Raw genomic sequence first — 72,089 nt, 5'->3', positions numbered from 1 at the left:
GGGGGGCCCGACGCCGGAGTGATTCGCGCTGTTTTTGTCGCCAGGTTCGGGCCATTGCGCTGATTCACGGAGAATCCTGCCCTTGGTTTCTTTATTCACAGAATTGCCTTTCAGAATAGGGCCAAGTTAAACACATTAGTCAGAAATTAGTTTCATAGAAAACAGGAAAAAGGCATAATGATTTAGACTTTCCTACAACCACCTTTCACAAATTTGCCTCACTCTGGGGGAGCAGCACTGCCAGGATTAATATTGTTCTCATCTGACATCCACAAACATGCACTTTAAAGCATATATCAATTAGGTAGGTCTCAAACAGGATTTCTGGATGAAACTTTTCATTTCCCGGGCTGGATGATGTGAAGATTAATTGTTGTGTCCCAATTTCTGCCTTCTAGTGTCAGCTGGCTGGTGTACGTGACTCAGTTCCAGCAAGTCTAATGATTATGGAGGGGAAGCTGGGGGAAGCTTCTCTTGACAGGAGCTCGTCGATCAAATGCAAAAGACTCAAAGACAAAAGTTCCCGGAGTCTTGCATTTCTCGAGAATTTTTGTTTTTATCTTTTTACTCGGGGCAGGGCATCTTGCACATTGTTGTTGGAAACCGACTGTAATTCTGAACAACCCTGCTTATTGGCAGACATCAAAATCAGATGTACTGGAGAATTGCCAACGACATTAAATGACTTGAGTTTGATAGTTGTTTTCCTTAAGGTGTTACTGTACAACAAATTCATAATATTACACCACAGTACTGAATTGGGGTTTCACGTCTTTATCCTGCTGCTGATTAGAACTCTGGATTGACATCGTGCAAACTCCATCTGTATGTGAGCCAATGCTGGGACAGATCACAAGAAACATTTCAAGTACATTTTAGATTTACTTCTCTGTATTCAGAAACTGTCCAGTTGTCACACTTCATGAGATACAGGAAACCTGTGAGGATGGTACATCCAGGAAACAGTTGCTCTAACGGGACTCCTCCCATTTCCTGCTCACAATGTAACTTGTGTTAGGCAGGCACTTTATTACATTATGGGCAGATCTTATTTTCATTATGTACATGATAAAGGTCAGAGCCGTGTTCATGTTTTGCCATCCTTCATCCTGAGATCACAAATGTAGGAAATTGAAACATGAAGTAATTGAAACATGAAACACGTGGGACCTTGGAAGCAGCAATAACAAGGCAGATAACAGGGAAATGCACTTTGGGCCTGGGCTCTGAGCCCCACCATATATAGACTAATATATAGCGAGTAGGAGCCAGCAGGAGTCCACATTTGGGCAGGCCAGTCAGTGAAGGACGGTTTGTCCCCACTGCAAATTGTCTCTCAATCTCCACAGTGGCCTCACCAGATTTCAGTGAGGAGATTGCAACCCCAAGTTTCAGAAAATCCCTACAGTGCAGACGGAGGCCCATTGAGTCTACGCTGACACAGTTAAAGAGCACCCTACCTAGGCCCTATCCCCGTAATCCCACCTAACCCTGTGACACTCATGGGAAATTTCTTTTATCATGGCACATAACCTGCACATCTTTGGGAGGAAACCGGAGGAAACCTACACAGACATGGAGAGAATGTGCAAAGTCCACACAGAGAGTCACCCAAAACTGGAATTTAACCCGAGTCCCTGGGGCTGTGAGGCAGTAGTGATAACCACTGTGCCTCCGAGCCACCCAGTCTTTTCTCATAAACCAGACTCTATGAAAGGTCTGACACTGGGATGTTCCGAAGAACAAAGGGACCTTGGCGTGTTTGTCCATAGATCTCTGAAGGCAGAAGGCAGGTTAATAGGATGGTGGAAAAGATATATGAGACACTCGATTTTGTCAATCGGGGGATAGATTACAAAAGCAGGGAGGTCATGATGGAGCTGTATAAAACTTTGGTGAGGTCAGAGCTGGAGTACCATGTGCAATCCTGGTCGCCACATTATAGGAAGGATATAATTGCACTGGAGAGGGTGCAGAGAAGATTCACCAGAATGTTGCTTGGGATGGAACATTTAAGTTATGAGGAGAGGTTGGATAGGCTGGGTTGTTTTCTCTGGAGCAGAGAACACTGAGGGATGTCCTGATTGAGTTGTACAAGGTTATGATGGGCATGGACAGGGTGGATATTGAGCAGCTGTTCCCCTTAATTGAAGGGCCAGTTACAAGGGGACACAAATTCAAAGTGAGGGGTTGGAGGTTCAGGTGGGAATTGAGGATAAACGTTTTTACCCAGAGAGTGGTAACGGTCTGGAATGCACTGCCTGGAAGGGTGGAAGAGGCAGAATGTCTCACATCCTTTAAAACCTGAATGATTTCTTGGCTCGCCATAACATTCAAGGCTATGGGCCAAGTGCTGGCAAATGGGATTAAGTGGGCAGGTCAGGGCCTTTCGTGCGTTGGTGTAGACTCGATGGGCCGAAGGGCTTCTTCTGCACTGTAATATACTGTGATTCTGTGACGTTTAACACTGGGGATAAACCCCGTAGGTCTTTTCTACAAGGTCTCTATCACTTTAATTTCTCATTTGTTTCTTGGTAACCGGAACAGGATACAATCTGCAAGGTGCTGACTGACTAGAGAAGTGTACAGTATACTGTGATGGATATATCGTTCAACATCTTAGTTAAACACAATTTCCCTTCCATAAAACGATACTGACTATGTCCAATCCACCTCTGATTTTCTAAATGCCCTATCATGTCTTTAATAATAGATTTGTAAGTATTCAGCCAGGACAAGGGTATTAATCAGATTGTGTTTACAGAAATTCTAAAATGAGAACATTATTGAAACTTCTTGCGGTATATTTCCAGTTCAATGGTATATAAGCTGTATCTTATTTCAATGAAGCAGTCTGAATGGACCATTGTTCTTCATCTTCACAAGCAGATTGTTACCATGAGAGGGCACTATGCTTTCACCAACTATGATAAATAGTTTTGGATAAGGAACAAAAGAGTTCAGAAAATAGAGAAAATTAAATATTGTAAGCAACTAGAACATAAAGCAATACATTGACAAATCCAATAAGCAAGCACTTAAAATGATAAAATGCTGTGTGAAAAATAGTAGCAAATTTTGTTTGATAATGCTCTTGTGAAGTGTCTTTGAACGTTCTATTACATTAAAGGTACTGCATAAATATAAGATGGTGCTGTTGAGAAACTGAAATATTGTTCCTTTTCTAGAACAACACTACACTCAGTAAAGGGGTTACTGCAGCTTTCTTTGCAGGCGAATGAGGATATAACACCAAGTTAAAAGTATGTATTTATAAGCTAGGAAATCAAATGAACAAAGGAAGTTGGTGACTTCAGAGTTTAGTCTGTTTGGGCAACCATAATGCTGAGCTAAATGGCCTGAGGTTATTAATAACCAGAGAGCTTACAAACTGACAACCACACCTGCTTTTAAGGGAGTAGTCTTGATATATTTTCTCCGAGACTTCAAAAAGATTGAAGTGCATCTTTAGTGGCTTCTCAGTGCCACCCATAGCTTACGTATGACTAACACAATGACACGGAAGCTCTAGTGTTAGAGAGTCCGCCATGACTCATAATAGCACGCACCTCGGCAAAAACACTATTTCAAATAAGAGTTGTGGAAATCCCCTCAGCATCCTGGTCAGTGTTTAACCCTCAACCAACATCATTATAACAGATTATCCAGTTATTATTGCTGCTTTTGGGACCTTGCTGTGCCACATTTATCACATTATAATAGCGACTACACTCCAAAATACTTCACATCGGGCATAAACTACTTTGGGAATGTCCTCAGGTTGTGAAAGGTGCTATACAAATGCAAGTTTTCCTTGCTTGCGTTCGGCTACTTCTGGCCTGTCACTGAATTATATAAAGCAACATCTTTAAAAAATAATTGTGTGCAGGCTGTAGAGACAATGAAGGGCACACAGTTTAGGAAGAACCCAGTTTGGACAGCTGCTGACACCCATGGAAGCATGACCAAAGGGGAAAAATAAAGTTGCAAAATGAAGGCAATGGTAAAAATTGGCCCCTTCACCTCTTCCCAGCTGCAGCTGTACCCCATGAAGAGATTTGTGTCTCTGAAATTTTAAAGGAAACGCGTTGCCTTTTTGACAAACGGGATCTGAGTTAAGTTGTTTATCTTTTAATTTACGTTTACAAAAACCAGATGAGCTAAAATAAATGGAATGTATGTGTTTTCAGACACAGGGCAATCACATAAGTTTATTAAGCCGAGAGGCTGTTTCCAGCTGGCCAAAGAATATTAGATTAATGCAGCCAGCCAGTGTGTTGTCAATGAATAAATACAACTTGATCTTTACAGCCTCTGGGTCCTGGATAATCTTATTAAGGGACTCAACAGACATTAATATAAAATATTCTAGTCCAGTGTTACCTGAGTAAACAAAAGACAGGAGAAAAGTACAACAGCATTTGTAACTTGAGAGAATCATTGCTGATGTCTACAAATCAATGTCTGTCTGACCATTTCTACTAAAAGTTCTCTTTTGAGCTCCCCTAATCAACATTCTAATCATTGGGTGAACATGCGCAGTTTAAAATACATGGCCACTCTTTACCTTTTTAAATGTGGTTTTACTTGGGAAAGAGGCCTGCTATTTTACATATTTGCCAAAAATCAATCAAAAACAAGTGTTAATTTATTTTGTCCCTCCCTCACCTTTGTAAATACTGGTCATCTGGATATGGTGTACGAATTAACATGAAGACTGTTCAGTGAATCCTTAGGCTTCATTTTAAATTCAGGACCAGGGAGGGACACCTGGATAATTTCTTGGTCCTGACTCCCGTGCTGCATCTGCATCGCTCATGCAACTCAATCTCCAAATGTAGATGGCCTAATTGGTCAGGTGGTGAGCTCAGCACTCAATTAGTGACGCCAAGCTCCTGCAGGAAGCAGGTGCTGCCCGTTGGAGCAGGAACGTCAAAGGCAGATAGCAGCCATGACGGGGCTGCCACTGCTTTGCAGAAGAGGAGGCGGAGGACCAGCAGTCTCAAGCATAAAGAAATGAGAAAATGGTGAACTGAAAGATACTTGGTGGATTTCTCTGAGCTGCGATTCTCCAGCTGTGTTGCGCTCAAGCGAGAGCTCAACGTGGCCGGAGAATACTGGGAGAGGCCTGCAGCAAGCCTCCCAACAGCCTCTGTGCCTCGGAAGATTCACCGGAGTCCCACGAGACGTCGGAGTCAGAATTCTGCCCCAAATAGGTGGGACCGAATGACGCTTGCAGAAGTAGGTTGTAAACCTACTTACGACCTACCTGCCCAGGATCCACTAGCCTCCCTCGATTCTCCAGCCTCCCCAGGGAGGCTGCAGCCGGGTGCTGATTAATGCCAGTCCACATGAACATGGACAAGGCAGAATGGCACCCGAGAGGTCTCCTTGGGCTATTGGAGACCCCTGGGTGGTCAGGGTAAGTGAAGGGTGGCTCCCTGGCCCTCCCCCTGGAATATGGGCACCTTAGCACTGTATGACGTTTAGCTGCTGTTGTATAAAGAGTCAAAGGTTCTTCTCTTTTTCACAAACACCTTTATTCACTCTAACAGACTCTGCACAAAACTCTATCTTCACATCACCTGACACAAAGGCCACCTGAAGCCTCATTACAGATCAGTGTCAATTATTGGATACTTAACATAAATGAGACAACTAATTGGAATGTCTCTTAACAGCCACTGCCGTCCTGACACTGCCAAGGTGCCCAGATGGTGCTGCCATGCCAGAAGGAGCACAGCCTGGGTGCCAGGGGAGCAGTGCAAGGGTACACATGTGCCAGGGTGGTACTGTCAAGGGCCAGAGGGCAAGGGGGGCCATGCCCATGAAACAATGGTGGAGGGTGTGTTTGAAGTGTGGGGGAGTACAGGGTAGGTAAGCCAGGACCTCTGGGAGGTTGGGTGGTTGATGGGTGGGGTCCTAGAAAGCAGGGGGTGCTGCAAGGGGCCTTGTAGGGGCCTGAAGAGGGGGCATCCCCAGGGACCCCATAGCGGGATGTCCCCACTTGGGGTTTGTGGGTAGTGTCTATGTGTGTGGAGGGTGATACTGCCTATGGTTGGGGGTGTGGGAGACCCACAAGCTCACTTAGAAATTGTAGCTCCCTTTCAAACTGGGTGGCCCGATCTCTGGGCTCAGCTCCACAGTATTAAAACATTTCTATGGGCTGGATTCTCCGTCCTGCTACGCCAGATTTCTATTTCATCCCGCCGGCGGGATGCTCCGTTTCGCCGGATGGTCAATGGGGTTTCCCATTGTGGGGCAGCCCCACGCCCTCGGGAAACCGCCAGGCTGCCGGCAAAACAGAGCATCCTGACGGCGGAGATCCATCCCTAAGTGTGGGTTAAACCGGTGAGAAACTCCCCAGGGCTCAAAAAAGTGACGAAGTGTCATTGAATAGCAGTGCAGAACTCGCCGGCAGATCCAGCAGGAAACTCCCAGAAAAACCCAACACAAATTAATTGAGAAATTTTGTGGGAGAATCATGCCGTGACTGGATTCGTGGACTTCCACAACAGCAAAATTGGACCTGAACCAATTCAGTGATTGTTAAGGGGCTATGGACGGCAGCACATGGAACACAATCGATTCCAATGAGAAACGGTGCCAGATTTGCCGGATTCACGACTGACAAGCTACAGCCACATATACACACTTCACTCCCCACTCACACCATCCCAGCCAACAAGATGGAAGCAAGGAGAGCTGCCCCACGAGTCACCGACGCTGGCCTGAGAGCCTCGTGGATGCCGTGGAGGTGTGGCTGGCCAGCCTGTACCCCGGCCCAGGAAGGAGACTCTCACCCCCAACACCAGCCTCACCCCCACACCACCCTCACACCATGGGTGCAGGGCACAGTTTAGAGATAGGGCTAGGGCACGAATCTGTACATATATTGTAACATTAAACATCTGTTCACAATGTTACAACCGTCAAATGGGTGTGAGGGGTGGACTGGTCTGGGCAGGCCACAGAGACTGGGGGGGGGGGGGGGGGGGGGTGAGCGGTGTGGGTAGGAATTGGCGGACATTGGGGGTGGGCATGGCTCAGAGACCACAGTGCAGTCAGCGCTCAATGCTTCGGTGTCCCACCCCATCCTCCGCCCCTACCTCCACCACCCCAAGGATTCGATGGGACCGTGTGATGGAATTATCAGTTCACATGCAGAGATCACCCAGGTGGATGGTGAAAAGTGTTACCCTGGGCAGGAGTCAGAGCCCCTGTGCCCTAGCATCCTGGTGGGCTTGGTCCACATTGAAATCAGTTCAGGTGTCAACTGAGCATATTGGGCCTCCGTGATGTCACGGATGCACCTGTGCACCGAGCTCTATCAGATCCTGGACAGATCCCCACTTGGATCCTGGAAGGACCCCGTGGCCTAAAAGTTCAGGGCGACAATCACCTTGTCAGCCACTGTGAGTGGATGTCCTCCCCCATTCCCCTGGGGTGCCACGTGTGCCATGACCTGGCAGATATGACGCACTGTCTCCCTGCTCAGCCAGAATTTTTGACGACATACCCGGTCCGGCAGGTCCTCGAATGACAGGCGCCACCGGTACACATGAGGCCTTGTGTGAGGCCTCCTTTGCACCTCCTCCTCCTCCTTGGCCTGTTGGGAAGCTGGCTCTCCAATCTGGGCAGTTTCCTCCTGTTCCGCTGCTGCAGCTTCCTCCTCCTCGAGAAATTCCAGCTCGTGCAGCCACAGGACATCCCCCAGGGCTGTGGCGACTTGGAGTCAGGCCACCATTTCTGGTCGTATTCCAATATCCATTGTCTTCAGGGGATGAAAAGCCGACATGTTAGCATGGTGCGTACCCCCATGCCTGACTAGGTCCACCAGAGTACACAGTGGCCTCGGTTGGCACTTCAGACTCGTCCCCCGCATGTCCCCCTCCTCTCTACATCCCTGGTCACGTTGGTCATTGGTGCCCGGCACCATGGGGGCCTCTGGCCCCGGTGACCATCTCTGATGCCAGGGATATTGCCAGCTGGCGCTGCCCTTGCCAACGGTATGTTCCGTGCCCCGTATCCAGCAACCCCCTGTAGGGGCTTCTATGGCTGTTGCCGTTGTGTGGGCAGGATGATGCCCCACCGGTGGGTGAAAACCGATTGGGGGTTGGTGGTATGGTGGAGGTTGAGGGCTGGATTGGGGTGGGCAGTTGGGGCACCCATATGGCTGGTTGCGCTCTGCAAAACCAGGGGCCAATGTGAATGGTCAGTGAGGTGCAAAGCAAGATGGCTGCCTTGCAGGCCGCAGCAATGGTGATCCGTGGCTGGACACTGACCCAGTCCCGTGGGTGGTCACCCAAGCCCCGTGGCCCTTTCCCCATCACCCCTTCCCCCCTCCCCAGCCCTGGCAGGGCTTCAGCCCCGCCTCGGCCAGCCCAGCCAGTATCAGGACCGGTGGTCCGCGCTTCTCCGTGCCCTATCTCATCTCTCTCCCTCATCAGCCAATGCGCCAGTTTCACGATTTTCAAAAGCAAAAGTGAACCTTACCATCGGGAATTTGCCCAGGTGGAGGCGGAGAATTGTGGAGGCCCAGAGAATACCGGGTCAGGCCCACTAATGATATGCCACTGGTGCTTACTGTACATGCGGAGTGGAAGGCATCAAAACTGAATCTCTGCCCAATCGCATTTCCCGATTCCGGCGTTAATCTACGGAGAATCCTGCCCACTACGTTCAATCTAGAATAGAAATTCCTACTGGCAAAAGATTTTGTTAATAAAAAGTTATCCAATGTTCCCTGCATTGAATCCAACAGCTGTTCTAACATGTACCAGATTTGGTGAATGTTTGGATTTGTTTATTTGAAACTGAAAATCAACTCCTGGTCCTCCCCAGATCATTGATGATCTGGTCAAGGAGCTGAACCCCCATTGGCAGGAAGCAAATGGGTTCCCTCTCAGTCTTGTAAACTCCAATGAGCATTTAGAACCCTTTTGATCTTTGGATTCTAACTCAGTCTCGATTTGACATTCTTTATTTTAAATCTGAGTTTGCCTGTGTACAGTGTTTGAGATACCCAAATAGAAATCAAGAGTGTGATTCAACAAAAGAATTTTCATCATTTTGGGTGATTTTGGTGGGGTGTTTTTCACCGGCTGTTTCGGTGAAATCCACACCACTATTTAACCATATTTAGTCATTTTTTGGGGCCTTCAGGAATTTCTCCCCGGTCAAGCCCACATATTAAGTGTGAGCTACCGACCGCATTACACCAAGCGGGAGTGCAACATGACCAGTAGATGCCGGGTGAGGCCTTCTATGGGCTTCCTGGCAGCCATGACACCTCGCAGGATCTACCCAGGTCTCGCAAGGGGGCATGACCTGAATCTTGCCCACAATGGGCAGGATCAGGCCGTGTGCACTTAATTAGGTTTTAAACCTACTGGCCCACAATCTACCGGCCTCCCCAGGGAGGGCTCAGCCGGGCGCGGTTCAGTACTGGTCCAAAAAAACATGCACCGGGCGCACAACACTCGGGCGGTCTCCCAGGGCATTGGAGGCTCTAGGGTGGCCAAGGATCGGGCCGGATGGCCCCCTGGCCCTCCTGGAATGTGGACACCTTGCCACTGCCCAGAAGGCCAGGGAAATATCTCTGGGCTTGTTGGATGACAAGGGATTGGTGGGGGGAAGGGGGGAAAGGGGGGAGCCCACCCAGCCCACCCAAAGGGCGTAGTACTTGAGTACAAAAGGTGCAGAAGTGCTTGGGGAAGTTTTTACTCTTCTGGTGTGGCTGGTGGATGGATCCACAGACTAGGAGGGGTGCAAGAAAGAAAGAGCTGCTGGAGCAGGATAGTCTTTGTGGTGCACTACAAGAAAAGATGGTGGAGGACAAGGGGGCTGCCCAGTGGTCGATGGAGCAGTTGATAGAGTTCCTCAATGATAAGTAGCTGAGGAATGAGGCCCAGGAAGACCTTCGCAAGGTGTTAGAACCGCTTAGGTCAGGGATTGAGCAAGTGGAGCAGAGGCTGGAGTCCCACGGACTGGCAGAGGCGGTGGGGGAGCACGAGGAGCAGCTGGCCTTGTTGGTGGCTGAGGTGGGAGTGATGCGGGACAGCGAGAAGATGCTGAGGGAGAAGGTGGAGAATATGGAGAATCACTCCAGAAGGCAAAACCTTAGGATTGTCGGGATGCCTGAAGGCATTGAAGGTGCGGAGGCCAGCGTGTATGTGGCTAAAATGCTGGAGAAATTGATGGGGGAGGGGGCCTTTGACTAGCCCCTGGATGTCGACTGAGCGCACAGGGCGCTGAGGAGGAGGCCGCAGGTGGGCGAGCCTCTGAGGGTGATGGTGGTGCATTTGCACTTCGATGGGCGAGGCACCAGGAAATGTACTTGGGAAGGGAGTGAGTTGCGGGTGTACCAGGACCTGGAAGCAGAGCTGGCGAACAGGAGGGCTGGGTTTAACCGGATTAAGGCTGCCCTCTTTAGAAAGGGGGCGAAGTTTGGAATATTGTACCCGGCCTGCCTGTGGGTGACTTTCCAGAAGCTAGAGTATTACTTGGTGTCAGAGGAGGCGATGGAGTTTGCGAGGGACAATGGACTGGGAGGAGTGTGATGACATTGATCTTTGGAGGAGTTTTATGTGTTTTGATGGTGGTTTTTTGGGGGGGGCAGGTTTTTCATGGGGGAACAATGATAGTGAGTGCATCTTTTGTTCCTCTTTAGGGATGTATGGTCAGGTAGTTTGGGGTGGAGGGGAACTGAGAGAGGTAGGGAGGTTGGAGGACTTAAGCGGGGGGCACCATGCTAGCTGGACCGGCTAGTTAACAGGAATCAAGTGGGGGGTTGCCAGGAGGCAGGCCTGGGGACGGGTGCCGAGTAATCCAAGTCAACCACCCCGCCAGTAACGTTTTATCTAGCACAAAAATATCAATCCGGGAGTGCACCTGCTGCACATGGGAGAAGTATGAAAGCTCCTACGTCCTCGGCCTACCAAACCTCCATGGGTCCACCCCCTCATGCGCTCCATAAACTCCTTCAGCTCTTTTGCCACTGCCGACACCCTCAACGACTCTATAACTGTATCAAAATCCACCCCCATCCCGCCATAATCAACCAGTGCGAGAACATATCAGGAATCTTCCCTAACACCCGCCTCATAAAATCCCAATTTGGAGCATAGAACCACCGGCACGCCCTCCAACATTCCAGTAACCATCATATACCTAATCCCTAGATGTCCTTCATGCATCCTCTTTAGCACATCCTTGTGAAGAGATTGAGGTATGACTATATCGTTCAAACGAAGTACCGTCCATTAATGATACTAAGTTCCGACCTTATATTGTAGAACTCCATACATTAACGTCTGGGCCAGTGAGTTGATGGTCCTCATCACCTCTTGAACAGTTTGATCCTTCCTGATCTCTTCTTGGGTCTCACACAGTTATGTATCTGATACTGATGGCAATGTGGAAATAAGATTGACATGCAGATCTACATCTTCAACAATTTCATGACTAATGCTTTGTATTGGTGCTCTCGATAATGCATCTGCTAAGAACAAGTATTTGCCTGGCGTGTAGATGAGATTGACGTCATAAGCATTGTAATTTCATCATCAACTTCTGAATGTGCGGAGAGATCTGGTTAAGATTTTTTTTGATGATGTTAACCAATGGACGATGGTCTGTCTCAACTGTGAAAGTTGGAAGCCCAGAGACGTAGTCGGTGAAATTTCTCCAAGCCTACAACTAAACCCAGGCATTCTTTTTTGATTTGAGCGTACCTCTGCTCTGTTGTCTTTATGGATCGTAATTCATACGTGACTGCTTTTCAATTGTCATGCTCGAGTTGCAGAAGAACTGCTCCCAGACCATCTTTGGATGCATCTGTTGACACTTTAATCTGCTTCGATGGGTCAAAAAATGTGAGAACTGGCGTGGTGGTTAGTGAAGTTTGGAGTTTCTTCCACTCTTGCTCATGTTGCTCAGCCCAAGTGAAATCTGTTGTCTTGTGCAGGAAATCACGTAGATGTGTTGTTTTTGCTGTCAGGTTTGGAATAAATTTCCCTGTAAAATTGATCATACCCATCACTCTTAAGATGGATTTCTTGTTGTGTGGTCTTGGCATGTTGGGAATTGCTTGGATTTTGTCCTTGTCAGGTTCAATGCCATGCGATGAGAGCTTGTCACCTAGGAATGTGACCTCAGTCACTCCAAATTGGCACTTTTGCTTTTTGAACTACAGCCCATTTCCCCTGACGCTTATTAAAACTTTAAGCAACCTCGTATTGTGCTCTTCTTTGGTTGAGCCCCAAACGATAATATCATCCACGTACACACATAACGTGTGTACTTCGATTACGTGCTCCATGGCACGTTGAAATATTTTTGATGCTGAAATTATGCCAAACTGCATTCTCAGAAAGCAGTACGTCCAAATGGCATATTAATGGCATATGTTTATTTAGCTTTAGTTGCCAGAAACCCTGAAATGCGTCAAGTTTCATAAAGAATTATGCACTAGCCATATCAGATGTGATTTCCTCACGCTTCAGTATTTGGTAGTGCTCTCTTTGATATTCTCGTTAAGATCTTTGGGATCCATACGTATGCGAATATCGCCAATCTTTTTCTTTACACAACCCATGAAGTTTACCTAGTCAGTAGGTTCTTCCATCTTTCTGATTAATTTTAATTTTGCCATTCTGTCTGGCTCCTTTTTGAGGCAATCCCAAGGAGGTGCAGGTACTCTTCTTCATGCCTGTATCACAGGTTTTGTATCCTCTTTGAGTTGTATCTTGAAGGTGAATGGTTTATAGAACAGTACAGCACAGAACAGGCCCTTCGGCCCTCGATGTTGTGCCGAGCAATGATCACCCTACTCAAACCCACGTATCCACCCTATACCCGTAACCCAACAACCCCCCCCCCCCCCCTTTAACCTTACTTTTTAGGACACTATGGGCAATTTAGCATGGCCAATCCACCTAACCCGCACATCTTTGGACTGTGGGAGGAAACCGGAGCACCCGGAGGAAACCCACGCGCACACGGGGAGGACGTGCAGACTCCGCACAGACAGTGACCCAGCCGGGAATCGAACTTGGGACCCTGGAGCTGTGAAGCATTTATGCTAACCACCATGCTACCGTGCTGCCCGTGCACAAAAACCTGTGAACACATCACTGAAAATCTGGACAATTTGCTAAAAATCAGAGTACTGCTCCAATCCTGTGTGGATGCTATATACCAACTGCACTAGGCTAATTCTTCACAGGGCTGATCACCTAATAATGAATCCAAACCCCGGAAACAATACAGAATGGGATGGAGTAAACTGTGTTCTGCACCACCACGCACCACCATACCATTTAATGCTGGAACCGTTATAATCTCTCAGAGATATTTGTGATTTCTTCTAATTGTCTGAATTTTTTGATTTTTTAAATCAGTCAAGCTGATTAAATTGGCTTTGGCACCAGTATCTAACTTCAATTGGACCACAGTACCGTTCACTTCAAGTGGTAGCAGCCATTTGTCCTCATCAACCACATTTATTTTAAATGGAGTATCGTTTTTTATTTTTTTAAGTGCTGGAGAATTTTTTGATGTCTCCAAGAAATTATTCTTTTCTGTTATTACTCCAACAAACAATGATGTTTCATCACTGGAGTCTTCCACTTTGCTGACTGATCTGGGGTTGAGCTTACAGTAACAATTCTGAGCAAAGTGACTTTTTCCTTCGCATCTGGGACAAACTTGTCAAACGTTGGACACTGCCTGCCTTTGACCACATCTTTCACACAGAAATACTTTGTCCTGATCTTTAACCTGCTTGTTGGTGTGCAAGGAGCTGCAGGTGCTTTCCCGACATTTTTTAAAAAAGTTTCCCGCCTTTTTGGAAAAAGGGCGGCAGCCGGAGTGTTTTCCTCCAAGAAGACGCTGCCATTACTGAGAAACATTTTAGAATGCTGTGCAGCTAGCTCGTGAGCCAAACAAATCCTAACTGTTAGTTCCAAAAACAGCTCCGACTCCCTCAGCAACCGTTCCCTCAGCTTATTTTCATTCACATCAAACACAATCTGGTCCCGAATAATGGAAGATGCCATCGCAGAAAAATACAGGTTTTAGCTTTTAACTTAAAATCAATGATGAAATTATTTATGGACTCTCCTGTCCTCTGTAAATTTGATCTAAACACATAGCATTCATTAATTTCATTCTTTGTGGGGCTGAAATGTGCATCAAATCTTCGAATTACTTCATTAAAATGATTACTATCTTCAATGTTTGCAAATTTAAATATATTAAACACAACAATTGCTTTGGGCCCTGCCGCTGTTAGGAGCATGACTAGCTTACGTGAATCTGATTGATGTTCTAAATTTACTGCAGTAAGAAACAGATTAAATTGTTGTTTAAACACACGCCAGTTGCTGTCCACTTTACCATGAAATCTGAGACTCATTAGTGGTTTAAAGGACTCCATTCTTGGAAAATCTTCAAATCTCTGTGGACCTCGTGGCACGCTTGTTTTTTTCCCTCAGTGTTTAACACCATCCAGCCGGGTACCATGTAATGTTCTTGTCGGATGGCCTGATTTATATTACAAGAACACTTGTAGTTAAATCTATAAACGATACATTAACATTACCTATTATAAAACAGCAGATGAGTAATAGTAAGACCAAGCACATAAAACCTGTCTCTTCAGCTTCCTCCAGTCAGTCTGAGGGGCCAGCTACCTCTAAGATTCTTACTGTAGAGTGAGAATGAAAGACCTCATTTCCACAATCTAATTTCCTAATTACTTAAGAAACTTTTACTGTGAGGTTTTTCTTTTTATACAGTGCAAAACTGAATAATAATAATCTTTATCAGTGACACAAGTAGGCTTACATTAACACTGCAATGAAGTTACTGTGAAAACTCCCTAGTCGCCACATTCCGGCGCCTGTTTGGTACACAGAGGGAGAATTCGGAATGTCCAATTCACCTAACAACATGTCTTTTGGGACTTGTGGGAGGAAACCGGAGCACCCGGAGGAAACCCCACGCAGACATGGGAAGAATGTGCAGCCTCAGCACAGACAGTGACCCAAGCCGGGAAACGAACCTGGGACCCAGGCACTGTGAAACAACAGTACTAACCACTGTGCGACCTAGATGAGCATGGACATACACAGAAAATATATTAATCTGTTAACGTTCCTTATGTGTATCAGTCACATTTTCTTGTTTTTCAGCAGCTGTTTAGTTTTATTTAGATCTCCTCCTCCAACTTCCACTTTGCTCTTGATCCCCTTCCCATTCTTGTCATCTGGCATGCCTTCTTCGTTGATTGGGTCTTCCAACCTGGACCTGTTGGGGTGGCATGGTGCTATGTATATTGTTATGTGTTGGGTACAGTTGGGTTCTATGCCTCTTTGTTCTGCCTTCCTCTTTCCTACTGCTCCTCCCCCTCCGTCCCCCCCTTTCTTTTTATTTATATCTGTGGTTTTTCAGTGGATCCCCCCTTCCCTATGGCTTATTGGCTGTTGGCTACAAACAGGTCTGGAACAAATTGGTGAACGGCTCCCACATTTTGTGAAAGCCCTCTTCCGACTCCCGGATGGTGAATTTGATTTTCTCCATTTGGAGAAGTCTGCAGCCTTGGGTGATGCTACTGATCACCAGCCAAGCAGGATTCTCTGGTGGGCGATTAGGGAGGCAATGGCAAGGGCATTGGCCCTCCTCCCCATAAAGAGATCTGGCTATTCTGATACCGCGAAGAATACCACTCTTGGGCGAGGCTCCACCATCATCCCCAACACCTTGGACATAGCCTCAAAGAAGGCTGTCCAAAACCTGACAAGTCTGGGACATGACCAGAACATGTGGGCGTGGTTGGCCGGGCCTCCTTGACACCATTCACATTTGTCCTCCATCTCCGAGAAGAACCTGCTCATTCGGGTTCTAGTTAGGTGTGCTCTGTGCACCACTTTCAGCTGTATTAGGCTTAGCCATGCACATGTGAGGTGGAGTTGCCCCTGTGCAGTGCTTCATTCCAGACTCCCCACCCTATTTCAAACATTAGGTCTTCCTCCCATTTTTGCCTTGTCTTGTCCAGTGGAGAGTGTGCCCTTCCCAGTAGTCGCCAATACAGGTCCCTGCAGTTTCCCCTCACTAGGATGTCTGCATCCAGTAGGTCCTCGAATAGCGATTGTCACGGTGGCCGTGAGTAAGTCTTTGTTTCCCTACACAAGACGTTTTTGACTTGCATATATCATAATTTGTTTCCACCAGTCAGTTGGAACTTCTCTGTAAGTTCCTCTAGTGTTGTCAGTCCATTGTCTTTGCAGCAGTCCCTGGGCAGGATTCTCCATTTGGGAGACTAAGTCCCCACGCCAGCGTGAAAACGGTGGTGTTTGATGCCAGGAAAACTGGCGCAAAGCAGCCACCAATTCCTTACTCCGGCAGTGACTAGCAGTCAGGCAGCGTAGAGCTGGCAGCTCTAGCTGCCGATAAGGCTCGGAGCATTGCCGGGTCTGTGGCCACGCATGCGCTTGGTGGCAGCCTACAGCGGCCGTGCCGTTCTTCATGGCGGTCGCAACACACGGACCCGGACCGCAAAAATAGTCCCCCCCCACCTCGGCCAGCTCGTGTGCCCCAGACCGCCCCCCCTACAGTGTCCCCAGCCCTGATTAAAGCCCCCACACCTGCCAGCAGATCGGCCCTTCTCTGACTGTGGCTGGACTGAGCCCACAGCCGCCATGCTGAGTTCCTGTCAGATGAGACCACACATGTCCCAAGCCGTCGGGAACTCGGCCAGTCGGGGACGGAGCATGGTGGGGCGGGCCTCAGGCCATTACTACAGCGTGCAGAGTACGCCGCTTTTCAGGGGGTGGAGCATCGTGAAGGCGATGTCGCCCCAGATTTTGTCATCATCGGGGATTCTCCATCCCCTCGCCTAACGCGATTTTGGTGTGGGGGATGGGAGAATCCAGCCCCCTAACTCTCAACTTCCCCCTGTCCTGTCTCCACCTTTTGAAGGTAGCGTCTATTTTGGCGGGAGCGAACCTGCGGTTGTTTCAGATGGGGGTCTTAATGGACATCTCGGTTAAACAGAAGTGCTGTCGTATTTGGTTCCATAATCGGAGTGTGGCTGTCACCACTGGGCTCATTGAATGCCTCTTCAGTGGGAATGGGAGTGCTGCCGTGGCCAGGGCCCGGAGGGAGGTCTGCATGCAGGAGCCCACCTCCATTCTTATCCATTCCGCCTGTGGCTCCTTTATCCTTTCCACTGTTGTTGCCAGTGATAATATCGCAGGTTTGGGAGGGCTAGACCCCTCATGCTTCTTGTTCTCTGCAGGAATTTTTGGGGAACCTCGGATTTTTCCCAATCACACAAACGCCATGATACGTTTTTTCACTGAGTTGAAGAAGACCTTCAGGAAATAGATTGGTATGGATCATCTGTACCCTCCCTGCCAGGGAGAGTGTAAGTGTGTCCCACCTCTGCAGGTCTGTTTTTACTTCCTCCACCAGGCTGGTCAGGTTGCTCTTGAGGATCCGTGTCCAGTCATGGGCGATTTGGATCCCTAGGTAGCGGAATCTGTGTTGGGCCTGTTTAAGTGGCAGTCCCTCCAGCTCTGCCCCTCCCTCTTGCGGGTTCACCGGGAAGATCTCACTTTTGCTCAGGTTGAATTTGCCGTGCGAGAAGGTTCCAAACTCTTTCAAGAGCGCAGCACGGTAGCATTGTGGTTAGCACAATTGCTTCACAGCTCCAGGGTCCCAGGTTCGATTCTTGGTTTGGGTCACTGTCTGTGCGGAGACTGCACATTCTCCCCGTGTGTGCGTAGGTTTCCTCCGGGTGCTTTGATTTCCTCCCACAGTCCAAAGATGTGCAGGTTAGGTGGATTGGCCATGTTAAATTGCCCTCAGTGTCCAAAATTGCCCTTTGTGTTGGGTGGGGTTGCTGGGTTGTGGGGATGGGGTGGGGGTGTGGACCTTGAGTGGGATGTTCTTTCCGGGGGCCGGTGCAGACTCGATGGGCCGAATGGCCTCCTTCTGCCCTGTAAATTCTATGATGATTCTATGATTCCCTTCATGCTGCTTGGCGGGTCGGGTTTAAAGGAGCAGATCATCCGCATAGAGCGAGACTCTGTACTCTCTGTCTCCTCTCCAGATCCCCTTCCAATTCTTTGCCACCCTGACTGCGATCGCTAGTGGTTTGATCGCTAGGGTGAACAGCAGTGGCGACAGTGGGCATCCTGCTTTGTGCCTCTGTGCAACTGGAAGTAAAGCTGGTGGTGTTCATCCGTATGCTCACCATGGGAGCATTGTACAAGAGTTTCACACAGGCGGTGATCCCTATTCCAAGCCCGAATCGCTCCTGTACCTCTACGAGGAACTTCCATTCAACTCTGTCAAAGGCCTTTTCTGCTTCCAGGAGATGATCACCCCGGTGTTCTCTCCCTGGATGGGCTCAATATTACTTTCAGCAGGTGCCTGATGTTTGATGTTAGCTGTTTGGTCCTGTGCCACCAACTCTGATATGCAGTTCTCCAGTCGCTTGGCTAGGATATTGGACAGTATTTCTGCATCTACGTTAAGCAGCCAAATGGGTTTGTAGGACCCGCATTCTGTTGGGTCTTTCTTGGGTATCAGCGAGATTGAGGCTTGTGCTAGTGTAGGTGGCAAGGTGCCCTTCAGCAGCGAGTCCGCGAGCATCTCCCGCAGGTGTGGGGTCAGTGTTGTCATGAATTTGTCGGAGAAGTCCGCTGGGAATCCGTCTGGTTCCAGCGCCATCCCCGCCTGGATGGAGTTGATGCTCTCCATGACTTCTTCCAGTTCTAATGGTGCTCCCAGCCCCCATTTCCTATCCACCCCTACAACTGGTATGGTCCAGTCTATCAAGGAACCATTGCATCCCCAAATGCCCTTCGGGGGTTGGAGGTGTACAGCCCCAGTAGAAGGCCTCGAATGCCTCGTTGACCTTTTCCGACTCCATTACTAGTTTTCCTCTGCTATCTCTAATCTGTGCTATTTCCCTCATGGCTGCGTGCTTTCTCAGCTGGTGAGCCAGGAGGCGGCTGCCCTTTTCTCTGTGTTCGATCAGGGCCCCCATGCCTGGCGGAGTTGGTGCACTGTTTTTCACATAGAGAGCAGGTCAAAGTTCATTTGTCACTTCTTCCTCTCCACCAGGAGCTCTGTAGTCGGGGCCACGGAATATTGCTGGTCTACTTATAGTATGGAGTTGGCTAGCTGTTGCCTAGCCATCCTCTCTTCCCTATCTCTTTGAACTTTGCAAGCAATAATTCCCCTTCCTGTGGGATAAATCATACTTACCTGGTCGATGCGCCCCTGCACTTCAGGGTTTCCCTTTGTTAGGGGGCCGTCCAACATGGCCATGGTTGCCGTTCTCACCATGAGGCCAGGCCCCTGCGCTCCGAACTTTCCGTTTGTTAAGGACCCTCCAATGTTACTGCTTGTGGTGCCTTTGTGTTCCAAGCCGCCATGTATGGCCTGCTGTAGCCAGGCTATTGCCCTTACTACCCATGTTCCTATCTTTCCCCTATGATTCTAACCCCCTCCACCTCCCCTTGCTCTCTCTCCCCCCTCCTGTTCCTTCCCCCTCCATGCGCTCCCCCCCCCCCCATTTCCTCCCCTGACTGTCCCCCCATTAGTGTTGAATACCCCCCATACCCCATTGCCAGGTGCACTCTCATCACTGTGGGAGATGCGCGGCAGCCCCCCTCTCGCTCGTGCTTCCTGGTGCTAGATTTCCCACTAATATGGTGGCCTCCTACCCAAGGTCGGCTATGTGTCTACCCTTCGCCCGCTATCTGTTTTCCCTTCCTGCCGTTCTCCTCACTCTCTCCTGCGCTCTGCTGCCTTTGCCCCTTCCTTCCTACACTTTAGTTCCCGTTGTCAAAGGGAGGCAATGTAGTCCAGCGCAAAATGTCTCTCGGGTTGATTAAAATCCCTTTGGGTGATCTTTTCACTGCTATCTCTGCTGCTGCGTTAATGTGAGCCTGCTGGTGACAATAAAGATTCTCATTGTGATAGAATGGCAGAGCAGACTCGATGGTCCGAAAGGCCTAATTCTGCTCCTATATCTTATGAATTTATGAACATATATATCGTAATCAATAGGCACAAAATATGTTTGCACTGAGAAGCACTCAGACCTCTGCTTCTACAAGTCATCTGTTTCCATAAAAGTGGGGATTTTGTCCCCAAGAGGGAATTTTTTGCCTCAAGGATAGAAATAAAGAACAAACAACCTGAAAAAACAGAGGTACATGTCACAACTCTATAATCCTCAAAACGCCACGTATGTAGGCAATGCTGAAGTACAACAGAAACATGCCTTAAAATAGGGGTGGATTCTAATGATCAGGGTGTGCTGTTTGTGTCTTTTGAGGAGGGCACCATGTATCATGTATGCATCACTCGCTAAGGCTTCTTTAAAAGCACCTTTCAAATCTGCAACCTTTGTCGTCTAGATGAACAAAGGCAGCAGGAGCAAGGGTACTCCACCAACTGCATGTTTCCCTCCAAGTCAGACACCATCCTGATATGGAACTATATCGCCGTTCCTTCAATGTGACTGGGTCAAAGCTTGGACCTCCCTAGCAGCACGGTGGGTGTACTCGCACCACACGGATTGCAGAACTAAAGAAGGTAGCTCATCCCACCAGTTTTCCAAAAACAATTAGGAATAGGCAATAAATGCTGTCTTCGATGGTGAAACATTCACCCCAAAAGCAAATCAAACAAATGCAGGCTATAATAGTAGAATTAAATGTGAACTATGTTTTGTTTTTGCTAACTGGGTCAATTCAAATTTTTGTGACAGACTGATGCTTAAAATAGGCTGTCTGATGAATTGATTCCACGAAAATTTTTGAGGAACTTACATTTTGTTATTCCTCACGTAATAAGATTGTTTCAAATGAGTAATTCTGTCTGAACTGACAAGTTCCGTTACTCACTAAGTTCCATACTTGGAGGCTGAATACTCTAGTTCCCTTGAAGATAATTTTAGAATTATTTTGATCTATTTTCATCATTGCAAATGGCATAGCCATTGTACTGTTCCTCAACCTGACCAAGGCACGGTAGCATTGTGGTTAGCATTGTTGCTTCACAACCCTAGGATTCCAGGTTCGATTCCGGCTTGGGTCACTGTCTGTGCGGAGTCTGCACGTTCTCCCCTGTCTGCGTGAGTTTTCTCCGGGTGCTCCGCTTTCCTGCCAGTCCAAAGCTGTGCAGATTACTATGCTAAATTGCACGTAGTGTTGAAAATGGTTAGCTGTGGCTACTGGGTTATGGGGATAGATTAGAGATGTGGGCTTAAGTAGGGTGCTCTTTCCAAGGGTTGGTGCAGACTCGATGGGCCGAATGGCCTCCTTCTGCACTGTAAATTCTACGACTATGATTTGACTTGTTCTCTGGATATGAGCGACACTGACAAATCTACATTTATTGCCCATTCCTAGTCTCCCTGAAAAGAATGTGGTGGACTTTCTTCTCAAGAAACACAGAGGTTTGCAGTGATGCTACTCCTACAATGGTGTTGGGGAAGGAATTTTAGCATTCTGACATGGTAACTGTGAAGGAACAATAGTCAGGGATGTCTGATATTGTGGGTGGGTTGGAGGGGATCTTGCAGGCATGGTGTTCCCATGCTGCAGCTGTTGATATTGACCATCTCTCTGGTAGAGGTGATGCGGCAGTGATTTGCTGTTGAAGTAAGCTAGGCCGGTTTTGATGGCACACGCTACAGATAGACAGACACTGTGACTGCAGCATTCCCTTTGAGTGGCAAGGGTGCTAATCAAGCTAATTGGTTGTATTGGCTGTTCTGGAAAATATCAATATTTTTGAGGATTGCTAACCAAGGGCTGAGCATACCATCATACTCCTCACCTGAATCTTGTAGATGATGGAGTGGCTTTAAATGATGAGAAAGTGAGCGACTCTGCAGTGTATCCAGCCCCTGTCCTGCTTTTATATCCATGCTGTTGACTTTACTGGTCCACTCAATACTCTTGTCAAAGGAGATCTCCAGGATGCCGAAGGTGGGGTGCTTGACAATATTGTCACTGTTGAAGTCAAGGAGAGGTGACTTTCCTTGTTGGGAATAATGATTGTCTGGCCATATATGAAATGAATGCCATTTGTCATGAATGTCTGAATGTTGGAGTCACAAAATTCTGAGTCCGACTCTTAGCTAACCACTCAACTGTCGGGGGAGGGGCTACTTCAGCTGAATTTGGCTGATACCCACACATGTTCACTCTGGACTATTAGATATCAATTAGAAGTGTGGGGGGGGGGGGTGGATGGTTTGATCAATAAGTATGCTTCAATAGACTGTATTGAAGTGGAAGATAATGGTGTTTTTTTTTTGTATTGTACGGGTGAGATTCTCCATCCCGCCAGCCCAATTTTCTGGCGCAGCGCTCCCCGCCAGCAGCAGGATTCTCCGCTCCTGCAGCCGACCAATGGGCTTCCCATTGTGGCCACCTCCACGCTTTTGAGAATCTTGCAGGCATGCGTGCACTGCCGGTGAAGCGGAGGATTCCGCCGATGGAGAATCCCAATGTATGTTTTTCATTGTTCACGTTAAAAAAAAATCACAGAATCAGCAAACCAATTTTCTCCCTTCTCTCCTGAACACATTGACTCCTGGTATTGTATGATTCCATGGGTTCACAGTTTCCCACTGCCTCGCTCAAATGGTCATTCTAAATGGAGGTATCAGTAGGCTTTTGTTCAAGGGGGAAGTTCATGTTAAGTCCAATTTCTTCCTCATTGGATGTGCACACATGCACTTCTTAATAGGAATCACAACACAGCAATCATAAGCAGGATATCCAGCAACCTTTTCTTTCTGTCCTGGAGCTAAGACCTCAGTCTATGGGCAAAGTTTTCTGAATATTTGGCAGAGTGGCATGAAAAATGGAATGGAGGCCTCCCACAAGGTCATGCTGGTGGGTGGCTGGGGGCTCTGATTGAATTTGCTCTGGCTGCAACTTCAGTTTTTAAAAGATTTGGGCACCTTTTTTAAAGAATGCCCCAATTTTAAAAAGTAACAATAGAACTACCCCCTCACAAAGAAAACTCCCCCATGTATCATAGAATTCTTAGAATGTACAGTGCAGAAGGAGGCCATTTGGCCCATCAAGTCTGCACCAGCCCTTGGAAAGAGCACTCGATCCAAGTCCTCACCCGCACCCAATCCCCGTAACCAAGTAACCCCACTTAACTTTTTTTGGACACTAAGGACAATTTAGCATGGTCAATCCACCTAATCTGCACATCTTTGGACAGTGGGAGGAAACCGGAGCTCCCAAAGGAATCCCACGCAGATACAGAGAGAATGTGCAGACTCCACACAGACAGTGACCCAAGCCAGGAATCAAACCTGGGACCCTGGGCCTGTGAAGCAACCGTGCTAACCACTGTGACACATGTCCCCATTGGTATATAGGAAACCCCCCATCACAGAGCCTGACCACATCGGGGCCTCCAAAGGCCTATGAGAACCCCACAAGTACGTTATGCCTGGTCCACCTTTGTGTGGACCAATGCTAAACAGCTGCCGATTGAGGTCTCGCTGCGGAGGCTGTTAGTTGCCAGGCATTGGGATGATTGGTCGCAGATATATTTAGAACAAAGAACAATACAGCACAGGAACCGGCCCTTCGGCCCACCAAGCCTGTACTAATCGCTCATTTAAATATGTTAATCTGGATCTCGCCCAGTGAGGGTGACGTCTCACGAGATCTTGTTTGATCTCGCGAGGCGTTTTGAATATCGTGAATCTCGCGAAAGGGCTCTTGCGAGATTTAACGGCTTTGTCGTGTCTCCAAGACGACGGGACAGGCTGTTAGATTGTGCCCAGAATGAGGAGCAGGTAAATTGTACACATGTAAATACAATTGTTATGTTATTCAGCTTGGATTAGACATATTTTAAACTAAAAATAGTCTGTTGCACACAAAAGAGTAAATTAGTTCCATCCTCATGAGAATTGTCATGCTTTTTCCTTGCTATTTTGTAAGGGGAAGGGTGAGAAGAAAGGCTAATAATGAAAACAACCAATATGATGTGTATTAATTATTTTTCTGAGGTGGAAAATAGTTAATAGAGTCAGAGAAGTGCAGCACAGAAGGAGGCATTGAGTCTGCTCTGAATCTTTTGTCAAGCAATCAGTTAGTCACCCTCCCCTGTTCTTTTCACATACCCCTCCAATTGTTTTCTCTTTCAAGTATTCATCCAATTCACTTTTAACAGCTGCTACTGAATCTATATCCATCAGCCCACCAGCATTTCAAATACTGATCAATGTTCACTCTAATCTCTTTGCTCTGAGTGGAGAGACAAATGACATGGAAGGATATGGAGAAAGCACAGGAAAATGGTGTTGAGTGGGTGATCAACCATGATCTAATTGAGTGTTGGAGCAGGCTCAATGGGCAGAGTGGCCTACGTTCCTATGCAATAATGTGGCCAAACAGGTCATGCATCCATCTGCGCATCCTTGCAACACATGTCAATGGCAGCTGGTAAGTGCAGTGTAAATGAGATCTTTTTACTATTTCTAACACTTCAGAATTGTGTCAAATGAAAATGTCAAAATTGAGCTCTTTCCTCCAAGTCATTAACATGTTCTAAAGCAGAAGTGGACATTGGGCCGAACCTTGGGGATTTCCACTGTACAGTATACTTCCCTCCAGTCTGAAAAACATTATTCACCACGAAACTCTGTTTTCTATCTTTCAGACAACTTTGTATGTATGCTGCTATTGTCCACTTTTTCCACTGGACCTCAGTTATGTTAACAAATCTAGTGGGTATTTTATTAAATGCCTTTTGAATGTCCATATAAATAAGATCAACTACATTAGCCTCATCTATCTTCTCTGCTATGTTGTCAAAAAATTCATTCATCAAATGTAACTTGCGTGTTTAGCTAGCTCTCTTTAATAGTTTTATCAAAGTGGCTGTTCATTTTCTCCAGGATTACTGTTTCTAAGAGTTTTTCCATTACTGATTTTAAACTGGCTGGCCTGTAATTGTCCTGTATATCCTGCTCTCTTTTTTGAACAAGGCTATAACATTTGGCGTCATCCCTGTATCTAAGGAGGATTGTGAGCTTGTGGCAAGCATCGCTGCAATTTCTACCTTTATTTCCCTCTGAAACCAAGCATTCATCCTGTCCGTATTGACTGACGTATCCACTTTAACTACCTACTGCGAGTATCATTTATATTTGATCTCAACCAGTATCCTGGCAACCTCTTTATTTACCATTGCTTTGCCAAATTCCTCTTGTACTGTAAACACCAATAGAAAGCATTCATTTATTATCTCAGTCATGCCTTCTTCCCCCATTATTGGATCTCCATTTTGGTCTCTAATCAGCCCCGCCCCTCCATTGATGATCCTCTTATTATTTCATTGTTTTGCAGTTAATTATTTCTGTGACTTTTAAGATAAAATTTTATGCATTGAAACCACAAAGAACTGAGTATTTCTTGTTAATATTTAAATGCAGTGACATACCTTGACATTTGTAGGTGCATTTACAGGGAAGCAGGAAGGTGATTGTCCAGTGAGTAGTTCCATCTACATTATCTAAACTAGAGAAATTATATCTGGGGACTGGAATATAATTCTAAACAATGAACATATAAACACAAGCAGGAGCGAAAGATAACGAGAGACATTAATTAAATAGCAATTATTTTGAAATTAAGAAAATAATTAATTGGTTGTTTAAGACACAAAAGTCATGAGTTGATTGGCTGGTGGCGTTTGCTGGTAGGGACAGAGCCTAAACAACAGGCAGATTGAGAAACATTGAAAATATTAAATAATAGTAACAAGAGACAAGTGAGTTTATTTATAAGTATGGTTTATTGCGACTAGTAAGATGTGTTGAGTACTCGTAAGATTAGTAAGATTTATCAATAGTAGCAATAAATAGTAATAAGATTTATTAGTATTGGCAAGATTTATTAGCAGTAGCAAGATTAACTAATAAATCCAGGAATGGTAGGGCTGCTCTGACCTTGGGTGTACACATCATGTGCCACGTGGGAACTCCAGGATGCTGCTCATGACCAGGATAACCACTCATGCAGGAAGTGTCATCAGTTGCCACAGCTTGAGCTCTGGGTTTTGGGAACCTGAGCAGCAGCTGTGATGCATCTGTGAAGTTGAGATCTTCATGGATAGAAGATCTGCGGATGAGATGCAGGAAGAGAGGGAATGGGTGACCACCCAACAGTCAAAATGAAACAGGCAGGAGTAGCTTGAGTGTATCCAAAGCTGTGCAGGTTAGGTGGATTGGGCATGCTAAACATTTCCGTTTATTGTCCAAGGATGTGCAGGTTAGATGGGGTTATGGGGATAGGGTAGTGTAGAGCCTAGGTAAAGTGCTCATTCAGAGGGTCAGGGAGATCTAGATGGGCCAAATGGCCTCCTCCAGCGCTGTAAGAATTCTATGGTTCTATAAGCACTTTAGGTGGGTGCAATCTACCGGTCGCGTTGCACCCGAATGGCAGTATGATGTGGCTGGTAGATCTCAGGAGAGGCCTCCCGCAGGCTTCCCGACAGCCAGTATGCCTTGTGGGATCTAACCAGATCCCACAAGCTGCCACGATCAGAATCCCGCCCACAATGTGATCAAGCCTTCTGCACCTCAGTAGGTTTTAATCCTACTTAGACGTGATTACCCGGATTACCGGCATCACCAGGGAGTCCCCAGCTGGATGTCATTCAGTACTGGTCCATACAAATGTGGGCCAGGCAAAATGGGCCTTCTGAGGCCTCTGGATGGTCAGAGACAGAGTTGGCTGATCCTCTGGCCCTCCCCCTTGAACATGAGCACCTTGGCACTACTAGGCTGGCACCTTCGCATTGGCAACGTCACAGGTTGGTGCTGCAAAGCCGGCAGCAACACTGCCAGGTTGGCAGTGCCTGGGTGCCCAGGTGCCTGAGGTGGGACATGCCCATGAAAGGAGGGTGGAAGGTGGTATGAAAGGGGACATGCAGGGCAGGTGTAAAGAGGCCTCCAGAAGGTTGCAGAAGGTGAAGGGGGGGCCTAAAGGGGGTGTGGGAAGGCCTAAAAGGGGGGGGGGGGGTCTCAGCCCATCCCATAGCACGGTGTCATCACTTGGGTTGGAGGTAGTGCTCATGTGTGTGAGGGGCGATATTGCTCATGGATGGGGGTGTGGGGGACCTTGAAACTCACTTAGAGATTGGGCACTCTTTCAAAATGGTGGCCCAATCTCTGAGGAGCCGATCTGGCCAATGAGTTTAGCTTCCCAGTGATGAAAATATCTCTAAGTGTGGGCTAAACCGGTGAGAAACTTCCCAGAGCCAAACAATATGTGGTTAGATAGTAGTGGGGAACTCACCAACAGAGCTGGGAGAAACTCCAAGCAAAACCCATCACAAATGACACTTAGAAATGTTTGCGTTAGATTGCATCCATGCTAAAATTGCCCCTTAGTGTCCAAAGATGTACAGGTTAGGTGGGGTTGTGGGGATAGGGTGGGGGAGTGGGCCTAGGTCGGGTGCTCTTTCAGAGGGTTGGTGCAGACTCAATGGGTTGCATGGCCACCTTCTGCACTATAGGGATGCTATGGATTCCACTCCAGCCTGTATGCAGTTCTGAACAGTGGCGGGTTGGGTCTAAAAATATTGGTTGCCAGGAGACAAAGGGGGCCCACCCACAACTACAATGCTATCATTTAATTTTCATAACGAATAAATAAAATTTTCAAAAAATACATATGGAAAAAAGGGAACAATTAAAATTTTTGTGGAAAAAATGTGTATTTCTTAGTAATTACAGTGTACATGTACTGTACATATTACTGGCAGTAGATACCAAATGTAAATACAGAATGTTATAATTGAATGTTTTATTTTAAAAAATTTTTTAAGTAATTGGTTGATATTTTTAAATAGTTTACTGCACAATTTACACATTAACAGATAGTTCAAAATCACAATAGAGCATTGCATGCAGTCCACTATATTAAGAGCAATTGTTTGTGTTCGCTAGATGATTGTGCGAATCTGCCAATAATTGCTTCTGCATCCAATTCATCTAACAATTCCTTTTCGATGGATAGCAACATGTATGATTCCAAATTCTCGTCAGACAGCGAATTTCTTAACCTTGTCTTTATGATCTTTAGCTTTGAAAATGTCCTCTCACATTGGACTTGAGTAACTGATAGTGTGCAGATGACTTTATAAAGTTCATAAAGGTTATCATATGCCTTGTTATGAAGTCTGTTGGATGCCAGAATTTTTAGTACACACGATGGGCAAGTGCTGCAAATTGTACAATTGTTGCAACTGGAATCCATATTCTCACCATCATTAAGCAATAGCTTTAATACATCAAAGTTTGAAGCAAAAGAAAACAATTCCAATATTACTTGACCTTTGCTGATTTGAGGAAACAGTTTAATAATACCTTCCAATGCTTCATCTTCAAGGCCCTTCTCTGCAATAGTTTTAAACTTTGCTGGGTCCAAGCAGGACAAATCTTTATACAACTGTTTGTGTTGTACAAAGCGTGATTCTAGTGACTGGACAATGTGATCCATTATTAGGTTAAACACATTTACTCAAAAATCAGCTAGAGAATCTGAGGAATTTCTTTCATCATCAATAAGCTCACCTGCCAATCTTTTCTTCTTCCTCTGCCTCTTAACTGGCAATGCTGTTTCCAACGCATCAATTTCCAATGTTTGATTTTCATCCATATTCATCTGTGAAATCCTGTCTTTACATTTATTTACAAATTCCAAAGCCTTGCTGTGAACGTTATCAAATGTTCTTGTCTGTTCCTTCAACTTTGTTGTAGCTGAATCTACCAAACTCCATGCAGTAAACATATCTAAACCATTTGTCTGTAGATAACTTGATAACGGGGTTGTAGTTTCAAATATATACAAGTAAGTAAATGCTGTCAATATGGTTTCAAACTTGAGAAGACTTTGAAGTAAAACATTTGCTTCATGTTTTGTTTTTGCATCAAACTTTTCTGAATCTTGTATCATTGATAAGCATGTCAATAGATTTACGAAAGTACTGGCAGCGGCATCATCAAAACGTCCAAATATAGTTGTTGCTGCATTGGATTTTCCTGGCCATCTGGTCTCACCAATTAGCTTTAATCATTTCATTTTTTCTTGACCTAGATGTTTTCCAACAACTTCTATCCATACAGCCATTCTCTTGTATGATGCTTTCACAAAAGTTGCTATATTCTGGAGCAAATTGAAAAAAGAAACTGCAGGCACACAACATTTTGTTGTTTCAGTTATCACCAAATTCAAGACTTGGGCATAGCACCATATATGAACATGTTGATCAGCCACATCAGCAATTTTACTTTGTAAACCATTATACTGGCCATGGTAGCTTGCAGCGCCATCTGTGCTATCAGATAAACATTTTTGGGGGTCAATTTTAAGATGCTGTAATGTTTCAATCAATAGATCAAAAAGTCCCTGTCCTGTACCATCATTACTTGGCACAACTGAAAGTAGTCGCTCACAGATAATACCTTTAAGCACATACCGAATAATAATGCTAAACTGATCGATGGATGAATTATCTTGTGTTGAATCAACCTGAATAGAATAATATTTTGCTTGAGAAACTTCATGACTAATTCTTTCTTGTATCATATTCTTCATAATTTTGATTAACATGTTTATAGTTGTTTTACTCAGGTATGTAACAAGTCCACCACGGTCTTTACCTTGAGCCTTTCCTTGTTGCTCTAATCGTTTGATTCTTTGTTTAGACTTGTTTTGCACTGCAGAAACGTGAGCTGCCATAATGGGGTCATATGTTGCCATCAACTGCACTGTAGCTAAAAAATTGCCATGATTCAGAACCCCATGATCTAGAGTGTAGGCCGATTCATTTCTGTGACCTTGAAAAGGAAGTGCTTGCTTGCCTAACATCTTTATGATGTCTATAATCCTCATGACAATACTTCTCTGCTTCAATATTTCTTCTTTCCTTTTAATTAGTGATGCTGCAAAAATGTATCTAACGTGCCATCATTAACCACACTGATATATTGCTGAGCATTTCTGACATGTGTTGTTGTCGATTCATATAAAGTCAAGCTCTGGCTAATACGGCTGTAGTCACTAAAGCCACGTACAAAGGGTGATGGATTACAAGTTTTGGGAAACTCAAAGGCTAAGCAGTATGAACAATATAAGCATCTATTTTCTTTGTTATATGTTAGCCATTTTCTTGGGACTGAGTCATTCATAATTTTCCTCTCATACAAACGAGCATCAAATGGCAGATCATCAAGTGGCTGAAGTGGATGTTCAGCAAAAAACTGTTTTAGCTTTGCTCGTGATGGATATTGGAAGATTCCAGTAATTGATCTTTCATTTTCTTGCGTAGGTTCATTTACAGGATGTGCTTCAGAAACCAAGTCATTTATGCTTGAAGGAATATCTGATTTCCTGTCACTAGTTGAAGCTACGTGTTCAGATGTTGCAACTACAGGCAGTACAGATACCGGAACAAGGAAGCCAGAAGAAATATTGGGCCTGGGTTGATTAGTAATGGATGCCCTTGTATTTGTCTCTACATTCAAAGTAGCTCTTCTCTGTTCTTGTAACTCGCATGTCATTGCATCATCACCATGAGCATTGTTTCTTGCTTCTTGATTATTTGTTGCAGAACTGGATATTGATGTGGATTGTGCTTGTGGTATTATAAACTCTGTAATAGGCCTGCATCGCTTGGCTGATTCCTTCCTTTCTGCTTCTTTTTGTTCTTTGCGTTTTAGTGACCCAGATTTATGCTTTTTCTTTTCCATGCCGGTAGGGGTAATATTCCTGAAATAAAAACTTAATTAAAAATAGCCCACTTTGGGAAAAATGAATATTGATGATTGCAAGAATAACTTGAAGGAACGCCAGATAAACCCCTACTTGATAAAAAATATAAAATAACTTATTTACACTTCAATAGGCTATGTTCATTAGTCAATACTACTGTGGCCTATGCAGCTTCAGAAGAGGAGACAATCCACTGTCCAGTGTTCACACCAGCAAGCAACTGAGACAACTGTTGAAACTTAGAAGTTTGGTCCGACTATAGTAAGACATTAAGAATGGCCCCACGACCAAAGTTAACATGTCCAGTTTGATACCAGTGAAGTGTTACAAGTCGCAACCCTTTGAGTTTACCGATCATGGCTTATCACTTCAATATCTTTGACCTCATGATTCACGGTCAAAGGTACCGCTTCTCATTTTCGGTGACCTCACGACCCTATGTACTGTTTGATATCCTTTCAAGTTGCCGACCATCTCAAATCACGAACTGTAACTTTATCTTTAAATTCACACTCTTGCTGAAAACGTGGATTTCCAACTATGTCCGACCCGGGTGAACCAGCCCCCCCCCCCCCCCCCCCCCCCCCCTCCACTCCTTTTCACATCCGTTTAACACTGCTTCGTTCCTTCATACACTGAGTGATTATTTGTTTGTTTCTTTATTGCATTTTTATTGGGTATTGCTCTTTATAAAAACAATTATATTTTATTATGTTAGAATACAAATCTCAGGAAAGAAGTTGGAGATTTATTTATCTAATTAATTATAATTTTTAAGGGCCCTTCAGAGATTCACGGGCCCCTTCTTGGCTCTCCTGGCCCCGGACCGATGTACCGGCTGAACCAAGACTACTGCTTGATATCCTTTGAAGTTGTCGACCATCTCAAATCACGAATTGTAACTTTATCTTTAAATTCACACACTCTTGCTGAAAACATGGAATTTCCTTAATTATGCCCGACCCGGGGCCCCCATTCCACATCCTTCCACGACCTCCCCTGCTTCGTTCCTTTTCATTTACTGCTTATTTGTGTCCTGTTCTCTTTTTTTTCTTATTCCTTTTTATTACTAAAACAGTTGTCTGTGTTTGTTTCTTTATTGCATTTTTATTTGATATAGGGGGCCCACTTCATCAGGGGCCCACTTGCCATCGGGCAAGCTGACACCCTGGCCAGTCCGCCACTGGTTCTGAATACTGATGAGAGTGATGGTTCATCAGAGAAGTGCAGCCAGAGCCAAGTCTCAGCTATACAGGGAAGACTGGAAGTGCAATGTGGGTAGGTGATTTGATAGTTAGAGGAATGAATTAGGCCTTCATGTGGCTGTGATGTGGCAATCATAGAATCCCTTGTGCAGAAGATGACCATTTGGCCCATCGAGTCTGCACCGATCCTTCAAATGAACAATCCCCCCATGGTCAACCGCCCCATTCCTACAACTGCATAACCTAACCTGCACATCCCTGGACATTGATGTGTTGGGTACTCTGGATCCGTGGAGACTGTGTTTACCTCAGCAGTAACATATACAAGCTACCAACACTTGAAATAGTACACTATTTTATTAAGCCAGAAACTGTTAAACATACTTTCACTGTGGGTCGACACTATGTTAGATTAAACTAAAGACCTATGCCTATCCTAACCAGTCTATGCACTCAGCACATGGTGAAGATCTGTGCTGCAAGCTGTGAGCTCTGCTCTTCTGAGAGGCTGCTCCTGAAAGAGCGGGAAAACTGATGCCCTCTGTCTTTATAGTGAGTGTGCTCTAACTGGTGATTGGCTGCGGTGTTGTGTGTGTTGATTGGTCTTGCTGTGTGTCAATCAGTGTGTGTGTCTGCACCATGATATACTGGTGTATATTATGACAGACACTAATTTGTTATGGCCATTCCACCAACCCTGTACATCTTTGGACTGTGGGAGGAAACCCACGCAGACACGGAGAGAACGCACAATCTCCACACAGACAGTGATCCAAAGCCAGAATTGAACCTGAGACCCTGGCGTTGTGAGGCAGCAGTGCAAACCACTGTGCCACCGTGCCGCCCCATGTGAATCCAGGATTGTGTGCTGCCTCCCCAGTGCCCTGACCAGTTACAGACCATCCTCTGTGGGGAGGGTGAACAGCCAGCTGTCATAGTCCACATTGTTATAAACAACATTGGCACAAAGAGGGATGTGGTCCTGCAGTCAGAATTTTGCAGCTAGGTAGGAAATTAGAAAGCGAGACCACAAAAGTAGTAACCTTCAGCTTACACCTAATACTATACGCATGTGAGTGTTGAAATAGGAGGATAAAACAGATGAATGATGGGACCGGCTCTGGGGGTGATGGGAACTATACAAACTGGAGGGGTTGCATCTAAAAAGAACTGGACTGAGTTCCTTGTAGGGCATTTTGCTAATGCCATTGGAAAGTGATTAAATTAACTTCACAAAGTTATGGGAGCCAGGAGATAATATCAGAGAGGAATATCAAGGTGCACCAAACACTGGGAGATATAGATAATCATAATAATCTTTATTAGTGACATTACACTGCAATGAAGTTACTGTGAAAATCCCCTAGTCGCCATACTCCGGCGCCTGTTCGGGTATGCTGAGGGAGAATTCAGAATGTTCACTTCACCTAACAGCACGTCTTTCAGGAATTATAGGAGGAAACCAGGGGCACCTGGAGGAAACCCACATAGACATGGGGAGAACGTGCCGACTCCGCACAGACAGTGACCCAAGCCAGGAATCAAATCCAGGTCCCTGGCGCTGTGAAGTGACAGTGCAAACCGCTGTGCTACCGTGCCGCCCATGATAGCACTAGAATAGGGAACAATAAATTAAAACTGGGGTCAGAGTAAGAGACAAAGTAGGAATATCTAAATCAGGGTTATTGTATATGAAGGCATGAAGTGTGGTATATAAGATTAGTGAGTTACAGGCACAGATTACCTTGTGAAAATATGATGTTGTGGCTATAACAGAGATATGGCTCAAAAAAGGACTGAGTGTTAAATATTTCAGGATATTCTCCGCTGGGTCGGAGAATCGCCGGGGGGCAGGCGTGAATCCCGCCCCGCTGCTCCGACGCTAGCTGCCGAATTCTCCGGCGGCAGTTTTTTTGGTGGGGACGGGGATCACGTTGCACCAGTCGGGGATCGTTGGCAGTGCCCCCCCCCGGCGATTCTCCGGGCCCCGACAGGCCGGGCGGCTGCTCGTTTTTGGCCAGTCCCACCGGCGTGAAATACACAAGGTTCATTCCGGCAGGACCTTACTCTGAGGGTGGCCTGTGGAGGCCTTGGGGGGCGTGGGGGAATCCGGCTCCAGGGGGGCCCCCCACGGTGGCCTGGCCTACGATCGGGGCCCACCAATCTGCGGGCAGGCCTGTGTCATGGGGGCACTCTTTCCCTCCACGCCGGCCTCTGTAAAGCTCCACCATGGCCGGCGCAGAGAAGAAACTCATTGCACATGCGCAGGGATCATGCCAGCCGTTCTGCACATGCACCAGAACATGCTGGCACTCCCACGCATGCGCTAACTCGCAGGGGCCGGCGGAGGCCCTTCGGCACCGGTTGGCGCGACACCAACCGCTCTAGCGCAGGAAGTGCGGAGGACTCTGCATCTTCCGGACGGCCCAAAGCCGGAGTGGTTCACGCCACTCTTTGGTGCCGGTACGGCCCGCCCGCTGGTTGGGGGAGAATCCTGGCCATGCTGTTCAAAAGAATGGGTGAAGAAGAAAATGGGATGGGGTGATATTATTGATTAAGGAGAGCACTGTAGTGCTGGAGAAAGATGTTCAAGGGTCAAGGACACAATCAATTTGGCTAAAGCTGAGGAACAAAAAGGCTGAAATTTGAGACTTCTGGTGGTGGCCATGGAGTGAGTAGTCACACATTTGGCAGCTCCAGCTCGAGGCGTTCTTTTTGGTTCTATTCCCCATTTGCTGGGTAGATGTTATGGTAGAAAAAGGTGTAGATGTGATTGAGGAAAGTTAAACTCCACTGGTGGGGCTGGTGGATGGATCCATGGACCAAAAGTGGGTCGAGAAGAAGGGAGCAGTTGGACCAAGAAATTCTTTGTACACCACCGGACAAGATGACAGAGGGTAGACGGTCAGCCCTGCCTGCCATGTGGTCAACGGAGCAGCTGGTGGATGTCTTAACTGAGACGTTCAGCCGGCATTGGAGGGAAGCCCAGGAGGACCTGACTAAAATGGTGGAACCACTAAAAGTAGGACTCAATTGTGTGGAACAGTGGCAGGAGTCCCAGGGTCAGGCTATTCGGAAAGTCGAATAGACGGTGGGGGAACACGTGGAGCAGCTTACCCCGTTGGTGGTTGAGATCGGAATGATGCAGGAGCCTCAGAAGCAGCTAAAGGAGAAGGTGGATGATCTGGAGAACGGCTTCCGGAGATAAAACTAAAGACTTGTGGGGATGCCTGAAGGCATCGAGGGAGCGGATGCTTGCCCATATGTAGCCAAGATGCTAGAGATGTTGATGGGAAAGGGGACCTTTGACTGGCCCCTGGAGGTAGTCCGGGCGCACAGGGCGCTGATGAGGAAGCCGCAGGCGAATGAGCCTCCGAGCGCGATGGTGTTGTGGCTCCAATTCCTCCGATGATATGAAGAGGGCACGATGGACGAGGAAGTGCACCTGGGAAGGCAATGACCTCGGGGTGTACCAGGACCTGGGCGCGGTCCTGGCGATGAGGAGAACCGGGTTCAATCAGGTGAAGAAAGTCTGCCCTCTTTAACAAGGGGATGAAGTTCTGGATTTTGTACCCATCCAGCCTCTCGGTGACTCACAACGGCCGTGAACATTATTTTGGGACACCAAAGGAGGCGATGGAGTTTTTAAGAGACAATGCACTGGCAGGAGAAAGTGGATATTGAACTGTGGAGGAGGCGTGAGGAGAAGTTGATTTACTTCGCCTTTTTTCTTTTTACTGCCTTTTGTTTGTTGGTTATGGGAGAACCTCTCTTCTTTGAGATGTTTTGTTGGGTTCCGTGGCGGGATGTTAGAGAAACGTGGAGGGTTAGTGCACCTTTTTCTTATTTCATTGTTGTTTGTGTTATAGAGGTGTACGAGCTGGGGGGAGGGGAATCAATGGGGGATAGGAGGTTTGGCACCATGGGTGGGGGTTGCCAGGCTTGCTGGGTGGGCTAGTTAATGGGAACACAGTGGGGGGTACCAGGTTGTGAGTGAAGTATAGGGGGGTGGGTTTGTTGTGTTGTTCAGGGGAGGGGGGGGGGGGGCTTCTGACGATCCCACTCTCGGGATCTACCTGGCTCGCAACAACTCGCGAGATCTAACGAGATCTCCCGAGACGTTGCGATGTATATCCCGCCGATTGTGGGCGGAATCACTTTCAGGCAAATCTGCTTATTAAAGTGAGACAGCTAATGACAGAGGATCGGTGCAGCCTTTGTGCCATTTTTCCGGACGCAAAACACCGCTATTCCCATGCCGGCATCTGCACTTCGTCTTCAAAGTGGAGAATCCAGAATTTGCCAGTATTCCTTACACTAAGGCTGGTGCCAGAGGACTGGAGAATTGGAAACATTACACCTTATCCAAAAATTGTGTGTAAAGATAAGCCCAGCAACTATAGGCGAGTCGGGGAACTTCAGTGGTGGGGAATCTTCTAGAAAAAAATAACTCAGGACAAAATTAAGTCACATGGACAAATGTGAGTTAATTAAAGAAAGGTTCTTAAGGGAAAATTGTACTAAACTAACTTGCTGGAGTTTTTTTAAAGGGGTCACAGAGAGTGTTGATGAGGGCAATGGTGTTTGTTAATGGATCCATGTACATAAATTTTTAAAAGGCATTTGAGTGCCATACAACAGACCCTATAACTCATGGAATAAAAAGGACAGTAACAACATGGTTTCAAAATCAAGTGTCAGGAAACAGAGAATAATGGCTAATGATGTTTTTCAGGCTGGAAGAAGGTTTGAAGTTGAAAATAGTTCTAAGAGAATTACGTATTGGGACAGGCAGTGCATGCACGATGGGCCAAATGGCCTCATTCTGTACTGTCACAATTCTGTGATTTAGTTTAAAAAAAAACATTTAGAGTACCCAATTCTTTTATTTCCAATTACGGGGCAATTTTGAATGGCCAATCCACCTACCCTGCACGTCTTTCGGTTGTGGGGGTAAAACCCACTCAGACATGGGGAGAATGTGCAAATCTGTGATTTAGTTAACAGCAACATCCAAGTTGTGGGGAACTAAATGGACTGCTTTTCGTCGATGTGTTTGCAAAGTTGGACAGTTAACCAGACAGCCACTGAGGGACTGGTAATGATTTACTGCTTTTCTATCCGAATGATTATTCCGCATCGAATTATATGGTTATGATCATTTTGTGGATTTACGGAACACAAGCACCATTTGCAAAATCAAGAGATTCATTGCATTGCAAACATCTGTTTTAAATTAAAGTCAGGCTGTCCTGTTTTTTATACATTGATAAAACCTCAGTAGATGATAAAATAGGTAATGGAGCATAATGCTATTCTACAATGCAGGCCAACAGTTGTGATACTATCTCAACATTAATCCATTTTTGACATTCGGAAACATAAGGCAACAATTATGATAACAGAGAACTATTCAAGAAAATAGAACAAAGCTTTATTTTTGACATAATACTTAACAATTGTTTTCTTATTTTCAAATATTTGTTGAAAACATGTTTGGGGAGGAAAAACAGCTTTAGTTAACAAAAAACGGGTTTGTATATGAAACACCAATTCCTCCCTGAAACTCTTGTTTTCTTTCAATATTGAATCATTTGGAACCTGTACCTAACTTATGTAATTTTACTGACTTGGGCACTGACATCCAAGTTTCTCAATACTAGGGAGGTAGAACGGACGTTCATCCTGCTCTTAACCACAGTATGAATTCTCAGATTGATATCGTTCGGATGGGGAGACCCCACATTACTGGGACCCGCCTCCGATGGTCCACATCCATCTTTTTAACACCATGATATTACCTGTTATACCTTACAGCTAGGGTATGCATAGACTCTAACAATTGTAAATTCTGAGACAAGTTATGATATATCCTTAAGAATACAATGGCAAATAGAATATCAACACAAACCTTCAACCCAATTTACAATGTAAGTTGTAGAGATATATTAAGGAACCAACACCTCACTCTGCATCATCCCCATGCCTATGCTTCTAACCTTACCTCCATTCTATTCATTGCACACCCAGTCTGACTGCAACATCTTCAATAATCCCTCTTTTGCATGTCCAGCCCATGTCACTTACTCCGTAGGTCTGGCAGCATCTGTGGAGTGAGAAAAGGGTTGATGACCTTTTGCCAGACATTGAAGACCTGAAACTCTATACTACCTGATCGGCTGAGCATTTCTAGCGTTTTATGCTTCGATTTTGGATTTGCATCATCCGCAGCATCTTGCTTTTGTTGGAGCTTTACTCCATACCCACTTCCCTCCTGGCTTCAGCCTGAGATCCTTGTGAAATGCTTCTCTATTTTAAAAAGAAAGTACTAATTAGAAGCTGAAAATGGGTTTCCATTTCTTGCCTGTCTGCTGTGCCTTAATCAGAAATCCAGAATTGACCACGATTCAATACTCAAATCGAAGTTACTCGGAGAACACGTGAGGAAATTTCAGACTGGCATGTTTTGAAAGGAAATAAAGCTTTGAATATTTTTTAGGGGACTGCAAAATAGATTAACAATGGACTTCATTAACTGATTCACCTCCATTATTATTTCTGTAACAAATCATAGATATTGTTTGTAATTTTACTAAGCTGCTGGAAGCTATACTTTTGGGCCCATTCACAGTTGACCCAGTTTAAATTGAAATCTCTGTTCAACATATCTCACACTGTAGAAAGAATTCTTCAAAAATCTGGAGGAAGGAGTCATTCATTTGTTACCTAATTCTCAATGAGGATCATCACATTGCAACAATGCAACAAGAACCAATTTTACAGCTTTAGTTTGGGAGAGGGGAGGGAGTTGGGCAGGGGTGGGGGCATGCACATCTGTAACTATCATGCACATGTAATTTGATATACAGTCCCAGTGGGAGTCCACCATTGGATAAGTATCCTAATGATCAGTGCAGTGCTATATCACATGGTATATCATCATGCGTGGAAAAGAAAGAAAGTCAGCTCTTTTCCATTGCCAGACACGAGGACAAGTCAATTTTCCAAAACTGTCAACTCTTGTGATCTTTCATGTGCACTATGTGTTAACATAGATGTGCCAGAATCCTCCCACAGATCGCAGAGATGACACCTCTCCCAAATCCCATCACCGACAACTCCCCCTCCAACAACAAAGAGGGCAGTGTCACCAGAAACGTCGGGAAAACCTTCCTTGCAAAATCCCGCACCTGCATATACCTAAAGGCCTCCCTCGTGGAATCCCAAACTTCTTTGCCAACTCTTCATTTCCATCATCCCCCGCTTCTCCCAGCTCCGAAACATAGCATCCAATCTCTCCGGCTCAAACAAATGACTCGCTCAGATCGGCATCAGCTTCGACCCTGCCCCTAATTTAAAATGCTGCTGAAATTGCCTCCAGGGGCAGCACGTTAGCATTGTGGACAGCACAATTGTTTCACAGCTCCAGGGTCCCAGGTTCGATTCCGGCTTGGGTCACTGTCTGTGCGGAGTCTGCACATCCTCCCCGTGTGTGCGTGGGTTTCTTCCGGGTGCTCCGGTTTCCTCCCACAGTCCAAAGATGTGCAGGTTAGGTGGATTGGCCATGATAAATTGCCCTTAGTGTCCAAAGTTGCCCTTAGTGTTGGGTGGGGTTACTGGGTTATGGGGATAGGGTGCAGGTGTTGACCTTGGGTTGAATGCTCTTTCCAAGAGCCGGTGCAGACATGATGGACCAAATGGCCTCCTTCTGCACTGTAAATTCTATGAAAATATCTTCAGTGTGGCAGCCGAACTACCAGAATATTTCCCTGGGGCAAACAGGTCTGGTGCCGTTGCCAGCACCCGCAACCCCGATCCCTACAAGAGCCTGCTTCCATCCCCACTCGCATCCTTACCCAGCCCCATACCTTCTCGCCGTTTGCCGCCCAATGATAGTACATCAGATTCAGCAGAGCCAAACATACTGTTGCACTCTCCGAAGCACCGTTTTCCGAATCCTTGCCTGCCCAGGCAAACAATGAAATCAACCCTTCCACCATAAAAAATGCTTTTGTCAAGAAAACTGGTAAGTACTGCAACAAAAATAAAAACCACAGCAAAACAGTCACCTTTACCACCTTCACCCGGCCTGCCATTGATAGGGGGAGGCTGTCCCGCCTCATCAGAGCCGTCTTGACCATGCCCGCCAGGCTCATAAAATTCAATTTACAGAGCCGGTCCCAATCCCAAGCCACCTGCACCCCCAGATACCTGGAGTGAGTAGTCGCCACATGAAACAGCAATCCTCCCAAGCCAGCTCCCGTCCCTGGTGGGGTGACCAAAAAGCACTCGCTCTTCTCCAAATTCAATTTGCATCCTGAAAAATCTCCAAACTGCCTGAGCAGCCCCATTATATCTCCCACCATGGGATCCGGGTTGGAAATAGACAACAAAAAGTTGTTGGCATACAAGGACACCCTATGCTCCACACCCAGCACTCCCCGCCCCCCCCCCCATCTCCTCCAATTACCGAGCTCCTCAGCGCAAAGGCTAAGGACTCTATCGTAAACAAAAGTGGGGCTGAAAATATCCCAAGTTCACCTCATTCACACGTGCAATCGCCTTCAGTTCCTTATATAACAATTTGACCCACGCAAACTACCGCTCAACTCCAACACCATCACCTGGGCCAGCGTGTCCACTGTAATGGGTGCAGCCCCGCTCAGTGATCTTGCTCCCGCCATCTTTCCTCCCACAGAACTCCGCACTGTACTCGGGCCCACTGCAAGACTAGCACTTGTTCCTTTTCATGCCATATTTTATCGTTGGGTTTTCAACATGCTATAATACCCACAACTTTATTGAAGACAGCTCACATAAAAGTTCCCCCAAAACTGGGTGGCAAAGGACCAAAGTAAGAAAACTCTGGCAGGAGTCATCCAATGTGCAACCTCCACTTTAAGGTCACCACTGGACGTCAAGATCAACGTTCGAGAACAATGTTTTTTAAACTTGCGGAAAACATTGGGAAATTTGACTGAATACGATTGGCATTTGAAATTCCTTGATTTTTTTACTGATTTGGTTGATTTTGCAAAAAACAACTCTAGCCTAACAAAAACTCCAGGCCATGATGTTAAAAGAAAGACAGCGTTTGCTTTTTCATTAAGCCTTTTATGAATCTTTATCCACGTTTGCAATATGGAAGCATTACTGTGGTTTAAGGAGGTTCTAGCGGGGCACTTAGAAAATCTCAATGTAATCAAGCAGAGTTATCATGGTTTTTGAGCCTTTTATGAGTTCAGGGCATGCCACAGCACATTATAGCCAATTAAGTAGTTTGAAATGCAATCACATTTTTTTCTTTTTTAAAATAAATTTAGAGTTCCAATTTTTTTTTCCCCAATTAAGAGACAATTTTGCATGGCCAATCCACCTACCCTATATATTTTTTGGGTTGTGGGGGTGAGAACCATGCAGACACGGGGAGAATGTGTAAACTCCACACGGACAGTAACCCAGGGCCAGGATCGAACCAGAGTCCTTGGCACCATGAGGCAGTAGTGCTAACCACTGCGCCACCATGTCACCCATTCAATAGTTGTTTTAATTCAGGAAATGTGGAAGCCATTTGAGCACAGCAAACTCCACAAACAATAATGAGATAACGACGAGATATTTGAGATGTTGGTTGAAGAATAAACATTTTCCAGGGCGCAAGTGAGAATTACTCTGAGTTCTGGTTGAATATCTCATTCGAAAAACAGCACCACCTACAGTGCAGCATCCCTTAGTACTACATTGGTGTGTCAGTTTAGATATAGAACTTGGGATGAATATAGAAATTGTTATTTATTATATTTTATATTTGTGGAAGTAATGTTATTAAAAAATGGCAGTTTAAAATACATACAGGAAGTGTGTCTACTAAAGCTGTAATTAGGAAGTTGTAAAAGGTGAGGTAATTATTGATATTAACCATTTACTTGTTTACAGAGAGTTGGCTAATGGAACATTGTTTTGATTGCAGGAGATTTCCTGTGGTGTATATAATTTATGAAGGAGCAGAGTTTAGTCCTAGCTAAACAGGTCATGGGACGACTTAGTGGGATACAGATGATGTAATTAATGGGAGGAACCAGGTATGTCTGTAGTTTTGCAGTCTGCTAGAAGATTTTAAGTTGAACAGCAGTTTGCCGTCGGATTTGAGTCTGACAAAACAGAGGTTTTTCAGGTTGTTCCTGAAAGGGTTTCTCTCTCGAAAAGTCTGCACAGATAAGCAAGTAGCTTATCTGTGCAGACCTTTCGAGAGAGAAACCCTTTCAGGAACAACCTGAAAATCCTCTGTTTTGTCTGATTGTTAACTTTATTTGTAAGTGACATTTGAACTGTATTCGATTGCTTGAATGGAATATAATGGCAGTGCAGATAGTAAATTAAAGTTTTTCCTTTTATTTAAGAACTGTTTAACTGATAATTGTAAAACTTTTTCTTTGATGTTAATGTCGTTAATTCTGTGTTTAAATTAAAGTTTGTTTTAACATAAACAATACCTATTGATCAGGGTCATCACTCCTGGAGTGAAGTATCCTTTCCTCACAGTTTTACAAATTGAAAAATCGTTTGGGGTTTCTTGTCCTGTATCCGAACACATTCAAGTCTCTGGAGTGAGATTTTAGCTGTTAGCCTTCTGACTCAGAGGCTGGAGTGCAGCACTTGAGTCACAACTGATTCAGAAATTACTGTACCCAATCAATAGTTAATTTGCAATTCAAAGCTATTAGTTAAGGTGATTAAAGTTCACTACTTTTTGCTAGTTATGACTCATAGGAGTTGAATTATATCATAGGGCCCCTTTGCCGCCATGGCTGAGGATCAGCAGAGAGTCAGAATTGAACCTAGGACCTTCTCAGTTTACTTTCTCAGTGCCACTTGTTGTTCATTCTGGGTGAGTGTGCTTAACACTCACCTTGGCTCTGTTTCTTGTTCTAAGCTCTGGAGTCTCCAGGTGCCGTTAAGACACCGTCACAAGCTTCAAGGTGAAGTTCAAAGCAATAAAACCATACACCAATTAGTAAGTCCAAACAACTAGAGTTTATTATAATACAATTATAACAACTACCCATGCACACGCTAAAGGATTAAACTTACTCCTACCGCTAAACAACTAATACTTATCTCGAAGGAACTGCGAGGTCAGGGAACAAGGCCTCTTGCTCTGCTCTGGTCTGCAGACTTCGGATTGTTATCAATTGCCAAGGGTGTCAGGAGTGCCTATTTCTGGTAGCAGTCGTCGTTAGGCACTTACTTGTTGGTGGCTGCTGCTCGATGGCTGGAGTAGAAGACAGGAGCCCGGATTCAGGAGACTGAACCATGTGTGGGACCTTTCTTTTATAGGTCCCAGGGGGTCCGCACCCCTTTGGGCGGACTCCCTTACCTGCTTGGAATCGATTGGGTCTCTTCCCAATCGATATGTTTGAACCCCCCAGTCATAGGGCAGTTCCTTGGTTGCTGGGGCGGTTCTTGGGACTTATTGTTTTGGGCTTCTCTGGTGCCACTGGGTCTGGCCTTCCATAGAATGTATCGATTTGTGCTTAACTTGTGTCCATTGTATCTGGGACTCGCCCGGTATTGCCTCATTAGTATGTTAACGGGTTTTCTTTCACAGTGCTGTCTGGTCTCTGCAGCAGTCAAAACCGGTTTCTGCAGTCGTCCCAATACACAATCGCTTTGCAAGCTGCTTGCTTTCCAACATGTCCATTTTCCCTGCATTCCTTGCAATCTTCCATTTTGTGTTGGGCAGTGGCCACCCCAGTGAATCAACTCACTGGGCCATTGAAAAAGTCCCAAGAACAATCATTGCACTCTGAATTATAAGATCAGAAGGGGCCTGAAGTAAGATACAAACCAATTTAGTTGACTTTCTAGCTGCTCTTGATGCTTCCAACTAATAGGACCTGAGAGCAGCAATGATACACACATTCAATCAAATCAATCATCCATTCTGGATGAAGTTGCCACTTTCTATATGAGCGTTCATTTCCTTCGGGTTTCTTTCACTGTTCATTGTAACTGATGGAAGGTTGATTAAAACCTGTTCTAAACACACTGTTGAAGCTTATTAGCTTATTAGACCCAATCAAAGAAGAACATGTTGATCTTACCACCAGCTCATTCAACAAAAATATGTTAAAGTCGTATTTCTGTCCTGCTGCAATCAACGATTTGGAGCCCATTCAGTTACAGGACTATATAAATATTTGGTGGAGTCATGCACCTGTACAAGTGAAGCAGAAGTGCCTGCCTCATTAATGCCTCAGCAAATTCAGCCAACTTTGAGCGGGCCAAGGAAAAGTGGCCCACTATTTGGCTGCGATCTACTGGCTGTGTTATGTCCAAAAGGCAGCGCAGTGCAGCGCAACGCTGCTGGTAAATGCCGGAAGATCCTTCTTCCGGGATCTAATCGACTGGCCTTGCCTCGTGGGATCTAACGTGATCTCGCGAGAAGTTGCGATGTGAATCCCACCCATTGTGGGCAGATCACTTCACATTAGAGTCAGACAGCGAGTTGCACTCTAATATGCATTCTGAAGATCCAACCAAGGCATTGGGATGTAACCCCTTCACCTTTGTGATATCAGGCAAGTGCTGGTCTCCACAAACAGGGACTAGATGGAATGGCGTTTGTGGGGATCTCCCAGGGGATTGTAGGTCCCCTGGTGCTTTCCCTCTGGGCAGGGTGGCAATCTGGCACTGCTGATGCCACCGGCACATCTTGGCAATGCCAGCCTGTCACCTGAGTGCCAGCCTGGCACTGGAAAGGTAGCACTAACACTAATAGCATGCCAGCGTGACGCCATGAAACCTTCCCCTTGACATTTTTTGATACACCGGAGAAAGCCACCATTGGTGTCGGCAGCTTCAACGCCACTTTTTTTGCCTGCTGTTGGCCTTTGCTGATATTTAGGAAAATTCAGTTCCGTATTATGAGCGAGTGACTCCCACAGGGGAGGTGCCAGAACATTGCAGCACCTTGGACTTCCCTTCCTGTCCCTGGTGCATCTGGTGGGCAGCGGGCAGAACATGGCAGCACAATGACACCTGGGATATCCGAGCAGCAGCCAGGCCCACCCAGGCCTGTTGCCTCTGAAGACGCCCGTCAACAGGGACCCACGTCGCAGGGCAGGAATCACAGTAGGCCGCTTCCTGTCCTGCTGTACCGTATGGGGAACCACCTAGAACATAGCATTAGGGTCCATAAGGCCAGAAAGTTAGTCACCAGTTAAGTTGGCATGTGTGCAGGGCACAGTTTAGTTATAGGGGCTGGGGCAGAAATCTGTAAATATTCTTTCACATTAAACACCTGTTAACACTGTTACAACCTATCTCGGTGCTCTGTCAGATGGGTGTGAGGGGTGGGCTAGACTGGGACGGCCACAGAAGGGGGCAGTAGAAAGTTGGTGAACATTGTGGTTGAACTTGGCACCCCACCCCCCTGCCCTGACCATCCCCACCACCTTCAACCCAGAGATTCATGGGACCATGTGATGGAATGGCCAACTTGCATGCAGGGATCATGCATGTGTACGGCGGAAAGGGCTATCATGGACAGGAGTCAGCCATTGTTAGGTGATGCGGAGCATCAGAGATCATCGCAGAGCGGGGTGTCATCATCCTCCATCCCATGGACCAGACCCGGTGTTACTGCCAACCCAGAGCTCACACCCCGTAGTACAACAGGTATGTATCACGGAAGGGGTTGCAGGCAGGGGATGGGACACGGTGACCGTGCCATGGCCACAACTCCCCCCTCACCCGTTGGTAAACCTGGAAGCGATCAGAGCGTCCTGTGTGTATTGGCCCTGGCACACACATAGTGCGGCCTCCCTTGCCTGTCTGGTCCCATCCTCCCCCTCCCCTGATCCTCCTCATCAGATGAGGACTGGGGTTCCACCTGCTCCTCCAGCACATCGCCCCACTGCTGCGCGATGTTGTGGAGGATACAGCAGGCCACCACGATGTGGGCGTCCCCCTCAGCATCAGACTGGAGGACCCCTCCAGAGTGAACCGCATCTTCAGGATGCCGCTGCACCGCTCAATCACATCCCTGGTCACTGCATGGGCGTCATTATAGCGAGGGGTCTGGGGTCTCCGGATCGGTGTCTTCAGCCACGACCACAGTGTGTAGCGTCTGCCGCCCAGGAGTCAACCCCCCAGCTGAGGGGACATCTCGAACATCTCAGGAATCATTGAGAAGGCATCGTGCACACCGTCCGGGTATCGGGTACAGAGGTGAATGATGCGTCTCTGATGGTCACATATCAGCTGTACGTTCAGTACCCTTTTTGGTTTGTGCAGAGCAGCCTGCAGGTGCTTGTATGAAATGAAAATGAATGAAAATCGCTTATTGTAACAAGTAGGCTTCAAATGAAGTTACTGTGAAAAGCCCCTAGTCGCCACATACCGGCGCCTGTTCAGGGAGGCTGGTACGGGAATTGAACCATGCTGCTGGCCTGCCTTGGTCTGCTTTCAAAGCCAGCGATTTAGCCCTGTGCTAAACAGCCCCAGAATAAAGGGACATGCATCTCGTCAATCACCTCCTGGACCCGCGGCATGTCGGTGGCACCGGCCAATCCTGCCGCCTGGGTAGCCTGGTGGGCTCGGTCCATATGAAATGGATGTATTGATCTGTCTGGGCATATTGGGCTTCCATGACAGCAGAGATGCACCTGTGCATCGAAGTCTGTGAGATCCTGGACAGTAAAAGTCGTTGTAACGTGGCGTAAAAGTTCAGAGCAAACATAAACTTGATGGCCACCTGGAGCAGGTGTCTTCCCCCATATCCCCACGGTGCCAGGTATGCCATGATCTGGCAGATCATTCGCACTATCTCACTTGCAAAATTCCAAAGAACTATTCTCTCTTTCACACCCAGGACACTCCTTAATCACTCTTCTTCCCATGGCACCTTCCATGTAAACACAGGTGCTTGCCTTCTCACCTCCAGCCTTCTCACCAAGACTCCAAACACGCTTTCCATGAGAAATAGAAATTTACTTTAATATACTGTGTCGCTCACAATATGAAACGGAATTTTCCTGAATACCAGCAAAGGCTGACAGCAGGCGAGAAAAGCGGGGTTGAAGCTGCCGGCACAAATGGTGGCTTTCTCCGGCGTATCAAAAAATGACAAGGGACAGGTTCCACGGCGTCACGCCGGCATGCTCCACCAGTATCTTAGCTTTTTGAAGATTGGAGTGCCATTTTTAAAGAAAGGTTAAGCAGGAACCCCACCATTCCCCACGTAACCCCCCTGGACACTGCCCCCCATCACCACCAGGGTACTGGGGCAGTGCCTGGGTAGTGCCCGAGCATGTCCCTTTCCCCTTGAGTGATACACTCACCCAAGATCCTCTGCTCAGCAGGTGCATGTCTTGAGAGATCAGTTGTGATTCACATCGGTCTGCCCTACATGAATGGCCTTTCTTACAGGGTTTGGGGGGGGGGGGGGGGGGGGGTTGGGGGAGGGGTTGCAGTATTCAGATGTAGAGGCCTGATAATGAGATGTACATGAATGGAAATGATGTTCCTGACATTCAACATCAGGAATCCCATTGGTCACTGACAGCGGGCAGGGACAATCACATCACGCTTTTACATCTGCGTAAAATGTGATTTCAACTTCTCGCAAGATTCTCAACTCCTGTCACCAAACCCCTCTGAATAAATCGGGAGTGGAAAATACTGCCCACGGTCTTCTCTGTGCTGGGGAGATCATATACAAACTTGCCGTTCACTTTGTAAATCAACACCTTTCAGCTCGTAAGCATGCCCCTGAACTTCCTGTCACCTGCCATTTTAATTCTCTGCCCTACTCCCACTCAGACCACTTTGTTCTTGGCCTCCTACACTGTTCCAATTGGGCCCAAAGAACAGTAATAATAATCATTCTTTGTGTCACAAGTAGACTTACATTAACACTGCAATGAAGTTGTACCTCATCTTTTTCTTTGGCACTTTACAATCTTCCAACTCAACATTGAGTTCAACAATTTTGGATCATTATCTCTACCTCCTTTTTTTTCTCGTACGGCAGCTGTTGGTGGTAAATCTGTTTTCCCACTTACACTTTTCAGTCAGTGAGATCCAGATTCCCACCATCCTCTGGGTGAAAAAGATTTTCCTCACATCCCCACTAAATCTCCTGTGGTAAAGTCTCATTGGCCATGAGTTGGGATCAGCCACATAGCCTGGTTACCGTTAGTAGACCCTTCAATTTCAGCTCTATAATGCTTTTCATTTTTGGATCATCTTTATCTCTACCTCCTTTTTTTTCTCATACGGTAGCTGTTGGTGGTAAATCTGTTTTCCCACTTACACTTTTTTTCATTTCAACGAGTTGGCCACATATTCTGCCATTCTGTTGTAAACCAGACTAAAGAACAGGTAATGCACAAAAACGAGGGAGGAATTACTTTGTCTTGTACATATAGTAATACTGCGAACTAAAAAAAGCATATTTACAACACACAAAACATATATTTCTTGTGCACGAAAACTAATAAATGGACAACAAAACCATGCTCTAAGTTCCCAGACTATTAGCCACAACATCTTGATAGGGTGGCATTCTCGAGATGCTGCTTTTAGTTCTGTGACTTGATGGATTGTGGTCACTAATGCAGGAAGGGAAAAAGAAGAAAATCCAGAATCAAGCTAAACAATTCTTTGTGGATTTTCACTTAAAACCTCCCTCTCAAACGGAGAGGTGATTGCTACCCCAATGCCTCAGTTCTCCTCACAGTGAAAGCTATATTGAGCGTAGGTTGCTGTGTCATCATGTCGATGAGAAGTGCCAATATTGTCCCCTATTGACACTGGTTTCTGTTAGTAGACCCTTCAATTTCAGCTCTATAATGCTTTTCATTTTTGAACAGCAAAACGACAGGCCTTACGTCAGTGGTAGGGAAATTACTGGACAGGACCTACTCCCATTTGGAAGCAAGTGGACGTATTAGTGAGAGGCAGCACGGTTTTGTGAAGGGGAGGTCGTGTCTCACTAACTTGATAGAGTATTTCGAGGACATCACAAAAATGATTGATGTGGGCAGTGAATGTTGTCTATATGGACTATATGGACAAGGTCCATCATGGCAGACTGGTACAAAAGGTGAAGTCACACAGGATCAGAGGTGAGCTGGCGAGATGGATACAGAACTAGCTAGGTCATAGAAGGCAGAGAGTAGCAATGGAAGGGTGCTTTTCTGATTGGAGGGCTGTGACTAGTGGTGTTCCTCAGGGATCAATTCTGGGAACTTTGCTGTTCGTAGTATATATAAATGACTTGGAAGAAAATGTAACTGGTCTGATTAGTAAGTTTGCAGATGACACACAGGTTGGTGGAATTGCGGATAGCGATGAGGACTGTCAGAGGATAGAGCAGGATTTAGATCATTTGGAGACTTGGGCGGAGAGATGGCAGATGGAGTTTAATCCGGACAAATGTGAGGTAATGCATTTTGGAAGGTCTAATACAGGTAGGGAATACACAGTGAATGGTAGAACCCTCAAGAGTATTGACAGTCAGAGAGATCTAGGTGTACAAGTCCACAGGCCACTGAAAGGGACAACACAGGTGGAGAAGATAGTCAAGAAGGCATACGACATGCTTGCCTTCATTGACCGGGACATTGAGTATAAAAATTGGCAAGTCATGTTGCAGCTGTATAGAACCTTAGTTAGGCCACACTTGGAGTATAGTGTTCAATTCTGATCACCACACTACCAGAAAGATGTGGAGGCTTTAGAGCGGGTGCAGAAGAGATTCACCAGGACGTTGCCTGGTATGGACGGCATTAGCTATGAGGAGAGGTTGAATAAACTTGGTTTGCTCTCACTGGGACGACGGAGGTTGAGTGGCGACTTGATAGAGGTTTACAAAATTATGAGGGGCAGTGACACGGTGGATAGTCAGAGACTTTTTCCCAGGGTAGAGGAGCCAATTACTAGGGGGCATAGGTTTAAGGTGCGAGGGGAAAGGTTCAGAGGAGATGTACGAGGCAAGTCTTTTTCACAGAGGGTAGTGGGTGCCTGGAACTCACTGCCGGAGGAGGTGGTGGAAGGAGGGACGATGGTGACTTTTAAGGGGCATCTGACAAATACATGAATAAGTGGGAATAGAGGGATAGGGATCCCGGAAGTGTAGAAGATTTTAGTTTAGATGGGCAGCATGGTCGGTGCAGGCTTGGAGGGCTGAAGGGCCTGTTCCTGTGCTGTACTTTTCTTTGTTCTTTGTTCTATGGCCAGCTTTATTCGCAGAAGGGATTTACACCTTTTGAGTATTGCTACGAGATATCCTGACATGGTGTGTGTCCTGTCAGCAACTTGGTGATGGGGCTATTCTAGCAAGGCATTGATGCCGTGGGGGTTTGCTTGTCTGTCTGTTCACATTGGGAAATGTCTGAGCTGCCATTACTTTCACAAGTGGAACCGTCCGAGGAAATGAAAAAGTAGAAAGCTAAGGAAACAGAGGCATGGCAAGTTGCAAATTAACACTAACAGCCAAGATGAAAGCAGAGGGTACGGAGAGGAAATATCAGACTGATCAGACCTTTTCACATGTCGATTGGTTTGGATCCAGAATGTACAGAATTTCTGAAAAGGAACAATGTGCAGGGATACAGGTAGTAGGTGGGGGAGTGACACTCGGTACATTTCTCCTACCGAGGGGCAGTACAGACACGATAGGCCAAATGATCTCCTCGCTGCTGTAACCATTCTGTGACATTTGTCTAGTGCCTTTAACACAATAAAATGTCCCAAGGCACCTCACAAGAGCATTATAAAGCAATAGCAGAACTGAGACAAATACGAAGATATTAGGATAGATTGTCAAAAGATATGTTAAAGAAGTAGTTTTAATGAGTGTCAAAGTGTCCCAAATTAAATAAAATTTTAGATGCAGTCCCCACCTCATCACTTGTTAACGTTTATCACAGCGATAACGTTTGACAAACTTTATCAAGTGTTTCTGTTATATACTGAATGGCTGTGAAATTAAAACTGATACATTTATAACAAAACGAGAAAATATAAAATGGTATAAAACATTTCTGTAAGAGGTGTCGGGACAAAAGGTGAAAGCAATTGAATTAAATAAAATACTTCAAGCTCATTAACTAATAGTCACTTGGCTATTTGTCTTAGTTTCATAACATGATCATCTTTGATTTCACAGAACAGTTGGAGTTTTTGTATTCCATGCACGTTATAAAAACTCACATGATTTATTTTGCCTGTTGATTCATCGCCATTACTTCAATATTGATCTTTTTAATTTACTCACTCAGTCTTTCAGCATCCAACATTTCATTGATGCAAGGTGCTATCAGTGGCTAGTGCCTGTCTGAATCACAGAATAATATTGCACAGAAGAGGCCCTTCAGCCCATCCAGTCTGCGCCGGGTCTGGTGCAATGATTATTGCCTGCTTGAATGATATGTATTTTTCCTAATTTAAAAAACACTTTTGGATAAAAGCTGAAGTAAGTTGTTTTTCTTGATAACTCCAGCCTATGTGATGTTATTCCATTTAACATTCAGTGCACCTTGGAGATGGATGAGAAAGTACAGCTGTTGCTATCTGATCAAACAGATCACTTAAGATGCTATAACCAGCAACTTTCAAAGTGGCATTCGTGCAATTAATCAATGGCTATTGCATTTTGGTGGATTCACCTTGGAAATGGGTGAACTAGAGAAAGTGCAGCTGTTGCTATCTGATCAAACAGAGCACTTATGATGCTATAACTAGCAACTTTCAAAGTGGCATTCGTGCAATTAATCAATGGTGGATGTTATAGTTTTGGTGCATGTCAGCAGCTTGCCTGTTTTAAATGTGGAAGTTTATAAGAGCTGAATCTGCTTTTGACTTGAACTAGCACAGTTGAAGTCATTTTCAATCTTTGTTCATCCCTAAATTGTGTGAAAGGTGGGGTGAAACCTTTCCAGAATTCTCACCATCATCTCCTACCCATGGCATTGTACCTACTAGCTTTCCCACCTGCTTTAGATTCTCGGTCATGCGTCACTCGCTGATTGAACAGCTGTTTAGTCCGCTCCCAGGCCTCTGGCTGTATTACTCTGCAATCATTCATCTGGAGGTGCACGAGGCTGCAGTGACACATTGGTTGTTTTTCCCTGTTGTGAAATGTCCAACCTTTGCTAATTTACCATGCATGCATCATGTACTTTTGCCAATCAAATGACAAAATAATCACTCAGTAACTTTGTCACATTGCACTCTCAGGAATATTGCTTGCCCATCATTAATAACCATTTATTGTCTAAAACAGTAAGGATTGAAGCGTTAAATTGGTGGTTAATATTCTCTCCGTGTTATGCTGTCCCTTGTTATTTAAAGTACCATCAGAATATCTCAGTCGAATGATAGGTTAGCAGCTTTATTCCAATCAAGAAATGCAAAACAGCTCCAACTTCAGAAGAATTGCTCTTAATGCTTCAGTCCCTTATCAGCATGGGTTCAAACCCTCAGAGAACTGACAACCATCAGATGGCTGGCTTTTTTTCACAAGTTAACACATTTAGGATCCCTAACAATTATTTTTTAGAAATGACATAATCTTCTAAATACTGCCTCAAGAAAAAAAGTCATCAATCCACATGACATACAGATAAGGACAAAGTGCGAATGATTTTACAACATGTCAGTGAGCCTTACGTCAGTGGTAGGGAAATTACTGGAGAGAATTCTTCGAGACAGGATCTACTCCCATTTGGAAGCAAGTGGTCATATTAGCGAGAGGCAAGACAGTTTTGTAAAGGGGAGGTTGTGTCTCACTAACTTGATAGTTTTTCGAGGAGGTCACAAAGATGATTGATGCAGGTAGGGCAGTGGATGTTATCTATATGTACTTCAGTAAGGACTTAGACAAGGTCCTTCATGGCAGACTGGTACAAAAGGTGAAGTCACACAGGATCAGTGGTGAGCTGGCAAGATGGATACAGAACTGGCTAGGTCATAGAAGGCAGAGAGTAGCAATGGAAGGGTGCTTTACTGATTGGAGGGCTGTGACTAGTGGTGTTCTGCGGGGATCAGTGCTGGGACCTTTGCTGTTCGTAGTATATATAATTGATTTGGGGGAAAATGTAACTGGTCTGATTAGTAAGTTTGCGGACGACACAAAGGTTGGTGGAATTGCGGATAGCGATGTTGCCTGCTATGGAGGGCATTAGCTATGAGGAGAGGTTGAATAAACTTGGTTTGTTCTCACTGGAATGAAGGAAGTTGAGGGGCGACCTGATAGAGGTCTACAAAATTATGAGAGGCGTAGACAGAGTGGATAGTCAGAGGCTTTTCCCCAGGGTAGAGGGGTCAATTACTGGGGGGGGCATAGGTTTAAGGTGCGAGGGGCAAGGTTTAGAGGAGATGCACGAGGTAAGTTTTTTTACACAGAGGGTAGTGGGTACCTGGAACTCGCTGCCGGAGGAGGTGGTGGAAGCAGGGACGATAGTGACGTTTAAGGGGCATCTTGACAAATACATGAATCGGATGGGAATAGAGGGATATGGACTCCGGAAGTGTAGAAGATTTTAGTTTAGACGGGCAGCATGGTTGGCGCAGGCTTTGAGGGCCGAAGGGCCTGTTCCTGTGCTGTACTTTTCTTTGTTGTTCTTTGCGTGAAGGAAGGCTTTCACTGAGAATGGGAAAGGCAGTTAGGGGTTTACTGTAAAATGAGAAACTAATTGAGTTGGAGATAATCTCACAGGGAAAACTGTAGCCAGTATAGATTGTTAATAGAGGGGGAAGAGGAAAGAATAAATCAGTAATGTAGTTAGAATAACAATAACAATTTATATTTGTTTAGTGCCTTGACACACTGAAACATCCCGAGGTGCATCACAGGAGCATTAGAAATCCAAAAATGTCATGGAGATTATGAGCGTGGTCCATTGGTCTCGTTGCACCGTGACGAGCTGCTTTCTGGGAGACCCTGCTCCAGGGATCTTCCCGACTCACGAGATCAAACACGATCTCACAAGACATTGCAATGTAAATCCCTCCCATTGCGGGCAGACTTTTGGCAAATCTGCATTTTAGAACGAGGCAGCTAGCCTATACTCTAATGTGCAGATTCCCGAGGTATCTGAGGCTTTGGGATTCATCCCCTTCGCCTCGGATAGCGCCGTTCAGTACTGATCCCCACAATGGGGACCAGACAGAACGACACTTGTGGGAGTCTCCCTGGGGTTCGGAGGCCCCCAGGCTGGACCCCTTGACGAAGCTGTGCTGACTCAGTTCTATTTTATCATGCACTTCCAAGTACTATGCAATCTCATCTTTAATATGGGGCGGCTGGTGGGAAAACAACTGGAGAAGTCTGGCCAATAGCATTACAAATGAATAAGCAGACTTTCTTTTGACGTGGACCAGATTATTTGGACAGTGAGTTGCTCTCACAGGTGAAGTATATAAGCACAATTCCTTTGGGACAATGGTTTGGTTTTGCTGTGTTGTATATAAAAGCCTATCTCATGGCAATAGCAGCAAATGTCTTCCACAAGGCAGTCCTAGCGAGGGACAAACAAGACCAGTGCCATTTCATTTTGCTCAGATTCAGGCACCTGACTTTTGGATGACCTCAAGTTTACCAAGAGTAGAAAATGGGTGAGCAGTCTGGAGTTCATTGGAGTAGTCTAGTCTAGAAATAAGGAAAGCCTGAATGAGGATTTCAGCAGCAGATCTGTGAGAGGGTCGAGGTCAGGCGGTGTGACTGATGTTGAAATAGACAATCTTACTGATGGCGCTAGTATGAGATCGGAAGTTCGGCTTGGGGTCAAATGTGACACCAAGGTTGTGAATAGACTGGGCTACTGTTTCCAGGGAGAGGAAATGGGAAATAGAGGCAGCAGGGAAGATAGAAGAGGGTAATGCAGCCAATGGTGACTGAATGAGAATTTGAGCTGATGTGGGGTGAAAGGATGGAATTAAACTCAATGCTGTTATGTAAACACAATAGACAAAACTGAATGAAGTGTGAGCACCAAGAACAGTTGAAGATAGTTCAAGACATGTTTTTTTTAAACATTTGTTTACGATAACAAACCACAGTATTTCTCACAGTGTTAATGTCTGTGCTTCTCATTTACAATTTATAAATATTTTTTTATTGAGTTTTCATATTTTATATATGACAAATTACAAGTTATTAGAGAGAGAGAAAAAAAAAGGAAAAAAAGGAAAACACAAACATTTAACATGAATATTTACAGGTAAGCATTTTCATAACAATAATTGTGGCCGCCCCCTTTAGCCAGCATACATATTTTACATTCCCCAATATGGCCGAGGCACATGTTTATAGGCATTTATTTATAGTTTGGTTTTGGGCCTTGGCTTGCCATCAAACCTCCATACCGAGCCCGTATCCCCCCCCCCCCCCCCCCCTCCCCCCGGCTACCTTCCCCCGATTCCCGTCCATTTTCCCCTGGTTCTTGGCCACCCGACTATTCTTCCTCATGTACGTTGGCCACAAACAGGTCCCGGAACAGTTGCATGAATGGCTCCCACGTTCTGTGGAAGCTGTCGTCCGACCCTCGGATGGCGAATTTGATTTTCTCCATTTGGAGAGATTCCGAGAGGTCGGACAGCCAGTCTGCAGCTCTGGGTGGTGCTGCTGACCGCCAGCCAAACAGGATTCGACGGCGGGCAATCAGGGAGGCAAAGGCAAGGGCGTCCGCCCTCCTCCCCAGGAATAGATCTGGCTGGTCTGAAACCCCGAAGACCGCCACTATCGGGCATGGCTCCACCCTCACCCCCACCACTTTGGACATAGCCTCGAAGAAGGCTGTCCAGTACTCCACAAGTCTGGGGCAAGACCAGAACATGTGGGCGTGGTTGGCCGGGCCTCTCTGGCACCGCTCACATTTGTCCTCCACCTCCGGGAAGAACCTACTCATACGGTTTCTCGTTAAGTGGGCTCTATGTACCACTTTTAGTTGCGTCAGGCTGAGCCTTGCGCACGTGGAGGTGGAGTTGACCCTATGCAGTGCTTCGCTCCAGAGTCCCCACCCTATCTCCATCCCCAGGTCGTCCTCCCATTTCCTTCTTGTTGCGTCCAGTACGGTGTCGTCCCTATCTACCAGTCGGTCATACATGTCACTACAGTTCCCTTTCTCTAGGATACTTGCGTCCAGTAGGTCTTCCAATAGTGTCTGTCGTGGCGGTTGTGGGTACGTCCTTGTCTCCTTTCGTAGGAAGTTTTTGAGCTGCAGGTACCGTAGCTCGTTCCCCCCAGCTAGCTGAAATTTCTCTGTCAGTTCGTCCAGTGTTGCGATCCTGTCGTCCGTGTATAGGTCCCTGACTGTCAGTGTCCCCCCGTCCTGCCTCCACCTTTTGAAGGTGGCGTCGGTCAGTGCTGGTTTGAACCTATGGTTGTTGCAGATGGGAGCCTTGTCCGACATTTTGTACAGGCCCAATTGCTGCCGCAGTTGGTTCCAGGATTGGAGGGTGGCTGTCACCACTGGGCTGGTGGAGTGTTTTTTGGGTGGGGATGGGAGTGCTGCCGTGGCGAGGGCCCGGAGGGAGGTTCCCATGCAGGAGGCCTCCTCCGCACGAACCCACTCGGCTTCTGGCTCCTGGATCCATCCCCTTACTCGCACGGCTGTTGCCGCCCAGTGGTAGAATTGTAGATTCGGGAGGGCTAGCCCCCCCCTGGATTTTGTTTTTTGTATGACCTTCTTTGGGATCCTAGCATTTTTACCCCCCCATACGAACGCCATGATATGTTTGTCCAGCGCTTTGAAAAAGGCCTTGGGGATGTAGATCGGAATGGATCTAAACAGGAAAAGGAACCTGGGCAGTACGTTCATTTTGATCGTCTGGACTCTCCCCGCGAGGGAGAGCGGGAGTGTGTTCCATCTTTGCAGGTCCTTTTTAACTTCCTCCGTCAGGCTGGTGAGGTTCCATTTGTGGATCCCTTTCCAGTCATGGGCTATTTGGATCCCCAGGTAGCGGAATTTATTTCGGGCTTGTTTGAACGGCAGCCCCTTTAGTGCTGCCCCCCCCCCCCCCCCCCCCCCCCTTGCGGGTGTACTGGGAAGATCTCACTTTTGCTCATGTTGAGTTTGTAGCCCGAGAAGGCTCCAAACTCTTTCAGGAGCGCGATGATTCCGTCCATGCTGCTTTGTGGGTCCGAGATATAATTTACAATTTAAAGACAATCCATGAAAATACATGGCATAAACTTTGATTAAATTCTTTTTGAAAACACAGGATTGATCACACTTCATAAAGACAGATCACATTATAAAAACATAATGGCATCACAAATGAAAAGATGAACTTTTTTTTTGTGCCGACCAGATTATTTCGAATTCTGGCCTCTTGTGCATTTTCAATGCTACTTGCTCCACTGCTGGTATGCCACAGCGCTGAAATTCCCTCCCTTCATCTCTCCTCCTTGTAATGATATGTAGATAGACATGTAATGAAAGGGTTAATCACAACACATAGCTGTAACACTACCACTAGAGGGCATTAGTAGATCCACTATATAGCTGAGTTCCCAGAAGTTCTCGCTCTCTTTCAGCTCTCTTTTCCATGCAGGAGTTACCAGATAGCAGCAGTATAGCAGAATGAGTTCACAGCCAGACACCAGGGTCGGGATTCTCTGATCCTAAGTGTTAACGCAGTCGGATGCGCTGTCGCGTTTCTCGAGGTCTCGCCGGTGGAGAGCAGATTAGAACGGCGCTGGCGGGACTCGGGTTTTCTGCTGAGGCTGCTCGGCCCATCTCGGGCTGAGAATCGGCGGGGAGGCCGCATTGAGCAGCCCCCGACCAGCGCCGCGCCGGCGCCGATTTTCCACCTGCAGAGAATCGCGTCCCAGTGTCGGAGGCGGCGTGCCGCAAATCGCTCCAGTCACTGGGATTCTCCGGCCCAGCCCCGGGCTGACAGAATCCTGCCCCACGTGTAGCTTAGATACAGTTTGTTATTCATTCTTGCTTTATTGCTAGAATTAGTTCAGTGGAGTGTCAAACTGATTTATTAGTTTTATCGTTATTTAATAAATTTGTTCAGTTTACTTCGAAGACCCGAGTGTTCTTCAACATCATCTACAGTTAGTAATGGCATATATTACTTAAACGCAGTAATGTAACATGTTACCAGGAGTAGCAATATAATATAACATGGTACCAAAGGGTGACTACTGAATCTATCGACTAAAATTGAGTAAGTTTAGAGAGAAAATTAGACAACTATTCGGCAACAGAAGCATCGCCTTCGGAACAAAACCTGATGATTCCCCAGCACGATGGACAGACCACAAGCTCCTCATCACCTCAGGATCACCAGTAACCTTAATGTTAACTGGCGGTTGTTTAGACAACACTTTCAACTGTATTTAGAAGTGTCTGACTTAACAAACGCGACAGATGCTCGAAAAATAGCTCTGTTACTGACTATGGTTGGTCAAAACGCGATAGAGGTCTACAACTCTTTTAACTACACAGAAGGTCAGGATAAAACTAAGTATGAGACCATCCTTGAGTCAAATGAAATATTTGAGTGCCACATCTTTGCAAAGAGATTGCATGGGAAAGATGAATCTTTCAACGACTTTGTAACAGATCTTAAGCTGCTGGCACAATCCTGCGAATCTTTAATGCTGCATGATTCTAAAATTCGTGACCAAATTGTTTGGGGCATAAATGATGAGCACCTCAGAAAAAAATTACTGAGTGATTAGGATTTAACATTAGAAATCCCTGTACAAAAATGCCTTGCTCATGAACAATCAAAGAATCATTACCTAGAATATAAAATCCGTGAAAATGGCACAAACACTCACCACAAGGCAGAGGCAGTGTTGGAAGTGAAGAAGATGCATGTTTTGAACGGCATCCATCTTGCGTGCGTGCACTCAGAGCAGTACGCATATACGCACTTCCAGAAAAGACACAAACCGGTAAAATATCATTCTACGCATGCGCAGCTTCTCGCACATGCGCAGTTTCAAAAAGAGCACACACTCGGAGAAAATCGATATGCACATGAGCAATCAATTCCTACGTATTACATCATGATAGGGGACGATAGGGGCTGGTTTAGCTCACTGGGCTAAATCGCTGACTTTTAAAGCAGACCAAGCAGGCCAGCAGCACGGTTCGATTCCCGTATCAGCCTCCTCGGACAGGCGCCAGAATGTGGCGACTAGGGGCTTTTCACAGTAACTTCATTGAAGCGTACTCGTGATAATAAGCGATTTTCATTTTCATTTTCATGAGTGTCATGATGTCAGAAGATTCAGTACACGCCCACTTAAAGGGAAATTGCCGGAAAATTGTAAAAAACAGTTTCTAAGCTACAAAAACTAATTTTTGAACCTCGAAAGGCAGAACAATGCCTGAACATAACTTTTGCAGCACCATGGAACGTGCAATTTGCAGCATAAAAAGTGAAGAGCACATTAACAAATCTGAAACCAAAAAGATGATTTATTGAAGTATACTGCACAGACATGGCTGAGTTATTTGGATATGATAATCACATCATTAGCAACATGGTTGAAAAGCTCAATACGACTCTACTCATGGTAGATGAATCCAATACTCTGATGCAATGACAGATTGTCGCTACATTGGATGACAGCAACCTGTCAAATAGCCAAGAAGAAAATGATGCCACACAGAGAGTAATGACCAACTTTGTTTAGAGAGCACTGATCGACTCCACAGAGAGAACACTGAACGACTCCACACAGAGAATGATGAAAGACTCCACACAGAGAGCAATGGAAGCCTCTACAGAGAGATCATTGACAGACACCAGAATAGAAGCAATTAAGGACTCCAGAGTGACAACCATGCATGAAGATGGAGGTCTATCCACCTTATTTGAGCAACTAGAAGAAGACTATGAAATTCCACCCAGCTCATTTAATGAACAGCAAGAAGACAATGAAAGTCTACCCACTGTATGTGAAAATAGTGACAATGTGATCAGAATCAACATACAAGATGTGTAAGATTACAGTGAGACTGACAGATTTCAGCTTGATGATACAGAAGCACTCAACAATCAAAGTAAAACTACTCATTAGTCCAGTGAGACCGCATCAATTAAAACCTCATCTACTCTTGACAACCTGCAAGAAACTGAAATCTTGACGATGTTGACTCCAGAATAGGAGCACCAAGGAATCAAAAGTGAATCACATCAACCACAAATGATTGATGTCACCAAGATCAGTGCAACATCAGATCATTCACACAAACCTCAAAGCAAAAAGCTCAATGAAACATCAGATACCACAAAGGACACTGATAATCAAACATTTGAGAATAACTCAAATTATCCACCAGAAACAGTCATTGAGCACAACAACAACAACAGCAAACACAACAACAATGAAAATGACAACAGAAACGACAACAAAAACAACAATGAAACAACAATCTGTACAACATGGTACAACTCTACAACTACAGGACAATGTTACAGAACAGTCCAAAACAATGGCAAGAGCACAAACATAACATGGACATTGTCCACACAAAACAAATGTCATGCCAATGAATTTCACAAATTCATGTTTACTCCAAAACAAAGAAGCAACATAATGTTTAAGGCAAATGACATACTAAATCGATACCACAGGCACATGAAAAAGTCCACGTCAGACATCATAAGTGGTTCGACCATTCAAATACCTGATGATGACTTGTTGGTACTTCAACACACCACGATTGCTTTTTTCCTCAAGTTCCACTTAATGAAGAAATCTTTCGGAACACCATAACCAACAACTCTACTAGTCGTGATTCACACACAACTATCAAAACATCGACGTCTCCACCGCATCTTCTAATAAGGTCATTGAGAACAAGAAGACAACCTAAACGACGGAACATATGAACATTTTGTTTCAAATATTTTCTGTGTACATATTTGCTGTGTATATAAGTCATACATATCATGTTCTTACCTTTAATACTGTGATCCAGTTTTCCTTGTTACCAAGCAAGAAAAAAAGGGGAATGTAATGATATGTAGACAGACATGTAACTAAAGGGTTAATCACAACACCTAGCTGTAACACTACCACTGGAGGGCATTACTAGATCCACTATATAACTAAGTTCCCAGAAACTCTTGCTCTCTTTCAGCTCGATTTTCCAGATAGCAGCAGTATAACAGAGTGAGATCACAGCCAAACACTACGTGTAGCTTAGATACGGTTTGTACAGTTGTACAGTTATTCATTCTTACTTTATTACTAGAGTTAGTTCAGTGGAGTGTCAAACTCATTTATTAGTTTTATCGTTACTTAATAAATTTGTTCAGTTTACTTTGAAGCCTCGATTGTTCTTCAACAGTTAGTAACGACATATATTACTTAAAGCCAGTAATATAACATGCTACCAGGAGTAGCAATGTAATATAACACTCCCCACTTTTTTTCTTCATAAACCAAGCCATATTTGACCAAGCTTTTGGTCATTTGAATTAATAGCTCCTTCCATGACTTAGTGTTGTACTTTGTTTTATAATGTTCCTGTGAAGGCATGTTTCATTCCATTTGGTTTGGTTTACTATGTGGTATATAAAAGCTTGTCTCATGGCAATAGTAACAATGATCTTCCACAGAGCAGACTGAGGAAGAGGAAAACAGAACCAGAGTTGTTTTATTTTGTTTTGGTTCCAATCCTTGACCTGAAACCTGTCCTTGTTTTATTACTACACTAGAGCGCATGAACTGTGGAAATAAGCTTCAGCCAACATGGCTTCAATGTTGGCTTTGTCTAAAGAGTCAACAAATTCACAAAAATATATATTTTTAAAAAGTGTTGCTACATTCTGGACACATTTGCTAATGAGAAACGGTGTGGAAGTTGTCCCATTTATTTTGTCGATTACAACCAACCGAAAGCTATTTCTCTGAAGTAAATAGAAGTCTTGCAGATCAAAGGAACTCAGGGGGTTTAAAGCCTTGTGATGTGGTTTTGGCTTTCTATGATATGGGGGTCTCGGATCGGGGTGTCTGATGGAGGCCTGGAGGGGGGTCTCTGATGGAGGGTATGGTAGGGATGGGGGGTATGGTAGGGGTCACTAATGGGGGTCTGGTGGGGTCTCTGATGGGGTCTGATGGGGAGGGGGTCTAATAGTGGTCTCGTTTGGTGGGCTTTTAGGGAAGCTGGTGTAGGAGTCTGATAGGAGCTGGGGGGTGTGGCGGGCAGGGTTAGCAATGTGGGGTGGGGGAGCCCTGCCTCCAATGGAGTTTGGAGCACCTACCTTAAATACCTACCTATTTGGCCCACTATGAGGTCCACTGCACCAGGCCACGCTGGCAAATACTTGCAACAATCCATGCCTGCATGAATCCCAGCCCAGAGGGCTGGAGCATCACGGAGACATGGAGTATCCAGTGTCCAGCCCATTAATAGGATGCAATTAACTTGCGCGGGGCACAAACCTTGATGCTGCCTCCAGCAGGGGACCAGAACATCGCAAACGGATCGGCAGGGTGCCAATCCTGTTTTTCCCCAGAAATGTGGGACATGCACATGTGAGTCTAGAGCAATTCTCATTCCCGCCAACGGCTGATTCGCTTGGGCCGGAGAGCTTGACAAGCTGGAGCACTCCGTTCCCAATGCACTCTCATTCCAGCCATGATGATGGCAGCAAGGAGAAAGGACCTGGGCCCGGACCTTGAGAGGATGCTAGATGTGGTGGAAGAGAAGTGGGTCACCCTCTTCCCCAGGTTGGGCAGGAGGCTCCAGCCCACTATTGTTAACAGGCATGGGAGAAGGTGGGTGAGGCAGTGTATGCTGCCAGCCTCACCAGGCAGACCGGCATGCAATTGGATCGATGTTGGTTGTGGTGATTCTGATGCTGATCAGAATATTTGGACCAATATTATTACCAGTTTTATTTTTCATAAAAGTAATGAAAGGAATATTTCAAGTGACTATATTACACAATTCAAATCCAAAATGGGAAAGCAAAATGCAGCTGACTTGTAACCTTGCTGCATCGAACCAATATCTTTTCACACTCATGAATTAACAAGTTATCCATCATTATACATAAATTAACATTTAATCACAGCTCAGTTTTGAGTTCCATTAATAATTCAGAAATAGAAAGTAGCTTCATTCAGCTTCAGAAAACAGATAATTGTAGAAATCTTTCCAATTTTCAAAGACATTTCTTCGGCAGTTTCTAACTTGGTTTACCTTTGCTCTTGGATTGAGAAGTAGCTGCTCAGAGACTGAACAATTGTTGTTCAATTCGGTATAGGGTTACCTCAGTTCCTTACTTTATAATATGTTATCAATAGTGTTGCCGGGAATATAAAAGCTTTGCAGTATTGATCTTCAGTAAGAGGATATCTAACCACTATCATCTAGGAAAACAAGAACAACTGTCTGGGAAGACTATTACCTCCAAGCGACACACTATCCTGGCATTGTCTTCTTTCATTCTTGCAGGCTCAAAATCCGGGGGTGCGATTCACCCCAAAAATTCCAAAGTGTCTTTTGGGTGAGTTTGGCGGGTGGTTTGTGTCGACCGCATTGGCGAGATCGCAGCCTGTATTCACCCACACCGAGTCGCAAAAATGAGCCCCCACGTGAATCTCGCCATGCCTGGCTCCCTCCCCATTTGATTAGCCTGACTCGCGCCTCAGCTGTTTGCCACTAACAAGGGGGAGCTGCTTTTAAACGTTCCCTCAGCATTCACTCCCAGTCAAGAAATGAGGATGGCATTGGGGAGACCTGCTCCTCATTTGGGAAAGCCGACCTGGCCAAGCTTCTCGACGCAGTGGATGTTCCCCCGAGGGGGTGGGAGGACCAGCTGCAGGGTGAGCAATGCCGCCTGGGAGGCAGTGGCAGCTGGAGTGAGTGCGGGCAGCATGACCAGGAGGACCGCTGTACAATTTCGGAAGAAGTCAAATGACCTTCAACGAGCTGCAGGGGTAAGTTACAAGCAGGTACAAGTGTCCGGGCCTTGAGTGGTGGAGTCCAAGGTATGGCTCAGTCTGTGACGACCATGGCTGAGGGTGTCAACATCATGTCCCAGTCGCTAAGGGAGATGTCCCAGACACAGTTGGATTTTGCCGAGGCACTTCAGAGTGTGGCCAACATGTAACCATAAGTCACCCACTGAAAACTGACCCTCAGTTAAAATCAGGGCCAAAATATAGAAATTTCAAAAGTCAAGCTTGTACTCCCATAACCACTTACCTTCACTTCTAGCGATATTCAGCACCATTGATGTTACAAGGTTAATTATTAAGAGATTTGAAGAGTGACGGGATGGTACAGAGTGCACTGTCACAGCTGGAAAAATAACCTTGAAAATTGTTTTAGCTCTTTTGGATACGTAGATTATTGGGCATAAAAGTTTCTGAAGATGATACTTTATAGAGATAAGGGGCGGAATTCTCCCCCCCCCCACGTCAGGTGGGAGAATCGCCGGGGCGCCGCGCGAGTCCAGCCATGCCACCCCGGCACCCGCATGCGATTCTCCTACCGCCCCACCACAAACCAGCGCGGCGAGATTTACGGCTGGCCGTTGGGAGAGTTGCCGCTCGCCGTTTGTAATGGGCGAGCGGCGATTCTCCGGCCCGGATGGGCCGAGCGGCCTGCTAAATACGATGGATTCCCGCCGGCGCCGTCCACACCTGGTCGCTGCCGGCGGGAACAGCGCGGGAACGCTGGGGGGGCGGCCTGTGGGGGGGGGGGGGGGGAGGAGGGATCCAGCACTGGGGGGGGGGGGGGGGGAGGGGGGGGCTCTAAAGGGGTCTGGCCCGCAATCGGTACCCACCGATCGGCGGGCAGGCCCCGCAAGATCAATCCGACATTTCTTGCGGGGCGCACGCGGGGAGGACGGTAACCGCACATGGTTGGTGTAATTTACGCGGCGCCTAAACCCAAACTGTACCAGGACGGCGCCGCTCCTAGCCCCCCGGGGGTGGAGAATAGGGGGCGAGGAGCGACCTCCGACGCCGGAGTGAAACACTCCGGTTTTCACTCCGGCGTCGGCACTGTAGTCTCCCGTTGGGAGAATCTCGCCCCTTGGGCGAGATTCTCTGATCCTGTATTTTTGAAGTTGTTCAAGGAGGCTGCAGGTGCAGAACGAAAACTGTGAAAATGAACCCACAATGCATAAGACCTGAATGATTTTTGCAGGGTGCGGTATTTTTCGGTGAAGTCTATTTTGTTCAAACGTGGTTGTGTTTTTTACAAAAGCAGTCCTCCCAATGGTTTATCAATGTCATAAAGGAAAACTTTCAGGAATCTTTGTGATGCATGTTCACGATTTCTTAAGAGGAAGATGCGGCAATGTTACAGGAGACATACCTGAGGGTAGTGGATCAGACTAGGCTGAGGAAGGGGTGGGTCGGGCAGGTATTTCATTCGGGGCTAGACTCTGAAACTAGGGGGGTTGTGATCTTGATCAATAAGCGGGTGTCATTTGAGGTAGGGAATATTGTGGCGGACTCAGGGGGTAGGCATGTCATGGTGAGTGGGAAGTTGGAGAGGATGCCGGTGGTATTAGTGAATATTCACGCACCAAACTGGGATCACACGGAGTTTATGAGGCGGGTGTTGGGGACGATTCTGGACCTGGATTCACACAAGTTGATTATGAGGGGGGGCTTTAATATGGTCATCGATCCGAGGTTGGATCGGTCGAGTTCAAAGACAGGGAGGGTGCCAGTACTCGGCGATTGTTGTGTCGGACCATGCACCACACTGGGTGGATTTATGGATGAGCAAGGAGGGGGGTCAGCGCCAGCAATGGAGATTAGACGTAGGACTGTTAGAAGAGGAGGGGGTGCGCAGGCGAGTGAGGGTGGCCATCCGGAATTATGTGGAGATAAATGATACGGGGGAAGTTTCAACAGCAAAAGTATGAGAAGCGCTGAAGGCAGTGGTTAGGGGGAGCTAATTTCAATGTGGGCGCATAGGAAGAAGGTGGAGCGGGTAGAGATGGATAGGCTGGTGAGGGAAATATTCCAGGTTGACAGAGATACTCTTTTTAAAATAAATTTAGAGTACCCAATTCATTTTTTCCAATTAAGGGGCAATTTAGCATGGCCAATCCACCTAACCTGCACATCTTTGGTTTGTGGGGGCAAAACCCATGCAAACAAGGGTAGAATGTGCAAACTTCATACGGACAGTGACCCAGGGCCGGGATCGAACCTGTGACCTCAGTGCCATAAGGCAGCAATGCTAACCACTGTGCTGCCGTGCTGCCCCTTGACAGAGGTATTCTGAAGCCCTGGAGGCGAGACTGTTGAAGGAGTGCAGAAGCTGCAGATGGAGTTTGGTCTATAGCCACAGGGAAGGCGGTGGGGCAGTTGAGGAAAGCAAGAGGGGCGATATATGAGCATGGTGAGAAGGCCAGTAGGGTGCTAGCACACCAGCTAAGGAAAAGGGAGGCGGCCAGGGAGATAGGAAGAGTGAAGGACAGAGGGGGGAACACGGTTTTGGACCCAGCGAAGGCGAATATGGTGTTCAAGGAGTTTTACAGTCGGCTCTATGGGTCGGAGCCCCCAGCTAGGGTGGATGGGATGAGGTAGTCTTTGGAAGGATTGGAGTTTCTGAAGGTGAATGAAGAGTTGATGGAGGGGTTGGGAGCCCCAATTGGGATTGCAGAAGCAATAGAGGGATTGGGGGCCATGCAGTCGGACAAGGCCCCGGGACCGGACGGTTACCCAGTGAAATTTTACAAGAAATTTTCTGGGATGCTGGGTCCACTGCTGGTGAGGGCATTTAATGAGGCAAGGGAGCGAGGTGTTCTTCCCCCAACAATGTTGCAGGCTTCAATCTCATTGATCCTGAAGCGGGAGAAGGACCCAGAGTATTGTGGGTCATACAGACCAATCTCCCTACTGAAAGTCGATGCCAAATTGTTGGCCACAATTCTGACCTCGAGGATAGAGGATTGTGTTCCGGGGGTGATCGGGGAAGACCTGACGAGGTTTGTCAAAGGCAGGCAGCTAACGGCCAACGTTAGAAGGCTCCTGAATGTGATCATGATGCCCTGCGAGGGGAGGGGACACGAAGGTGGTGGTCGCTATGGACGCGGAAAAGGCCTTTGACCGGGTGGAATGGAATTATTTGTGGGAGGTCCTGGCACAGTTTGGGTTTAGGCAGGGCTTTATTGACTGGGTGCATGGTTGCTGTACCAGACACCGCTGACGAGCGTGTGGACAAACCGCTTGAGTTCGGACTACTTTAGCCTGCATCGGGGGACGAGGCAGGGATGTCCCCTCTCCCCAATGTTGTTTGCCTTGGCTATAAAGCCATTGGCGATGGCGCTGAGAGCGTCAAAGGACTGGAAGGGGCTAGTCCATTGGGGGTGGAACAGAGGGTCTCGATATATGCAGACAACCTACTCCTGTAAATTTCTGACCTGTTAGGGGGGAACGGGGAGATTATGCGGATCTTAGGGGAATTTAGCTGATTTTCAGGGTACAAATTGAATATGGGTAAAAGCGAGGTTTTTGTGATCCAGGTGAGGGGGTAGGAGAGGAGACTGGGGGAGATACCATTTAATGTGGTGGGAGGGAGTTTTCGCTACTTGGGAATTCAGATGGCACGGGATGGGAGCAGTTACATAAATTAAATCTGGCCTGTTTAGTCGAATAAATGAAGGAGGACTTTCGAAGGTGAGACATGCTCCTGTTGTCACTGGCGGGGAGGGTACAGACCGTAAAAATTACGGTCCTCCCAAGATTTTTGTCTGTTTTCCAATTTTCCCTATTTCCCTATTTTTATACCAATGGCCTTTTTTAAACAGGTGTTAAGGGTGATATCTGGGTTTGCGTGGGCGGGTAAAATGCTGTGAGTAAAGAAAGTACTCTTGGTGCGGAGCCGAGGGGCGGGGGGAGGGCTGGCACTGCTGTACATTAGGAACGACTTCTGGGCGGCAAATATAGCCATGGTTAGGAAGTGGGTAGTGGGGGAGGGGTCGGTTTGGGTTAGGAAGTGGGTAGTGGGGAGGGGTCGGTTTGGGTTAGGAAGTGGATAAAACGTAAATGGGAAGATGAGTTGGGAGAGTAGTCAGAGGCGGGTCTGTGTGAGGATGCTCTGAGCAGAGACAACGTGACCTCATCTTGTGCCAGGCTCAGCCTGATACAATTCAAGGTGGTTCACTTCAAGGTGGTTCACCGGGCACACATGATGGTGGCCTGGATGAGCAGGTTTTTTGGAGTGGAGGACAGGTGTGTGAGGTGTATGGGAGGGCGCGCAAACCATGTCCACATGTTCTGGGCATGCCTGGAGCTTAGGGGATTCTGGCAGAGATTTATGGAAGTCATGTCCACGGTACTAAAAACAAGAGTGGCGCCGCATCCAGAGGTGGCGTTTTTTGGAGTGTTGGAAGACCCGGAAGTCCAGGGGGCGAGAGAGGCTGATGTTTTGGCCTCTGCCTCCTTGGTAGCCTGGAGACGGATATTACTAGCGTGGAGGGACTCAAAGCCCCCGACATTAGAGGTATGGGTTGGCGACATGGCTTGGTCTCTCAGTCATGAGACAATTAAGTTCGCCCTGAAAGGATCAACGTTAGGGTTCATCTGGAGGTGGCAGCAGTTTGTCGACTTCTTCGGCAGGTTCATTAAGTGGGGGGCGGTTAGGGGGTAAGTGGGGGTAGGGTGGAGTAAGGCGGGAACAGTGGGAGATGGAGGGATGTGTTACGCATTGAACTATGTTTGTTCAATGAAAAAAAAGAAATAAGTTTGAAGCAATAATACTAATTAGAAAGTGTTACTCCCATTCCAATCTATTGTAAAGGGTCATCTCAGAAAGATGATGTTATATCAAAAGAAGAGATAGAGCAATTACAAAGTTTGATTGGTCAGTTGAACTGGTAGGGCACTTAGACTAGACCATATCCTAGTTTTGATGTATTGGAGTTAAGTATCTTCAAGTGGAGAATGTTTTAAAGGCAAATAAAACATGACTTTGTGAGGGCCACAAAAAATCCAGCATGAGTCTGTAGAATCAACCAGAAAGTAAGTTTATTTCCAATAATCTGTGCACTGCTGGTTCCTTCTCTACACCATGTACCACGCTGGCCAGCTCTATTTATACAGCTGTACTGTTAATTATTGCACCCCCCCCACCCCCCATTGGAGAGCTCATATTCCTCAAGGATCATGGGGTAACCAATTGTTCCCAGCCAATAGGATCCGGGCAACTGATAACACATGAATAAAATTAAATCTGGAGAAATACATACTTGAGTTCCCAAAAGACAAAGAATTTGAAATTTGTCGGGCGAAATTCTCCGCCCCCCACGACGGGTGGGAGAATAGCGGGAGGGCCTTCCCGACATTTTTGCCACCCTCCCGCTATTCTCCCACCCCCCCCGCCGAAGTCCCGACCCGAATCGCTGCCGCCGTTTTTTTACGGCCGGCAGCGATTCTCAGCTGTTAGATGGGCCGAAGTCCCAGCCCTTTCCGCCGTTTTCACGAACGGCAAACACACCTGGTCTTGCCGTTCGTAAAAACGGCGTCACAAACTCGCTTTTTATAACCATGGCACCGATTGGCACGGCAGTACCACGGCCGTGCCAAGGGTGCCATGGGCCCGCGATCGGTGGGCACCGATCGCGGGCAGCGGGCCCGATGCCCGCGCACTACTTGTCCTTCCGCCGCCTCGCAGTATCCATTCGCGGGGCGGCTGAGGGGCAACCCGGCCCGCGCATGCGCGGGTTTCGCGCAAAAACGCGATGATGTCACCCGCGCATGCGCGGGTTGGAGTCTTCCAAACTGCGCATGCGCGGCTGACGTCACATGACGCGTCAGCCGGCGCTAACTCCGGTAAGCGGGCTTAACGATTTTCGTTAAGCCCGTCTTGCCGGAGCCTACGGCGTCGGGCTGCTAGCCCCGACCGGGGACCAGAATCGGTCCCCCGTCGGGAAGGGGCGCGCTGCCGTAAAACCCGCCCGGGTTTTACGGCAGCTTTACGATTTCTCCCGTTTTGGGAGAATCTCGCCCGTCATTTTTACCATTGCTACACATCCTAATCTTTCTGATGAGTATTCTAGTGTAGCTGGTTTCAGAATATTTCTTATGGATGAAAATAGAACATCATGGCTTGGGTGGTCTGGGCAGCGGTGAAGTGAGAGCAACCCATTTAAAACTGTTGTCTTATCTTTTTACTGTCCCGGCTCCATCGTGGATCAGGCAACCTGCTGAGTAGGGAGGCCCAGTGTCACTTGGGAAGTTACAAGATATAATAACAGGTGTTAAAAGTACTTCAGCAGCTGAAACACTGGCTCTTGCAGAGGACGTGGAAATGGGATTCCATTTGTCAAATATGTTCAGAGATTCTGTACATTCTGCATACATGCCCATTGAATGTTAGGTAGATAATCACTGATTATGGAATAACATACATACTATAAAAAGTGTGAGTGATCAATGGTTACAGATTGACCATTTTGGAGAGAATTGAAATCTCTCAAATTCAATGGGTGGATACAAGCCATCAACTATCTGATTATTTTACACAAATAAACTGTTCAGGACCCGAGATCAGGCATGTTTTGCAATGTACTGCTTTGTACAGCAGTGCGTTCCACATTTCTTCATGTTATGACTCCATTTTAATGCCCCAGAATTTGCATGCTCCCATAGTGAAATTGTAGGGGTATGAATGTTGTCGAGTGAGGGTGCTGGCCTTCAACTACTGCATGGGGTGGTGGGGCAGGCATAATGATGGCTGGTAGTGAGCATGGTAGAAAGTGTTTAACCTGCATCTTTTCACAGACTTTTCCTTTGCAGCAGCAGCAGCAGGTTTCAAAGATCTGTCTGTTCGGCCATGCCCAACGTTAGAAAAAACGTGCGTGTTAGATTTGAAGAAGTGACCACATGGGAGCGTAAGGAAACAAAAGGTTGAATGAACGAAGAAGGAAAACTCAATACACCCCCCCCCTGAAGGGATCCCGTGCCTCGCCCAAACCCGGTCTTCAGTTTTTATGGCCAGGCTGGTTTCCCCACTGATGAGGGAGCACCGCCCCCACAGCAGGGTAGTTCATATTCCACAAGGATCACGTGGAGCCTAATCGGTCCGGCCCCGTTGGCCTCATGTAGGTTATAATAGTGAGGAATTAAAGGAGTCTTCCTATTGTTCACATACAGCTCAAGCTCTGTGACAGCTATCGCTCCTCTGAACTCATGTTCACAAAATTGTGTGTCATGACCCAAGTGGTCATTGTGACCCACAATTTGAGAAACTCTTGTACAGAATATTAAGATTTTTTTTCATTTGAATTAGTTTGCAATTTTAGTTGTGCACATTAACCATGAGCACGATTCTCCGATGCCGCGCGGCATCAGGAAGGCCGTCATGAACTCGGCCGAGTTACACGACGGCGAGAACGGCCCCGTTCCCGATCGATTCAGGCGCCGGAAATGGGCTAGGAGCGGAGCCGCGGGAAACACGTGGGGGATGACGACTAAAGCCCGCGACGCCCGAATGATGCCCGAATGGCGCCCGAATGACGCCGCTCCGCGTCGTAAAAGGGCACGAGCGACGACAACAAGGGAGGGGGTGAAAATGTCGGAGCCACGGAGGGCCGCCCCGAGGTTCGGTGAGTCTGACCTCGAGACCCTCCTCGATGAGGTGGAGCAGCGCAGGGGCATCATCTGCCCAAGACGAGGGCATCGCCACCCTTCCAGCACCGTGCGATGGACCTGGCGTGAGGTGGGCATGGCAGTCAGTGCTGTGGGGCAGACCCCTCGGTCCGGGGAGCAGTGCCGCAAGAAGCTCCACGACCTCACCAGGGCTGCCAGGGTAAGTGCCAAGAGGGTGCCCCCGGGTCACAACCATCCCCCCCCCCCCCCAATGTCCCTCATCACCCACCTCCCCCCCGGGCATGAGGGGGAGAGGGAGGGGGGCGAGAGTGAGTTGGGGGGTGGTTAACAAAGTTGTCACAGACCCACATGAGCGCTGCGACCCCCTGGAGAGATGCCATGGTGTAGCTGCAACTTTCCCCCCACCCTGTGCCAATATCTGAACGCCCTGATGATACCTGCCTAATCGTGATGCTC

The sequence above is a fragment of the Scyliorhinus canicula genome, chromosome 8, assembly GCF_902713615.1.
Source record: "Scyliorhinus canicula chromosome 8, sScyCan1.1, whole genome shotgun sequence".
Taxonomy (NCBI): domain Eukaryota; kingdom Metazoa; phylum Chordata; class Chondrichthyes; order Carcharhiniformes; family Scyliorhinidae; genus Scyliorhinus; species Scyliorhinus canicula.
The sequence above is the reverse complement of the archived record's forward strand: the minus strand, read 5'-3'. Positions refer to the sequence as shown.